Source organism: Phoxinus phoxinus (genome assembly GCF_949152265.1).
Source record: "Phoxinus phoxinus genome assembly, chromosome: 4".
Classification (NCBI taxonomy): Eukaryota; Metazoa; Chordata; class Actinopteri; order Cypriniformes; family Leuciscidae; genus Phoxinus; species Phoxinus phoxinus.
The window spans coordinates 33,535,605-33,606,966 of record NC_136879.1 but is presented as its reverse complement, the minus strand read 5'-3'; the positions used below and the strand labels follow the sequence as shown (position 1 = coordinate 33,606,966).

Here is a 71,362-nt window from a genome sequence, read left to right as displayed (position 1 = left end):
TCATTATGAGAGGTTTTGATGAAGTGGCTTAAAAAAAGGCTGATTCAATTTTTGTGTGGATGGAGCTTAACTGCCATCAGTTTAAAGAATATTTTTTGCCTTTTAATCATGATAGGACAGTATGGGATAAAAAAAAAAAAAATTAAATAAACCGATGACCCGGGACTTGAACTCGGGTCGTCAAAATCCCAAAAGTATGACATGTCAGCGCTTAGACCACTAGGCTATAGGGGACAATAGGAAAGTGAAAGTTTGTTGAGTATTTGAACCTCCGTGCTTAGAGACATGAGAGGGGGGGGGAACGGAATCCGACGGCAAAAAAACAGCTGTCGGAATCCGTTCCCCCACCCTCATTATGAGAGGTTTTGATGAAGTGGCTTAAAAAAAGGCTGATTCAATTTTTTTGTGGATGGAGCTGAACTGCCATCAGTTTAAAGAATATTTTTTGCCTTTTAATCATGATAGGACAGTATGGGATAAAAAAAAAAAAAATTAAATAAACCGATGACCCGGGACTTGAACTCGGGTCGTCAAAATCCCAAAAGTATGATATGTCAGTGCTTAGACCACTAGGCTATAGGGGACAATAGGAAACAAAAGTTTGTTGAGTATTTGAACCTCCGTGCTTAGAGACATTAGAGGGGGGGGAATGGAATATGACGGCAAAAAAACAGCCGTCGGAATCCGTTCCCCCACCCTCATTATGAGAGGTTTTGATGAAGTGGCTTAAAAAAAGGCTGATTCAATTTTGTTGTGGATGGAGCTTAACTGCCATCAGTTTAAAGAATATTTTTTGCCTTTTAATCATGATAGGACAGTATGGGATAAAAATAAATAAATAAATAAAAACCGATGACCCGGGACTTGAACTCGGGTCGTCAAAATCCCAAAAGTATGATATGTCAGTGCTTAGACCACTAGGCTATAGGGGACAATAGGAAACCTATAGTTTGTTGAGTATTTGAACCTCCGTGCTAAGAGACATGAGAGGGGGGGGAACGGAATCCGACGGCAAAAAAACAGCTGTCGGAATCCGTTCCCCCACCCTCATTATGAGAGGTTTTGATGAAGTGGCTTAAAAAAAGGCTGATTCAATTTTTGTGTGGATGGAGCTTAACTGCCATCAGTTTAAATATTTTTTTTGCCTTTTAATCATGATAGGACAGTATGGGATAAAAATAAATAAATAAATAAAAACCGATGACCCGGGACTTGAACTCGGGTCGTCAAAATCCCAAAAGTATGATATGTCAGCGCTTAGACCACTAGGCTATAGGGGACAATAGAATAGCAAAAGTTTGTTGAGTATTTGAACCTCCGTGTTTAGAGACATGAGAGGGGGGGGGAACCGAATTCGACGGCAAAAAAACAGCTGTCGGAATCCGTTCCCCCACCCTCATTATGAGAGGTTTTGATGAAGTGGCTTAAAAAAAGGCTGATTCAATTTTTGTGTGGATGGAGCTTAACTGCCATCAGTTTAAAGAATATTTTTTGCCTTTTAATCATGATAGGACAGTATGGGATAAAAAAAAAAAAAATTAAATAAACCGATGACCCGGGACTTGAACTCGGGTCGTCAAAATCCCAAAAGTATGACATGTCAGCGCTTAGACCACTAGGCTATAGGGGACAATAGGAAAGCAAAAGTTTGTTGAGTATTTGAACCTCCGTGCTAAGAGACATTAGAGGGGGGGGGGAACGGAATCCGACGGCAAAAAAACAGCTATCGGAATCCGTTCCCCCACCCTCATTATGAGAGGTTTTGATGAAGTGGCAAAAAAAAAGGCTGATTCAATTTTTGTGTGGATGGAGCTTAACTGCCATCAGTTTAAAGAATATTTTTTGCCTTTTAATCATGATAGGACAGTATGGGATAAAAAAAATAAATAAATAAAAAAAAACGATGACCCGGGACTTGAACTCGGGTCGTCAAAATCCCAAAAGTATGAAATGTCAGCGCTTAGACCACTAGGCTATAGGGGACAATAGAAAAGCAAAAGTTTGTTGAGTATTTGAACCTCCGTGCTTAGAGACATGAGGGGGGGGGAGGAACGGAATCCGACGGCAAAAAAACAGCTGTCGGAATCCGTTCCCCCACCCTCATTATGAGAGGTTTTGATGAAGTGGCTTAAAAAAAAGGCTGATTTAATTTTTTTGTGGATGGAGCTTAACTGCCATCAGTTTAAAGAATATTTTTTGCCTTTTAATCATGATAGGACAGTATGGGATAAAAAAAAAAAAAAAAAAAAAACCCGATGACCCTGGACTTGAACTCGGGTCGTCAAAATCCCAAAAGTATGAAATGTAAGTGCTGAGACCACTAGGCTATAGGGGACAATATGAAATGAAAAGTTTGTTGAGTATTTGAACCTCCGTGCTTAGAGACATGAGAGGGGGGGGGGAACGGAATCCGACGGCAAAAAAACAGCTGTCGAAATCCGTTCCCCCACCCTTATTATGAGAGGTTTTGATGAAGTGGCTTAAAAAAAGGCTGATTCAATTTTTGTGTGGATGGAGCTTAACTGCCATCAGTTTAAAGAATATTTTTTGCCTTTTAATCATGATAGGACAGTATGGGATAAAAAAAATAAAATTAAATAAACCGATGACCCGGGACTTGAACTCTGGTCGTCAAAATCCCAAAAGTGTGAAATGTCAGTGCTTAGACCACTAGGCTATAGGGGACAATAGGAAAGCAAAAGTTTGTTGAGTATTTGAACCTCCGTGCTTAGAGACATGAGAGGGGGGGGAACGGAATCCGGCGGCAAAAAAACAGCTGTCAGAATCCGTTCCCCCTCCCTCATTATGAGAGGTTTTGATGAAGTGGCTTAAAAAAAGGCTGATTCAATTTTTGTGTGGATGGAGCTTAACTGCCATCAGTTTAAAGAATATTTTTTGCCTTTTAATCATGATAGGACAGTATGGGATAAAAAAATAAAAAAATAAAAAAAAAACGATGACACGGGACTTGAACTCGGGTCGTCAAAATCCCAAAAGTATGAAATGTCAGCGCTTAGACCACTAGGCTATAGGGGACAATAGAAAAGCAAAAGTTTGTTGAGTATTTGAACCTCCGTGCTTAGAGACATGAGAGGGGGGGGAACGGAATTTGACGGCAAAAAAACAGCTGTCGGAATCCGTTCCCCCTCCCTCATTATGAGAGGTTTTGATGAAGTGGCTTAAAAAAAGGCTGATTCAATTTTTGTGTGGATGGAGCTTAACTGCCATCAGTTTAAAGAATATTTTTTGCCTTTTAATCATGATAGGACAGTATGGGATTAAAAAAAAAAAAAAAAAAACCCGATGACCCGGGACTTGAACTCTGGTCGTCAAAATCCCAAAAGTGTGAAATGTCAGTGCTTAGACCACTAGGCTATAGGGGACAATAGGAAAGTGAAAGTTTGTTGAGTATTTGAACCTCCGTGCTTAGAGACATGAGAGGGGGGGGGGAACGGAATCCGACGGCAAAAAAACAGCTGTCGGAATCCGTTCCCCCACCCTCATTATGAGAGGTTTTGATGAAGTGGCTTAAAAAAAGGCTGATTCAATTTTTTTGTGGATGGAGCTTAACTGCCATCAGTTTAAAGAATATTTTTTGCCTTTTAATCATGATAGGACAGTATGGGATAAAAAAAAAATAAATTAAATAAACCGATGACCCGGGACTTGAACTCGGGTCGTCAAAATCCCAAAAGTATGATATGTCAGTGCTTAGACCACTAGGCTATAGGGGACAATAGGAAACAAAAGTTTGTTGAGTATTTGAACCTCCGTGCTTAGAGACATTAGAGGGGGGGGAATGGAATATGACGGCAAAAAAACAGCCGTCGGAATCCGTTCCCCCACCCTCATTATGAGAGGTTTTGATGAAGTGGCTTAAAAAAAGGCTGATTCAATTTTGTTGTGGATGGAGCTTAACTGCCATCAGTTTAAAGAATATTTTTTGCCTTTTAATCATGATAGGACAGTATGGGATTAAAAAAAAAAAAAACCCGATGACCCGGGACTTGAACTCTGGTCGTCAAAATCCCAAAAGTGTGAAATGTCAGTGCTTAGACCACTAGGCTATAGGGGACAATAGGAAATCTATAGTTTGTTGAGTATTTGAACCTCCGTGCTAAGAGACATGAGAGGGGGGGGAACGGAATCCGACGGCAAAAAAACAGCTGTCGGAATCCGTTCCCCCACCCTCATTATGAGAGGTTTTGATGAAGTGGCTTAAAAAAAGGCTGATTCAATTTTTGTGTGGATGGAGCTTAACTGCCATCAGTTTAAATATTTTTTTTGCCTTTTAATCATGATAGGACAGTATGGGATAAAAATAAATAAATAAATAAAAACCGATGACCCGGGACTTGAACTCGGGTCGTCAAAATCCCAAAAGTATGATATGTCAGCGCTTAGACCACTAGGCTATAGGGGACAATAGAATAGCAAAAGTTTGTTGAGTATTTGAACCTCCGTGTTTAGAGACATGAGAGGGGGGGGGAACGGAATCCGACGGCAAAAAAACAGCTGTCGGAATCCGTTCCCCCACCCTCATTATGAGAGGTTTTGATGAAGTGGCTTAAAAAAAGGCTGATTCAATTTTTGTGTGGATGGAGCTTAACTGCCATCAGTTTAAAGAATATTTTTTGCCTTTTAATCATGATAGGACAGTATGGGATGAAAAAAAACAAAAAAAAACGATGACCCGGGACTTGAACTCTGGTCGTCAAAATCCCAAAAGTGTGAAATGTCAGTGCTTAGACCACTAGGCTATAGGGGACAATAGGAAAGCAAAAGTTTGTTGAGTATTTGAACCTCCGTGCTAAGAGACATTAGAGCGGGGGGGGAACGGAATCCGACGGCAAAAAAACAGCTGTCGGAATCCGTTCCCCCACCCTCATTATGAGAGGTTTTGATGAAGTGGCAAAAAAAAAGGCTGATTCAATTTTTGTGTGGATGGAGCTTAACTGCCATCAGTTTAAAGAATATTTTTTGCCTTTTAATCATGATAGGACAGTATGGGATAAAAAAAATAAATAAATAAAAAAAAACGATGACCCGGGACTTGAACTCGGGTCGTCAAAATCCCAAAAGTATGAAATGTCAGCGCTTAGACCACTAGGCTATAGGGGACAATAGAAAAGCAAAAGTTTGTTGAGTATTTGAACCTCCGTGCTTAGAGACATGAGGGGGGGGGAGGAACGGAATCCGACGGCAAAAAAACAGCTGTCGGAATCCGTTCCCCCACCCTCATTATGAGAGGTTTTGATGAAGTGGCTTAAAAAAAAGGCTGATTTAATTTTTTTGTGGATGGAGCTTAACTGCCATCAGTTTAAAGAATATTTTTTGCCTTTTAATCATGATAGGACAGTATGGGATAAAAAAAAACAAAACAAAAAAACCCGATGACCCTGGACTTGAACTCGGGTCGTCAAAATCCCAAAAGTATGAAATGTAAGTGCTGAGACCACTAGGCTATAGGGGACAATATGAAATGAAAAGTTTGTTGAGTATTTGAACCTCCGTGCTTAGAGACATGAGAGGGGGGGGGGAACGGAATCCGACGGCAAAAAAACAGCTGTCGAAATCCGTTCCCCCACCCTTATTATGAGAGGTTTTGATGAAGTGGCTTAAAAAAAGGCTGATTCAATTTTTGTGTGGATGGAGCTTAACTGCCATCAGTTTAAAGAATATTTTTTGCCTTTTAATCATGATAGGACAGTATGGGATAAAAAAAATAAAATTAAATAAACCGATGACCCGGGACTTGAACTCTGGTCGTCAAAATCCCAAAAGTGTGAAATGTCAGTGCTTAGACCACTAGGCTATAGGGGACAATAGGAAAGCAAAAGTTTGTTGAGTATTTGAACCTCCGTGCTTAGAGACATGAGAGGGGGGGGAACGGAATCCGGCGGCAAAAAAACAGCTGTCAGAATCCGTTCCCCCTCCCTCATTATGAGAGGTTTTGATGAAGTGGCTTAAAAAAAGGCTGATTCAATTTTTGTGTGGATGGAGCTTAACTGCCATCAGTTTAAAGAATATTTTTTGCCTTTTAATCATGATAGGACAGTATGGGATAAAAAAAAAAAAAAAAAAAAAAAAAACGATGACACGGGACTTGAACTCGGGTCGTCAAAATCCCAAAAGTATGAAATGTCAGCGCTTAGACCACTAGGCTATAGGGGACAATAGAAAAGCAAAAGTTTGTTGAGTATTTGAACCTCCGTGCTTAGAGACATGAGAGGGGGGGGAACGGAATTTGACGGCAAAAAAACAGCTGTCGGAATCCGTTCCCCCTCCCTCATTATGAGAGGTTTTGATGAAGTGGCTTAAAAAAAGGCTGATTCAATTTTTGTGTGGATGGAGCTTAACTGCCATCAGTTTAAAGAATATTTTTTGCCTTTTAATCATGATAGGACAGTATGGGATTAAAAAAAAAAAAAAAAAAAACCCGATGACCCGGGACTTGAACTCTGGTCGTCAAAATCCCAAAAGTGTGAAATGTCAGTGCTTAGACCACTAGGCTATAGGGGACAATAGGAAAGTGAAAGTTTGTTGAGTATTTGAACCTCCGTGCTTAGAGACATGAGAGGGGGGGGGGACGGAATCCGACGGCAAAAAAACAGCTGTCGGAATCCGTTCCCCCACCCTCATTATGAGAGGTTTTGATGAAGTGGCTTAAAAAAAGGCTGATTCAATTTTTTTGTGGATGGAGCTTAACTGCCATCAGTTTAAAGAATATGTTTTGCCTTTTAATCATGATAGGACAGTATGGGATAAAAAAAAAATAAATTAAATAAACCGATGACCCGGGACTTGAACTCGGGTCGTCAAAATCCCAAAAGTATGATATGTCAGTGCTTAGACCACTAGGCTATAGGGGACAATAGGAAACAAAAGTTTGTTGAGTATTTGAACCTCCGTGCTTAGAGACATTAGAGGGGGGGGAATGGAATATGACGGCAAAAAAACAGCCGTCGGAATCCGTTCCCCCACCCTCATTATGAGAGGTTTTGATGAAGTGGCTTAAAAAAAGGCTGATTCAATTTTGTTGTGGATGGAGCTTAACTGCCATCAGTTTAAAGAATATTTTTTGCCTTTTAATCATGATAGGACAGTATGGGATTAAAAAAAAAAAAAACCCGATGACCCGGGACTTGAACTCTGGTCGTCAAAATCCCAAAAGTGTGAAATGTCAGTGCTTAGACCACTAGGCTATAGGGGACAATAGGAAATCTATAGTTTGTTGAGTATTTGAACCTCCGTGCTAAGAGACATGAGAGGGGGGGTAACGGAATCCGACGGCAAAAAAACAGCTGTCGGAATCCGTTCCCCCACCCTCATTATGAGAGGTTTTGATGAAGTGGCTTAAAAAAAGGCTGATTCAATTTTTGTGTGGATGGAGCTTAACTGCCATCAGTTTAAATATTTTTTTTGCCTTTTAATCATGATAGGACAGTATGGGATAAAAATAAATAAATAAATAAAAACCGATGACCCGGGACTTGAACTCGGGTCGTCAAAATCCCAAAAGTATGATATGTCAGCGCTTAGACCACTAGGCTATAGGGGACAATAGAATAGCAAAAGTTTGTTGAGTATTTGAACCTCCGTGTTTAGAGACATGAGAGGGGGGGGGAACGGAATTCGACGGCAAAAAAACAGCTGTCGGAATCCGTTCCCCCACCCTCATTATGAGAGGTTTTGATGAAGTGGCTTAAAAAAAGGCTGATTCAATTTTTGTGTGGATGGAGCTTAACTGCCATCAGTTTAAAGAATATTTTTTGCCTTTTAATCATGATAGGACAGTATGGGATAAAATAAAAATAAATTAAATAAACCGATGACCCGGGACTTGAACTCGGGTCGTCAAAATCCCAAAAGTATGACATGTCAGCGCTTAGACCACTAGGCTATAGGGGACAATAGGAAAGTGAAAGTTTGTTGAGTATTTGAACCTCCGTGCTTAGAGACATGAGAGGGGGGGGGAACGGAATCCGACGGCAAAAAAACAGCTGTCGGAATCCGTTCCCCCACCCTCATTATGAGAGGTTTTGATGAAGTGGCTTAAAAAAAGGCTGATTCAATTTTTTTGTGGATGGAGCTTAACTGCCATCAGTTTAAAGAATATTTTTTGCCTTTTAATCATGATAGGACAGTATGGGATAAAAAAAAAAAAAATTAAATAAACCGATGACCCGGGACTTGAACTCGGGTCGTCAAAATCCCAAAAGTATGATATGTCAGTGCTTAGACCACTAGGCTATAGGGGACAATAGGACACAAAAGTTTGTTGAGTATTTGAACCTCCGTGCTTAGAGACATTAGAGGGGGGGGAATGGAATATGACGGCAAAAAAACAGCCGTCGGAATCCGTTCCCCCACCCTCATTATGAGAGGTTTTGATGAAGTGGCTTAAAAAAAAGGCTGATTCAATTTTTGTGTGGATGGAGCTTAACTGCCATCAGTTTAAAGAATATTTTTTGCCTTTTAATCATGATAGGACAGTATGGGATGAAAAAAAACAAAACAAAAAAACCCGATGACCCGGGACTTGAACTCTGGTCGTCAAAATCCCAAAAGTATGATATGTCAGTGCTTAGACCACTAGGCTATAGAAGACAATAGGAAAGCAAAAGTTTGTTGAGTATTTGAACCTCCGTGCTAAGAGACATGAGAGGGGGGGGGAACGGAATCCGACGGCAAAAAAACAGCTGTCGGAATCCGTTCCCCCACCCTCATTATGAGAGGTTTTGATGAAGTGGCTTAAAAAAAGGCTGATTCAATTTTTGTGTGGATGGAGCTTAACTGCCATCAGTTTAAAGAATATTTTTTGCCTTTTAATCATGATAGGACACTATGGGATGAAAAAAAACAAAAAAAAAACGATGACCCGGGACTTGAACTCTGGTCGTCAAAATCCCAAAAGTGTGAAATGTCAGTGCTTAGACCACTAGGCTATAGGGGACAATAGGAAAGCAAAAGTTTGTTGAGTATTTGAACCTCCGTGCTAAGAGACATTAGGGGGGGGGGGAACGGAATCCGACGGCAAAAAAACAGCTGTCGGAATCCGTTCCCCCACCCTCATTATGAGAGGTTTTGATGAAGTGGCAAAAAAAAAGGCTGATTCAATTTTTGTGTGGATGGAGCTTAACTGCCATCAGTTTAAAGAATATTTTTTGCCTTTTAATCATGATAGGACAGTATGGGATAAAAAAAATAAATAAATAAAAAAAAACGATGACCCGGGACTTGAACTCGGGTCGTCAAAATCCCAAAAGTGTGAAATGTCAGTGCTTAGACCACTAGGCTATAGGGGACAATAGGAAAGCAAAAGTTTGTTGAGTATTTGAACCTCCGTGCTTAGAGACATGAGAGGGGGGGGGAACGGAATCCGACGGCAAAAAAACAGCTGTCGGAATCCGTTCCCCCTCCCTCATTATGAGAGGTTTTGATGAAGTGGCTTAAAAAAAGGCTGATTCAATTTTTGTGTGGATGGAGCTTAACTGCCATCAGTTTAAAGAATATTTTTTGCCTTTTAATCATGATAGGACAGTATGGGATAAAAAAAAAAAAAATTAAATAAACCGATGACCCGGGACTTGAACTCGGGTCGTCAAAATCCCAAAAGTATGATATGTCAGTGCTTAGACCACTAGGCTATAGGGGACAATAGGAAACAAAAGTTTGTTGAGTATTTGAACCTCCGTGCTTAGAGACATTAGAGGGGGGGGGAATGGAATATGACGGCAAAAAAACAGCCGTCGGAATCCGTTCCCCCACCCTCATTATGAGAGGTTTTGATGAAGTGGCTTAAAAAAAAGGCTGATTCAATTTTTGTGTGGATGGAGCTTAACTGCCATCAGTTTAAAGAATATTTTTTGCCTTTTAATCATGATAGGACAGTATGGGATGAAAAAAAACAAAAAAAAACGATGACCCGGGACTTGAACTCTGGTCGTCAAAATCCCAAAAGTGTGAAATGTCAGTGCTTAGACCACTAGGCTATAGGGGACAATAGGAAAGCAAAAGTTTGTTGAGTATTTGAACCTCCGTGCTAAGAGACATTAGAGGGGGGGGGGGAACGGAATCCGACGGCAAAAAAACAGCTGTCGGAATCCGTTCCCCCACCCTCATTATGAGAGGTTTTGATGAAGTGGCAAAAAAAAAGGCTGATTCAATTTTTGTGTGGATGGAGCTTAACTGCCATCAGTTTAAAGAATATTTTTTGCCTTTTAATCATGATAGGACAGTATGGGATAAAAAAAATAAATAAATAAAAAAAAACGATGACCCGGGACTTGAACTCGGGTCGTCAAAATCCCAAAAGTATGAAATGTCAGCGCTTAGACCACTAGGCTATAGGGGACAATAGAAAAGCAAAAGTTTGTTGAGTATTTGAACCTCCGTGCTTAGAGACATGAGGGGGGGGGAGGAACGGAATCCGACGGCAAAAAAACAGCTGTCGGAATCCGTTCCCCCACCCTCATTATGAGAGGTTTTGATGAAGTGGCTTAAAAAAAAGGCTGATTTAATTTTTTTGTGGATGGAGCTTAACTGCCATCAGTTTAAAGAATATTTTTTGCCTTTTAATCATGATAGGACAGTATGGGATAAAAAAAAACAAAACAAAAAAACCCGATGACCCTGGACTTGAACTCGGGTCGTCAAAATCCCAAAAGTATGAAATGTAAGTGCTGAGACCACTAGGCTATAGGGGACAATATGAAATGAAAAGTTTGTTGAGTATTTGAACCTCCGTGCTTAGAGACATGAGAGGGGGGGGGGAACGGAATCCGACGGCAAAAAAACAGCTGTCGAAATCCGTTCCCCCACCCTTATTATGAGAGGTTTTGATGAAGTGGCTTAAAAAAAGGCTGATTCAATTTTTGTGTGGATGGAGCTTAACTGCCATCAGTTTAAAGAATATTTTTTGCCTTTTAATCATGATAGGACAGTATGGGATAAAAAAAATAAAATTAAATAAACCGATGACCCGGGACTTGAACTCTGGTCGTCAAAATCCCAAAAGTGTGAAATGTCAGTGCTTAGACCACTAGGCTATAGGGGACAATAGGAAAGCAAAAGTTTGTTGAGTATTTGAACCTCCGTGCTTAGAGACATGAGAGGGGGGGGAACGGAATCCGGCGGCAAAAAAACAGCTGTCAGAATCCGTTCCCCCTCCCTCATTATGAGAGGTTTTGATGAAGTGGCTTAAAAAAAGGCTGATTCAATTTTTGTGTGGATGGAGCTTAACTGCCATCAGTTTAAAGAATATTTTTTGCCTTTTAATCATGATAGGACAGTATGGGATAAAAAAAAAAAAAAAAAAAAAAAAAAACGATGACACGGGACTTGAACTCGGGTCGTCAAAATCCCAAAAGTATGAAATGTCAGCGCTTAGACCACTAGGCTATAGGGGACAATAGAAAAGCAAAAGTTTGTTGAGTATTTGAACCTCCGTGCTTAGAGACATGAGAGGGGGGGGAACGGAATTTGACGGCAAAAAAACAGCTGTCGGAATCCGTTCCCCCTCCCTCATTATGAGAGGTTTTGATGAAGTGGCTTAAAAAAAGGCTGATTCAATTTTTGTGTGGATGGAGCTTAACTGCCATCAGTTTAAAGAATATTTTTTGCCTTTTAATCATGATAGGACAGTATGGGATTAAAAAAAAAAAAAAAAAAAACCCGATGACCCGGGACTTGAACTCTGGTCGTCAAAATCCCAAAAGTGTGAAATGTCAGTGCTTAGACCACTAGGCTATAGGGGACAATAGGAAAGTGAAAGTTTGTTGAGTATTTGAACCTCCGTGCTTAGAGACATGAGAGGGGGGGGGGACGGAATCCGACGGCAAAAAAACAGCTGTCGGAATCCGTTCCCCCACCCTCATTATGAGAGGTTTTGATGAAGTGGCTTAAAAAAAGGCTGATTCAATTTTTTTGTGGATGGAGCTTAACTGCCATCAGTTTAAAGAATATGTTTTGCCTTTTAATCATGATAGGACAGTATGGGATAAAAAAAAAATAAATTAAATAAACCGATGACCCGGGACTTGAACTCGGGTCGTCAAAATCCCAAAAGTATGATATGTCAGTGCTTAGACCACTAGGCTATAGGGGACAATAGGAAACAAAAGTTTGTTGAGTATTTGAACCTCCGTGCTTAGAGACATTAGAGGGGGGGGAATGGAATATGACGGCAAAAAAACAGCCGTCGGAATCCGTTCCCCCACCCTCATTATGAGAGGTTTTGATGAAGTGGCTTAAAAAAAGGCTGATTCAATTTTGTTGTGGATGGAGCTTAACTGCCATCAGTTTAAAGAATATTTTTTGCCTTTTAATCATGATAGGACAGTATGGGATTAAAAAAAAAAAAAACCCGATGACCCGGGACTTGAACTCTGGTCGTCAAAATCCCAAAAGTGTGAAATGTCAGTGCTTAGACCACTAGGCTATAGGGGACAATAGGAAATCTATAGTTTGTTGAGTATTTGAACCTCCGTGCTAAGAGACATGAGAGGGGGGGTAACGGAATCCGACGGCAAAAAAACAGCTGTCGGAATCCGTTCCCCCACCCTCATTATGAGAGGTTTTGATGAAGTGGCTTAAAAAAAGGCTGATTCAATTTTTGTGTGGATGGAGCTTAACTGCCATCAGTTTAAATATTTTTTTTGCCTTTTAATCATGATAGGACAGTATGGGATAAAAATAAATAAATAAATAAAAACCGATGACCCGGGACTTGAACTCGGGTCGTCAAAATCCCAAAAGTATGATATGTCAGCGCTTAGACCACTAGGCTATAGGGGACAATAGAATAGCAAAAGTTTGTTGAGTATTTGAACCTCCGTGTTTAGAGACATGAGAGGGGGGGGGAACGGAATTCGACGGCAAAAAAACAGCTGTCGGAATCCGTTCCCCCACCCTCATTATGAGAGGTTTTGATGAAGTGGCTTAAAAAAAGGCTGATTCAATTTTTGTGTGGATGGAGCTTAACTGCCATCAGTTTAAAGAATATTTTTTGCCTTTTAATCATGATAGGACAGTATGGGATAAAATAAAAATAAATTAAATAAACCGATGACCCGGGACTTGAACTCGGGTCGTCAAAATCCCAAAAGTATGACATGTCAGCGCTTAGACCACTAGGCTATAGGGGACAATAGGAAAGTGAAAGTTTGTTGAGTATTTGAACCTCCGTGCTTAGAGACATGAGAGGGGGGGGGAACGGAATCCGACGGCAAAAAAACAGCTGTCGGAATCCGTTCCCCCACCCTCATTATGAGAGGTTTTGATGAAGTGGCTTAAAAAAAGGCTGATTCAATTTTTTTGTGGATGGAGCTTAACTGCCATCAGTTTAAAGAATATTTTTTGCCTTTTAATCATGATAGGACAGTATGGGATAAAAAAAAAAAAAATTAAATAAACCGATGACCCGGGACTTGAACTCGGGTCGTCAAAATCCCAAAAGTATGATATGTCAGTGCTTAGACCACTAGGCTATAGGGGACAATAGGACACAAAAGTTTGTTGAGTATTTGAACCTCCGTGCTTAGAGACATTAGAGGGGGGGGAATGGAATATGACGGCAAAAAAACAGCCGTCGGAATCCGTTCCCCCACCCTCATTATGAGAGGTTTTGATGAAGTGGCTTAAAAAAAAGGCTGATTCAATTTTTGTGTGGATGGAGCTTAACTGCCATCAGTTTAAAGAATATTTTTTGCCTTTTAATCATGATAGGACAGTATGGGATGAAAAAAAACAAAACAAAAAAACCCGATGACCCGGGACTTGAACTCTGGTCGTCAAAATCCCAAAAGTATGATATGTCAGTGCTTAGACCACTAGGCTATAGAAGACAATAGGAAAGCAAAAGTTTGTTGAGTATTTGAACCTCCGTGCTAAGAGACATGAGAGGGGGGGGGAACGGAATCCGACGGCAAAAAAACAGCTGTCGGAATCCGTTCCCCCACCCTCATTATGAGAGGTTTTGATGAAGTGGCTTAAAAAAAGGCTGATTCAATTTTTGTGTGGATGGAGCTTAACTGCCATCAGTTTAAAGAATATTTTTTGCCTTTTAATCATGATAGGACACTATGGGATGAAAAAAAACAAAAAAAAACGATGACCCGGGACTTGAACTCTGGTCGTCAAAATCCCAAAAGTGTGAAATGTCAGTGCTTAGACCACTAGGCTATAGGGGACAATAGGAAAGCAAAAGTTTGTTGAGTATTTGAACCTCCGTGCTAAGAGACATTAGGGGGGGGGGGAACGGAATCCGACGGCAAAAAAACAGCTGTCGGAATCCGTTCCCCCACCCTCATTATGAGAGGTTTTGATGAAGTGGCAAAAAAAAAGGCTGATTCAATTTTTGTGTGGATGGAGCTTAACTGCCATCAGTTTAAAGAATATTTTTTGCCTTTTAATCATGATAGGACAGTATGGGATAAAAAAAATAAATAAATAAAAAAAAACGATGACCCGGGACTTGAACTCGGGTCGTCAAAATCCCAAAAGTGTGAAATGTCAGTGCTTAGACCACTAGGCTATAGGGGACAATAGGAAAGCAAAAGTTTGTTGAGTATTTGAACCTCCGTGCTTAGAGACATGAGAGGGGGGGGGAACGGAATCCGACGGCAAAAAAACAGCTGTCGGAATCCGTTCCCCCTCCCTCATTATGAGAGGTTTTGATGAAGTGGCTTAAAAAAAGGCTGATTCAATTTTTGTGTGGATGGAGCTTAACTGCCATCAGTTTAAAGAATATTTTTTGCCTTTTAATCATGATAGGACAGTATGGGATAAAAAAAAAAAAAATTAAATAAACCGATGACCCGGGACTTGAACTCGGGTCGTCAAAATCCCAAAAGTATGATATGTCAGTGCTTAGACCACTAGGCTATAGGGGACAATAGGAAACAAAAGTTTGTTGAGTATTTGAACCTCCGTGCTTAGAGACATTAGAGGGGGGGGGAATGGAATATGACGGCAAAAAAACAGCCGTCGGAATCCGTTCCCCCACCCTCATTATGAGAGGTTTTGATGAAGTGGCTTAAAAAAAAGGCTGATTCAATTTTTGTGTGGATGGAGCTTAACTGCCATCAGTTTAAAGAATATTTTTTGCCTTTTAATCATGATAGGACAGTATGGGATGAAAAAAAACAAAAAAAAACGATGACCCGGGACTTGAACTCTGGTCGTCAAAATCCCAAAAGTGTGAAATGTCAGTGCTTAGACCACTAGGCTATAGGGGACAATAGGAAAGCAAAAGTTTGTTGAGTATTTGAACCTCCGTGCTAAGAGACATTAGAGGGGGGGGGGGAACGGAATCCGACGGCAAAAAAACAGCTGTCGGAATCCGTTCCCCCACCCTCATTATGAGAGGTTTTGATGAAGTGGCAAAAAAAAAGGCTGATTCAATTTTTGTGTGGATGGAGCTTAACTGCCATCAGTTTAAAGAATATTTTTTGCCTTTTAATCATGATAGGACAGTATGGGATAAAAAAAATAAATAAATAAAAAAAAACGATGACCCGGGACTTGAACTCGGGTCGTCAAAATCCCAAAAGTATGAAATGTCAGCGCTTAGACCACTAGGCTATAGGGGACAATAGAAAAGCAAAAGTTTGTTGAGTATTTGAACCTCCGTGCTTAGAGACATGAGGGGGGGGGAGGAACGGAATCCGACGGCAAAAAAACAGCTGTCGGAATCCGTTCCCCCACCCTCATTATGAGAGGTTTTGATGAAGTGGCTTAAAAAAAAGGCTGATTTAATTTTTTTGTGGATGGAGCTTAACTGCCATCAGTTTAAAGAATATTTTTTGCCTTTTAATCATGATAGGACAGTATGGGATAAAAAAAAACAAAACAAAAAAACCCGATGACCCTGGACTTGAACTCGGGTCGTCAAAATCCCAAAAGTATGAAATGTAAGTGCTGAGACCACTAGGCTATAGGGGACAATATGAAATGAAAAGTTTGTTGAGTATTTGAACCTCCGTGCTTAGAGACATGAGAGGGGGGGGGGGAACGGAATCCGACGGCAAAAAAACAGCTGTCGAAATCCGTTCCCCCACCCTCATTATGAGAGGTTTTGATGAAGTGGCTTAAAAAAAGGCTGATTCAATTTTTGTGTGGATGGAGCTTAACTGCCATCAGTTTAAAGAATATTTTTTGCCTTTTAATCATGATAGGACAGTATGGGATAAAAAAAATAAAATTAAATAAACCGATGACCCGGGACTGGAACTCTGGTCGTCAAAATCCCAAAAGTGTGAAATGTCAGTGCTTAGACCACTAGGCTATAGGGGACAATAGGAAAGCAAAAGTTTGTTGAGTATTTGAACCTCCGTGCTTAGAGACATGAGAGGGGGGGGAACGGAATCCGGCGGCAAAAAAACAGCTGTCAGAATCCGTTCCCCCTCCCTCATTATGAGAGGTTTTGATGAAGTGGCTTAAAAAAAGGCTGATTCAATTTTTGTGTGGATGGAGCTTAACTGCCATCAGTTTAAAGAATATTTTTTGCCTTTTAATCATGATAGGACAGTATGGGATAAATAAAAAAAAAAAAAAAAAAAAACGATGACACAGGACTTGAACTCGGGTCGTCAAAATCCCAAAAGTATGAAATGTCAGCGCTTAGACCACTAGGCTATAGAGGACAATAGAAAAGCTAAAGTTTGTTGAGTATTTGAACCTCCGTGCTTAGAGACATGAGAGGGGGGGGAACGGAATTTGACGGCAAAAAAACAGCTGTCGGAATCCGTTCCCCCTCCCTCATTATGAGAGGTTTTGATGAAGTGGCTTAAAAAAAGGCTGATTCAATTGTTTTGTGGATGGAGCTTAACTGCCATCAGTTTAAAGAATATTTTTTGCCTTTTAATCATGATAGGACAGTATGGGATAAAAAAAAAAAAAAAAAAAAAACCCGATGACCCTGGACTTGAACTCGGGTCGTCAAAATCCCAAAAGTATGAAATGTAAGTGCTGAGACCACTAGGCTATAGGGGACAATATGAAATGAAAAGTTTGTTGAGTATTTGAACCTCCGTGCTTAGAGACATGAGAGGGGGGGGAACGGAATCCGACGGCAAAAAAACAGCTGTCGGAATCCGTTCCCCCACCCTCATTATGAGAGGTTTTGATGAAGTGGCTTAAAAAAAAGGCTGATTCAATTTTTGTGTGGATGGAGCTTAACTGCCATCTGTTTAAAGAATATTTTTTGCCTTTTAATCATGATAGGACAGTATGGGATAAAAAAAAAAAAAAAAAAAAAAAAAAACGATGACCCGGGACCTGAACTCGGGTCGTCAAAATCCCAAAAGTATGAAATGTCAGCGCTTAGACCACTAGGCTATAGGGGACAATAGAATAGCAAAAGTTTGTTGAGTATTTGAACCTCCGTGTTTAGAGACATGAGAGGGGGGGGGAACGGAATTCGACGGCAAAAAAACAGCTATCGGAATCCGTTCCCCCACCCTCATTATGAGAGGTTTTGATGAAGTGGCTTAAAAAAAGGCTGATTCAATTTTTGTGTGGATGGAGCTTAACTGCCATCAGTTTAAAGAATATTTTTTGCCTTTTAATCATGATAGGACAGTATGGGATAAAAAAAAAAAAAATTAAATAAACCGATGACCCGGGACTTGAACTCGGGTCGTCAAAATCCCAAAAGTATGACATGTCAGCGCTTAGACCACTAGGCTATAGGGGACAATAGGAAAGTAAAAGTTTGTTGAGTATTTGAACCTCTGTGCTTAGAGACATGAGAGGGGGGGGGAACGGAATCCGACGGAAAAAAAACAGCTGTCGGAATCCGTTCCCCCACCCTCATTATGAGAGGTTTTGATGAAGTGGCTTAAAAAAAGGCTGATTCAATTTTTTTGTGGATGGAGCTTAACTGCCATCAGTTTAAAGAATATTTTTTGCCTTTTAATCATGATAGGACAGTATGGGATAAAAAAAAAAAAAATTAAATAAACCGATGACCCGGGACTTGAACTCGGGTCGTCAAAATCCCAAAAGTATGATATGTCAGTGCTTAGACCACTAGGCTATAGGGGACAATAGGAAACAAAAGTTTGTTGAGTATTTGAACCTCCGTGCTTAGAGACATTAGAGGGGGGGGAATGGAATATGACGGCAAAATAACAGCCGTCGGAATCCGTTCCCCCACCCTCATTATGAGAGGTTTTGATGAAGTGGCTTAAAAAAAAGGCTGATTCAATTTTTGTGTGGATGGAGCTTAACTGCCATCAGTTTAAAGAATATTTTTTGCCTTTTAATCATGATAGGACAGTATGGGATGAAAAAAAAAAAAAAAAAAAAACCCGATGACCCGGGACTTGAACTCGGGTCGTCAAAATCCCAAAAGTATGATATGTCAGTGCTTAGACCACTAGGCTATAGAGGACAATAGGAAAGCAAAAGTTTGTTGAGTATTTGAACCTCCGTGCTAAGAGACATGAGAGGGGGGGGGAACGGAATCCGACGGCAAAAAAACAGCTTTCGGAATCCGTTCCCCCACCCTCATTATGAGAGGTTTTGATGAAGTGGCTTAAAAAAAGGCTGATTCAATTTTTGTGTGGATGGAGCTTAACTGCCATCAGTTTAAAGAATATTTTTTGCCTTTTAATCATGATAGGACAGTATGGGATGAAAAAAAACAAAAAAAAACGATGACCCGGGACTTGAACTCTGGTCGTCAAAATCCCAAAAGTGTGAAATGTCAGCGCTTAGACCACTAGGCTATAGGGGACAATAGGAAAAAAAGTTTGTTGAGTATTTGAACCTCCGTGCTAAGAGACATTAGAGGGGGGGGGGGGGGAACGGAATCCGACGGCAAAAAAACAGCTGTCGGAATCCGTTCCCCCACCCTCATTATGAGAGGTTTTGATGAAGTGGCAAAAAAAAAGGCTGATTCAATTTTTGTGTGGATGGAGCTTAACTGCCATCAGTTTAAAGAATATTTTTTGCCTTTTAATCATGATAGGACAGTATGGGATAAAAAAAATAAAATTAAATAAACCGATGACCCGGGACTTGAACTCTGGTCGTCAAAATCCCAAAAGTGTGAAATGTCAGTGCTTAGACCACTAGGCTATAGGGGACAATAGGAAAGCAAAAGTTTGTTGAGTATTTGAACCTCCGTGCTTAGAGACATGAGAGGGGGGGGAACGGAATCCGGCGGCAAAAAAACAGCTGTCAGAATCCGTTCCCCCTCCCTCATTATGAGAGGTTTTGATGAAGTGGCTTAAAAAAAGGCTGATTCAATTTTTGTGTGGATGGAGCTTAACTGCCATCAGTTTAAAGAATATTTTTTGCCTTTTAATCATGATAGGACAGTATGGGATAAAAAAAAAAAAAATTAAATAAACCGATGACCCGGGACTTGAACGCGGGTCGTCAAAATCCCAAAAGTATGAAATGTCAGCGCTTAGACCACTAGGCTATAGGGGACAATAGGAAAGTGAAAGTTTGTTGAGTATTTGAACCTCCGTGCTTAGAGACATGGGAGGGGGGGGGAACGGAATCCGACGGCAAAAAAAACAGCTGTCGGAATCCGTTCCCCCACCATCATTATGAGAGGTTTTGATGAAGTGGCTTAAAAAAAGGCTGATTTAATTTTTTTGTGTGGATGGAGCTTAACTGCCATCAGTTTAAAGAATATTTTTTTGCCTTTTAATCATGATAGGACAGTATGGGATTAAAAAAAAAAAAAAAAAAAACCCGATGACCCGGGACTTGAACTCTGGTCGTCAAAATCCCAAAAGTGTGAAATGTCAGTGCTTAGACCACTAGGCTATAGGGGACAATAGGAAACATATAGTTTGTTGAGTATTTGAACCTCCGTGCTAAGAGACATGAGAGGGGGGGAACGGAATCCGACGGCAAAAAAACAGCTGTCGGAATCCGTTCCCCCACCCTCATTATGAGAGGTTTTGATGAAGTGGCTTAAAAAAAGGCTGATTCAATTTTTGTGTGGATGGAGCTTAACTGCCATCAGTTTAAATATTTTTTTTGCCTTTTAATCATGATAGGACAGTATGGGATAAAAATAAATAAATAAATAAAAACCGATGACCCGGGACTTGAACTCGGGTCGTCAAAATCCCAAAAGTATGATATGTCAGTGCTTAGACCACTAGGCTATAGGGGACAATAGGAAAGCAAAAGTTTGTTGAGTATTTGAACCTCCGTGCTGAGAGACATGAGAGGGGGGGGAACGGAATCCGACGGCAAAAAAACAGCTGTCGGAATCCGTTCCCCCACCCTCATTATGAGAGGTTTTGATGAAGTGGCTTAAAAAAAGGCTGATTCAATTTTTGTGTGGATGGAGCTTAACTGCCATCTGTTTAAAGAATATTTTTTGCCTTTTAATCATGATAGGACAGTATGGGATAAAAAAAAAAAAAATAATAAAAAAAACGATGACCCGGGACCTGAACTCGGGTCGTCAAAATCCCAAAAGTATGAAATGTCAGCGCTTAGACCACTTGGCTATAGGGGACAATAGAATAGCAAAAGTTTGTTGAGTATTTGAACCTCCGTGCTAAGAGACATTAGAGGGGGGGGGGAACGGAATCCGACGGCAAAAAAACAGCTGTCGGAATCCGTTCCCCCACCCTCATTATGAGAGGTTTTGATGAAGTGGCAAAAAAAAAGGCTGATTCAATTTTTGTGTGGATGGAGCTTAACTGCCATCAGTTTAAAGAATATTTTTTGCCTTTTAATCATGATAGGACAGTATGGGATAAAAAAAATAAATAAATAAAAAAAAACGATGACCCGGGACTTGAACTCGGGTCGTCAAAATCCCAAAAGTATGAAATGTAAGTGCTGAGACCACTAGGCTATAGGGGACAATATGAAATGAAAAGTTTGTTGAGTATTTGAACCTCCGTGCTTAGAGACATGAGAGGGGGGGGGGAACGGAATCCGACGGCAAAAAAACAGCTGTCGAAATCCGTTCCCCCACCCTTATTATGAGAGGTTTTGATGAAGTGGCTTAAAAAAAGGCTGATTCAATTTTTGTGTGGATGGAGCTTAACTGCCATCAGTTTAAAGAATATTTTTTGCCTTTTAATCATGATAGGACAGTATGGGATAAAAAAAATAAAATTAAATAAACCGATGACCCGGGACTTGAACTCTGGTCGTCAAAATCCCAAAAGTGTGATATGTCAGTGCTTAGACCGCTAGGCTATAGGGGACAATAGGAAACAAAAGTTTGTTGAGTATTTGAACCTCCGTGCTTAGAGACATTAGAGGGGGGGGAATGGAATATGACGGCAAAAAAACAGCCGTCGGAATCCGTTCCCCCACCCTCATTATGAGAGGTTTTGATGAAGTGGCTTAAAAAAAAGGCTGATTCAATTTTTGTGTGAATGGAGCTTAACTGCCATCAGTTTAAAGAATATTTTTTGCCTTTTAATCATGATAGGACAGTATGGGATGAAAAAAAACAAAACAAAAAAACCCGATGACCCGGGACTTGAACTCGGGTCGTCAAAATCCCAAAAGTATGATATGTCAGTGCTTAGACCACTAGGCTATAGAGGACAATAGGAAATCAAAAGTTTGTTGAGTATTTGAACCTCCGTGCTAAGAGACATGAGAGGGGGGGGGAACGGAATCCGACGGCAAAAAAACAGCTGTCGGAATCCGTTCCCCCACCCTCATTATGAGAGGTTTTGATGAAGTGGCTTAAAAAAAGGCTGATTCAATTTTTGTGTGGATGGAGCTTAACTGCCATCAGTTTAAAGAATATTTTTTGCCTTTTAATCATGATAGGACAGTATGGGATGAAAAAAAACAAAAAAAAACGATGACCCGGGACTTGAACTCTGGTCGTCAAAATCCCAAAAGTGTGAAATGTAAGTGCTTAGACCACTAGGCTATAGGGGACAATAGGAAAGCAAAAGTTTGTTGAGTATTTGAACCTCCGTGCTAAGAGACATTAGAGGGGGGGGGGAACGGAATCCGACGGCAAAAAAACAGCTGTCGGAATCCGTTCCCCCACCCTCATTATGAGAGGTTTTGATGAAGTGGCAAAAAAAAAGGCTGATTCAATTTTTGTGTGGATGGAGCTTAACTGCCATCAGTTTAAAGAATATTTTTTGCCTTTTAATCATGATAGGACAGTATGGGATAAAAAAAAAAAAAAAAAAAAAAAAAACGATGACCCGGGACTTGAACTCGGGTCGTCAAAATCCCAAAAGTATGAAATGTCAGCGCTTAGACCACTAGGCTATAGGGGACAATAGGAAAGCAAAAGTTTGTTGAGTATTTGAACCTCCGTGCTAAGAGACATTAGGGGGGGGGGGAACGGAATCCGACGGCAAAAAAACAGCTGTCGGAATCCGTTCCCCCACCCTCATTATGAGAGGTTTTGATGAAGTGGCAAAAAAAAAGGCTGATTCAATTTTTGTGTGGATGGAGCTTAACTGCCATCAGTTTAAAGAATATTTTTTGCCTTTTAATCATGATAGGACAGTATGGGATAAAAAAAAAAAAAAAAAAAAAACCCGATGACCCTGGACTTGAACTCGGGTCGTCAAAATCCCAAAAGTATGAAATGTAAGTGCTGAGACCACTAGGCTATAGGGGACAATATGAAATGAAAAGTTTGTTGAGTATTTGAACCTCCGTGCTTAGAGACATGAGAGGGGGGGGGGAACGGAATCCGACGGCAAAAAAACAGCTGTCGAAATCCGTTCCCCCACCCTTATTATGAGAGGTTTTGATGAAGTGGCTTAAAAAAAGGCTGATTCAATTTTTGTGTGGATGGAGCTTAACTGCCATCAGTTTAAAGAATATTTTTTGCCTTTTAATCATGATAGGACAGTATGGGATAAAAAAAATAAAATTAAATAAACCGATGACCCGGGACTTGAACTCTGGTCGTCAAAATCCCAAAAGTGTGAAATGTCAGTGCTTAGACCACTAGGCTATAGGGGACAATAGGAAAGCAAAAGTTTGTTGAGTATTTGAACCTCCGTGCTTAGAGACATGAGAGGGGGGGGAACGGAATCCGGCGGCAAAAAAACAGCTGTCAGAATCCGTTCCCCCTCCCTCATTATGAGAGGTTTTGATGAAGTGGCTTAAAAAAAGGCTGATTCAATTTTTGTGTGGATGGAGCTTAACTGCCATCAGTTTAAAGAATATTTTTTGCCTTTTAATCATGATAGGACAGTATGGGATAAAAAAAAAAAAAAAAAAAAAAAAAAAAACGATGACACGGGACTTGAACTCTGGTCGTCAAAATCCCAAAAGTATGAAATGTCAGCGCTTAGACCACTAGGCTATAGGGGACAATAGAAAAGCAAAAGTTTGTTGAGTATTTGAACCTCCGTGCTTAGAGACATGAGAGGGGGGGGAACGGAATTTGACGGCAAAAAAACAGCTGTCGGAATCCGTTCCCCCTCCCTCATTATGAGAGGTTTTGATGAAGTGGCTTAAAAAAAGGCTGATTCAATTTTTGTGTGGATGGAGCTTAACTGCCATCAGTTTAAAGAATATTTTTTGCCTTTTAATCATGATAGGACAGTATGGGATAAAAAAAAAAAAATTAAATAAACCGATGACCCGGGACTTGAACTCGGGTCGTCAAAATCCCAAAAGTATGATATGTCAGTGCTTAGACCACTAGGCTATAGGGGACAATAGGAAACAAAAGTTTGTTGAGTATTTGAACCTCCGTGCTTAGAGACATTAGAGGGGGGGGAATGGAATATGACGGCAAAAAAACAGCCGTCGGAATCCGTTCCCCCACCCTCATTATGAGAGGTTTTGATGAAGTGGCTTAAAAAAAGGCTGATTCAATTTTGTTGTGGATGGAGCTGAACTGCCATCAGTTTAAAGAATATTTTTTGCCTTTTAATCATGATAGGACAGTATGGGATTAAAAAAAAAAAAAACCCGATGACCCGGGACTTGAACTCTGGTCGTCAAAATCCCAAAAGTGTGAAATGTCAGTGCTTAGACCACTAGGCTATAGGGGACAATAGGAAATCTATAGTTTGTTGAGTATTTGAACCTCCGTGCTAAGAGACATGAGAGGGGGGGGGACGGAATCCGACGGCAAAAAAAACAGCTGTCGGAATCCGTTCCCCCACCCTCATTATGAGAGGATTTGATGAAGTGGCTTAAAAAAAAAGGCTGATTAAATTTTTTTGTGGATGGAGCTTAACTGCCATCAGTTTAAAGAATATTTTTGTCTTTTAATCATGATAGGACAGTATGGGATAAAAAAATAAAAATAAAATAAAAACGATGACCCGGGACTTGAACTCGGGTCGTCAAAATCCCAAAAGTATGAAATGTCAGCGCTTAGACCACTAGGCTATAGGGGACAATAGAAAAGCAAAAGTTTGTTGAGTATTTGAACCTCCGTGCTTAGAGACATGAGAGGGTGGGGGAACGGAATTTGACGGCAAAAAAACAGCTGTCGGAATCCGTTCCCCCTCCCTCATTATGAGAGGTTTTGATGAAGTGGCTTAAAAAAAGGCTGATTCAATTTTTGTGTGGATGGAGCTTAACTGCCATCAGTTTAAAGAATATTTTTTGCCTTTTAATCATGATAGGACAGTATGGGATAAAAAAAAAAAAATTTAAATAAACCGATGACCCGGGACTTGAACTCGGGTCGTCAAAATCCCAAAAGTATGAAATGTCAGCGCTTAGACCACTAGGCTATAGGGGACAATAGGAAAGTGAAAGTTTGTTGAGTATTTGAACCTCCGTGCTTAGAGACATGGGAGGGGGGGGGGGAACGGAATCCGACGGCAAAAAAAACAGCTGTCGGAATCCGTTCCCCCACCATCATTATGAGAGGTTTTGATGAAGTGGCTTAAAAAAAGGCTGATTTAATTTTTTTGTGTGGATGGAGCTTAACTGCCATCAGTTTAAAGAATAATTTTTTGCCTTTTAATCATGATAGGACAGTATGGGATTAAAAAAAAAAAAAAAAAAAACCCGATGACCCGGGACTTGAACTCTGGTCGTCAAAATCCCAAAAGTGTGAAATGTCAGTGCTTAGACCACTAGGCTATAGGGGACAATAGGAAAGTGAAAGTTTGTTGAGTTTTTGAACCTCCGTGCTTAGAGACATGAGAGGGGGGGGGAACGGAATCCGACGGCAAAAAAACAGCTGTCGGAATCCGTTCCCCCACCCTCATTATGAGAGGTTTTGATGAAGTGGCTTAAAAAAAGGCTGATTCAATTTTTTTGTGGATGGAGCTTAACTGCCATCAGTTTAAAGAATATTTTTTGCCTTTTAATCATGATAGGACAGTATGGGATAAAAAAAAAAAAATTTAAATAAACCGATGACCCGGGACTTGAACTCGGGTCGTCAAAATCCCAAAAGTATGATATGTCAGTGCTTAGACCACTAGGCTATAGGGGACAATAGGAAACAAAAGTTTGTTGAGTATTTGAACCTCCGTGCTTAGAGACATTAGAGGGGGGGGAATGGAATATGACGGCAAAAAAACAGCCGTCGGAATCCGTTCCCCCACCCTCATTATGAGAGGTTTTGATGAAGTGGCTTAAAAAAAGGCTGATTCAATTTTGTTGTGGATGGAGCTTAACTGCCATCAGTTTAAAGAATATTTTTTGCCTTTTAATCATGATAGGACAGTATGGGATTAAAAAAAAAAAAAACCCGATGACCCGGGACTTGAACTCTGGTCGTCAAAATCCCAAAAGTGTGAAATGTCAGTGCTTAGACCACTAGGCTATAGGGGACAATAGGAAATCTATAGTTTGTTGAGTATTTGAACCTCCGTGCTAAGAGACATGAGAGGGGGGGTAACGGAATCCGACGGCAAAAAAACAGCTGTCGGAATCCGTTCCCCCACCCTCATTATGAGAGGTTTTGATGAAGTGGCTTAAAAAAAGGCTGATTCAATTTTTTTGTGGATGGAGCTTAACTGCCATCAGTTTAAAGAATATTTTTTGCCTTTTAATCATGATAGGACAGTATGGGATAAAAAAAAAAAAAATTAAATAAACCGATGACCCGGGACTTGAACTCGGGTCGTCAAAATCCCAAAAGTATGATATGTCAGTGCTTAGACCACTAGGCTATAGGGGACAATAGGAAACAAAAGTTTGTTGAGTATTTGAACCTCCGTGCTTAGAGACATTAGAGGGGGGGGAATGGAATATGACGGCAAAAAAACAGCCGTCGGAATCCGTTCCCCCACCCTCATTATGAGAGGTTTTGATGAAGTGGCTTAAAAAAAAGGCTGATTCAATTTTTGTGTGGATGGAGCTTAACTGCCATCAGTTTAAAGAATATTTTTTGCCTTTTAATCATGATAGGACAGTATGGGATGAAAAAAAACAAAACAAAAAAACCCGATGACCCGGGACTTGAACTCTGGTCGTCAAAATCCCAAAAGTGTGAAATGTCAGTGCTTAGACCACTAGGCTATAGGGGACAATAGGAAATCTATAGTTTGTTGAGTATTTGAACCTCCGTGCTAAGAGACATGAGAGGGGGGGTAACGGAATCCGACGGCAAAAAAACAGCTGTCGGAATCCGTTCCCCCACCCTCATTATGAGAGGTTTTGATGAAGTGGCTTAAAAAAAGGCTGATTCAATTTTTTTGTGGATGGAGCTTAACTGCCATCAGTTTAAAGAATATTTTTTGCCTTTTAATCATGATAGGACAGTATGGGATAAAAAAAAAAAAAATTAAATAAACCGATGACCCGGGACTTGAACTCGGGTCGTCAAAATCCCAAAAGTATGATATGTCAGTGCTTAGACCACTAGGCTATAGGGGACAATAGGAAACAAAAGTTTGTTGAGTATTTGAACCTCCGTGCTTAGAGACATTAGAGGGGGGGGAATGGAATATGACGGCAAAAAAACAGCCGTCGGAATCCGTTCCCCCACCCTCATTATGAGAGGTTTTGATGAAGTGGCTTAAAAAAAAGGCTGATTCAATTTTTGTGTGGATGGAGCTTAACTGCCATCAGTTTAAAGAATATTTTTTGCCTTTTAATCATGATAGGACACTATGGGATGAAAAAAAACAAAAAAAAACGATGACCCGGGACTTGAACTCTGGTCGTCAAAATCCCAAAAGTGTGAAATGTCAGTGCTTAGACCACTAGGCTATAGGGGACAATAGGAAAGCAAAAGTTTGTTGAGTATTTGAACCTCCGTGCTAAGAGACATTAGGGGGGGGGGGAACGGAATCCGACGGCAAAAAAACAGCTGTCGGAATCCGTTCCCCCACCCTCATTATGAGAGGTTTTGATGAAGTGGCAAAAAAAAAGGCTGATTCAATTTTTGTGTGGATGGAGCTTAACTGCCATCAGTTTAAAGAATATTTTTTGCCTTTTAATCATGATAGGACAGTATGGGATAAAAAAAATAAAAAAATAAAAAAAAACGATGACCCGGGACTTGAACTCGGGTCGTCAAAATCCCAAAAGTGTGAAATGTCAGTGCTTAGACCACTAGGCTATAGGGGACAATAGGAAAGCAAAAGTTTGTTGAGTATTTGAACCTCCGTGCTTAGAGACTCGAGAGGGGGGGGGAACGGAATCCGACGGCAAAAAAACAGCTGTCGGAATCCGTTCCCCCTCCCTCATTATGAGAGGTTTTGATGAAGTGGCTTAAAAAAAGGCTGATTCAATTTTTGTGTGGATGGAGCTTAACTGCCATCAGTTTAAAGAATATTTTTTGCCTTTTAATCATGATAGGACAGTATGGGATAAAAAAAAAAAAAATTAAATAAACCGATGACCCGGGACTTGAACTCGGGTTGTCAAAATCCCAAAAGTATGAAATGTCAGCGCTTAGACCACTAGGCTATAGGGGACAATAGGAAAGTGAAAGTTTGTTGAGTATTTGAACCTCCGTGCTTAGAGACATGGGAGGGGGGGGGGAACGGAATCCGACGGCAAAAAAAACAGCTGTCGGAATCCGTTCCCCCACCATCATTATGAGAGGTTTTGATGAAGTGGCTTAAAAAAAGGCTGATTTAATTTTTTTGTGTGGATGGAGCTTAACTGCCATCAGTTTAAAGAATATTTTTTTGCCTTTTAATCATGATAGGACAGTATGGGATTAAAAAAAAAAAAAAAAAAAAACCCGATGACCCGGGACTTGAACTCTGGTCGTCAAAATCCCAAAAGTGTGAAATGTCAGTGCTTAGACCACTAGGCTATAGGGGACAATAGAATAGCAAAAGTTTGTTGAGTATTTGAACCTCCGTGTTTAGAGACATGAGAGGGGGGGGGAACGGAATTCGACGGCAAAAAAACAGCTGTCGGAATCTGTTCCCCCACCCTCATTATGAGAGGTTTTGATGAAGTGGCTTAAAAAAAGGCTGATTCAATTTTTGTGTGGATGGAGCTTAACTGCCATCAGTTTAAAGAATATTTTTTGCCTTTTAATCATGATAGGACAGTATGGGATAAAAAAAAAAAAAATTAAATAAACCGATGACCCGGGACTTGAACTCGGGTCGTCAAAATCCCAAAAGTATGACATGTCAGCGCTTAGACCACTAGGCTATAGGGGACAATAGGAAAGTGAAAGTTTGTTGAGTATTTGAACCTCCGTGCTTAGAGACATGAGAGGGGGGGGGAACGGAATCCGACGGCAAAAAAACAGCTGTCGGAATCCGTTCCCCCACCCTCATTATGAGAGGTTTTGATGAAGTGGCTTAAAAAAAGGCTGATTCAATTTTTTTGTGGATGGAGCTGAACTGCCATCAGTTTAAAGAATATTTTTTGCCTTTTAATCATGATAGGACAGTATGGGATAAAAAAAAAAAAAATTAAATAAACCGATGACCCGGGACTTGAACTCGGGTCGTCAAAATCCCAAAAGTATGATATGTCAGTGCTTAGACCACTAGGCTATAGGGGACAATAGGAAACAAAAGTTTGTTGAGTATTTGAACCTCCGTGCTTAGAGACATTAGAGGGGGGGGAATGGAATATGACGGCAAAAAAACAGCCGTCGGAATCCGTTCCCCCACCCTCATTATGAGAGGTTTTGATGAAGTGGCTTAAAAAAAGGCTGATTCAATTTTGTTGTGGATGGAGCTTAACTGCCATCAGTTTAAAGAATATTTTTTGCCTTTTAATCATGATAGGACAGTATGGGATAAAAATAAATAAATAAATAAAAACCGATGACCCGGGACTTGAACTCGGGTCGTCAAAATCCCAAAAGTATGATATGTCAGTGCTTAGACCACTAGGCTATAGGGGACAATAGGAAACCTATAGTTTGTTGAGTATTTGAACCTCCGTGCTAAGAGACATGAGAGGGGGGGGAACGGAATCCGACGGCAAAAAAACAGCTGTCGGAATCCGTTCCCCCACCCTCATTATGAGAGGTTTTGATGAAGTGGCTTAAAAAAAGGCTGATTCAATTTTTGTGTGGATGGAGCTTAACTGCCATCAGTTTAAATATTTTTTTTGCCTTTTAATCATGATAGGACAGTATGGGATAAAAATAAATAAATAAATAAAAACCGATGACCCGGGACTTGAACTCGGGTCGTCAAAATCCCAAAAGTATGATATGTCAGCGCTTAGACCACTAGGCTATAGGGGACAATAGAATAGCAAAAGTTTGTTGAGTATTTGAACCTCCGTGTTTAGAGACATGAGAGGGGGGGGGAACCGAATTCGACGGCAAAAAAACAGCTGTCGGAATCCGTTCCCCCACCCTCATTATGAGAGGTTTTGATGAAGTGGCTTAAAAAAAGGCTGATTCAATTTTTGTGTGGATGGAGCTTAACTGCCATCAGTTTAAAGAATATTTTTTGCCTTTTAATCATGATAGGACAGTATGGGATAAAAAAAAAAAAAATTAAATAAACCGATGACCCGGGACTTGAACTCGGGTCGTCAAAATCCCAAAAGTATGACATGTCAGCGCTTAGACCACTAGGCTATAGGGGACCATAGGAAAGTGAAAGTTTGTTGAGTATTTGAACCTCCGTGCTTAGAGACATGAGAGGGGGGGGGAACGGAATCCGACGGCAAAAAAAAAGCTGTCGGAATCCGTTCCCCCACCCTCATTATGAGAGGTTTTGATGAAGTGGCTTAAAAAAAGGCTGATTCAATTTTTTTGTGGATGGAGCTTAACTGCCATCAGTTTAAAGAATATTTTTTGCCTTTTAATCATGATAGGACAGTATGGGATAAAAAAAAAAAAAATTAAATAAACCGATGACCCGGGACTTGAACTCTGGTCATCAAAATCCCAAAAGTGTGAAATGTCAGTGCTTAGACCACTAGGCTATAGGGGACAATAGGAAACAAAAGTTTGTTGAGTATTTGAACCCCCGTGCTAAGAGACATTAGAGGGGGGGGAATGGAATATGACGGCAAAAAAACAGCCGTCGGAATCCGTTCCCCCACCCTCATTATGAGAGGTTTTGATGAAGTGGCTTAAAAAAAAGGCTGATTCAATTTTTGTGTGGATGGAGCTTAACTGCCATCAGTTTAAAGAATATTTTTTGCCTTTTAATCATGATAGGACAGTATGGGATGAAAAAAAAACAAAACAAAAAAACCCGATGACCCGGGACTTGAACTCGGGTCGTCAAAATCCCAAAAGTATGATATGTCAGTGCTTAGACCACTAGGCTATAGAGGACAATAGGAGAGCAAAAGTTTGTTGAGTATTTGAACCTCCGTACTTAGAGATATGAGAGGGGGGGGAACGGAATCCGACGGCAAAAAAACAGCTGTCGGAATCCGTTCCCCCTCCCTCATTATGAGAGGTTTTGATGAAGTGGCTTAAAAAAAGGCTGATTCAATTTTTGTGTGGATGGAGCTTAACTGCCATCAGTTTAAAGAATATTTTTTGCCTTTTAATCATGATAGGACAGTATGGGATAAAAAAAAAAAAAAAAAAAAAAACGATGACCCGGGACTTGAACTCGGGTCGTCAAAATCCCAAAAGTGTCAAATGTCAGTGCTTAGACCACTAGGCTATAGGGGACAATAGAAAAGGAATAGTTTGTTGAGTATTTGAACCTCCGTGCTAAGAGACATGAGAGGGGGGGAACGGAATCCGACGGCAGAAAAACAGCTGTCGGAATCCGTTCCCCCACCCTCATTATGAGAGGTTTTGATGAAATGGCTTAAAAAAAGGCTGATTCAATTTTTGTGTGGATGGAGCTTAACTGCCATCAGTTTAAAGAATATTTTTTGCCTTTTAATCATGATAGGACAGTATGAGATAAAAATAAATAAATAAAAAACCTGATGACCCGGGACTTGAACTCGGGTCGTCAAAATCCCAAAAGTATGAAATGTCAATGCTTAGACCACTAGCCTATAGGGGACAATATGAAATGAAAAGTTTGTTGAGTATTTGAACCTCCCTGCTTAGAGACATGAGAGGGGGGGGAACGGAATCCGACGGCAAAAAAACAGCTGTCGGAATCCGTTCCCCCACCCTCATTATGAGAGGTTTTGATGAAATGGCTTAAAAAAAGGCTGATTCAATTTTTGTGTGGATAGAGCTTAACTGCCATCAGTTTAAAGAATATTTTTTGCCTTTTAATCATGATAGGACAGTATGGGATAAAAAAATAAAAATAAAAATAAAACGATGACCCGGGACTTGAACTCGGGTCGTCAAAATCCCAAAAGTGTGAAATGTCAGTGCTTAGACCACTAGGCTATAGGGGACAATATGAAATGAAAAGTTTGTTGAGTATTTGAACCTCCCTGCTTAGAGACATGAGAGGGGGGGGAACGGAATCCGACGGCAAAAAAACAGCTGTCGGAATCCGTTCCCCCACCCTCATTATGAGAGGTTTTGATGAAATGGCTTAAAAAAAGGCTGATTCAATTTTTGTGTGGATAGAGCTTAACTGCCATCAGTTTAAAGAATATTTTTTGCCTTTTAATCATGATAGGACAGTATGGGATAAAAAAATAAAAAAAAAAAAAAAACGATGACCCGGGACTTGAACTCGGGTCGTCAAAATCCCAAAAGTGTGAAATGTCAGTGCTTAGACCACTAGGCTATAGGGGACAATATGAAATGAAAAGTTTGTTGAGTATTTGAACCTCCGTGCTTAGAGACATGAGAGGTTGGGGGAACGGAATCCGACGGCAAAAAAACAGCTGTCGGAATCCGTTCCCCCACCCTCATTATGAGAGGTTTTGATGAAGTGGCTTAAAAAAAGGCTGATTAAATTTTTTTGTGGATGGAGCTTAACTGCCATCAGTTTAAAGAATATTGTTTGCCTTTTAATCATGATAGGACAGTATGGGATAAAAAAAATAAATAAATAAAAACCGATGACCCGGGACTTGAACTCGGGTCGTCAAAATCCCAAAAGTATGAAATGTCAGTGCTTAGACCACTTGGCTATAGGGGAAAGAAAACAAAAGTTTGTTGAGTATTTGAACCTCCATGCTAAGAGACATGATTGGGGGGGGAACGGAATCCGACGGCAAAAAAACAGCTGTCGGAATCCGTTCCCCCACCCTCATTATGAGAGGTTTTGATGAAGTGGCTTTAAAAAAGGCTGATTCAATTTTTGTGTGGATGGAGCTTAACTGCCATCAGTTTAAAGAATATTTGTTGCCTTTTAATCATGATAGGACAGTATGGGATAAAAAAATTAAAAAAAATCGATAACCCGGGACTTGAACTCTGGTCGTCAAAATACCAAAAGTGTTAAAAGTCAGAGCTTAGACCACTAGGCTAAAGGCGACAAGTGGAAAGCAAAAGTTTGTTGAGTATTTGAACCTCACTGCTAAGGTACATGAGAGAGTGTGGGGTATCCTTCGACAACAGCCGAGGGATGGTTTGAAAACGGAAGCCACTGCAAAGATAACCGGTTTCACCGTTTGTGGTCAGTTCTCAGAAAAGCAAACGATTGCAAGGGTTCACGGCCTTGCGACACACACACGAGAATCTGCAAAGGCACCGCTAGGATTCAAACCCAGGATCTCCTGTTTACAAGACAGGCGCTTTGACCAGCTAAGCAACAGCGCCTTTCTGTTATGACTTATTAGCTTGGGACACTATCCTTCGACAATAGCCGAGGGATGGTTTTTAAACGGAATCAACTGCAAAGATAACCTCGGTTTCACCGTTTGTGGTCAGTTCTCAGAAAAAACAAACGATTGCAAGGGTTCACGGCCTTGCGATACACACACGAGAATCTGCAAAGGCACCGCTGGAATTCGAACACAGGATATCCTGTTTACTAGACAGGCGCTTTAACCAACTAAGCCACGGAGCCTAGCTCTGCTCACTGCTGCCAGAAGGGTGACCCAGAGGATCAAAACATAGTCCAAATCGTGGACCAGGCGCTGGATAGCGTAAAATAGTTTGTTGACAAATGGTGGAAGAGGTTTCCATAAGCAAATGAAGCAACTGCAAAGATAACCTTGGTTTCACCGTTTGTGGTTAGTTCACAGAAAAGCAAACGATTCACGGCCTTGCAACACACACACGAGCATCACCAAAGGCACCGCTTGGATTCGAACCCAGGATCTCCTGTTTACTAGACAGGCGCTTTAACCAACTAAGGCACGGCGCCCAGCTCTGCTCACTGCTGCCAGAAGGGTGACCCAGAGGATCAAAACATAGTCCAAATCGTGGACCAGGCGCTGGATAGCGTAAAATAGTTTGTTGACAACTGGTGGCCAGCTAGCCTCTATGTTTGTTGGCCAGCTGTTTTCAGCAGGACTCCCAGAACCCCGTCTCACATGCTTATGGAGCTCCATTCACAAGAGCTGCAAAGACCATCTAAGCTACGGGAAGAGAAAGGAAGTCTGGCACTTCTCTGTGGTGACTCGAACCCACAACCTTTGAATGGTCTCATTTTGCAAACTACAAGTCCAATGCGCTATCCATTGTGCCACAGAGCCCACGTGATTGTCTTGCCAGGCCACGTGATGGTTTTTCATCTGGGCATTTGCACATCCAAAACTGTAATGCTGTACACCCTCGGTTTCACCGTTTGTGGTCAGTTCTCAGAAAAGCAAACGATTGCAAGGGTTCACGGCCTTGCGACACACACACACGAGCATCAGCAAAGGACCGCTGGGATTCGAACCCAGGATCTCCTGTTTACTAGACAGGCGCTTTAACCAACTAAGCCACGGCGCCTAGCTCTGTTCACTGCCGCCAGAAGGGTGACCCAGAGGATTAAAACATAGTCCAAATCGTGGACCAGGCACTGGATAGCGTAAAATAGTTTGTTGACAACTGGTGGAAGAGGTTTCCGTAAGCAAATGTGGTGGTAAACCAAAGAGAAATTTTTAAGCCTTTTGACTACATTGACATTATATCAGCAGCCATATCACCCTGTAACCCAAGACTGGTTGCCCACTGAAGCTAAGTGGGGCTGAGCCTGGTTAGTACTTGGATGGGAGACCTCCTGAGAAAACCAGGTTGCTGCTGGAAGAGGTGTTAGTGAGGCCAGCAGGGGGCGCTCACCCTGTGGTCTGTGCGGGTCCTAACGCCCTAGTGTAGTGATGGGGACACTATACTGACAAAGAGCGCCGTCCTTCGGATGAGACGTTAAACCGAGGTCCTGACTCTCTGTGGTCACTAAAAATCCCAGGATGTCTTTCAAAAGAGTAGGGGTGTCACTCCGGCATCCTGGCCAAATTTGCCCAGTGGCCTCTGTCCATCATGGTCTCCTAATCATCCTCCTATATATACTAATTGGCTCCTCTCCTCTCCACCAGTAAGCTGGTGTGTGGTGGGTGTTCTGGCGCAATATGGCTGCCGTCGCATTATCCAGGTGGATGCTGCACATTGGTGGTGGTTGAGGAGATTCCCCCTTCTATGTAAAGCGCTTTGAGTGTCCAGAAAGGTGCTATTTAAATGTAATGAATTATTATTATTATTATTATTATAAATGAACACGTTGAGAACAAGAGGCCTCAAAAGCTTTCTGTTACCTGAGGGCAACAATCAGTAGCTCCACTCACTGCCGCCAGAAGGCTGACCCAGAGGATAAAAACATAGTCCAAATCGTAGACCAGGCGCTGGATAGCGTAAAATAGTTGGTTGACAACTGGTGGCCAGCTAGCCGCTGTGTTTGTTGGCCAGCTGTTTGTTGGCTATTGGGGTGTGCAATATGTAGGCTATTTGGGGCGTGTAATATTCTGTGCAATTTGTAGGCCGTATGGAGTGTGCAATATGTTAGTGTGCTATTTGTAGGCTATTGGGGTGTGTTATATGTTAGTTGTGCTATTGTAGGCCATATGGAGTGTGCAATATGTTAGTGTGCTACTTGTAGGCTATTGGGGTGTGTAATATGTTAGTTGTGCTATTTTTAGACCGTATAGAGTGTGTAATATGTTAGTTGTGCTATTTAGACCGTATGGAGTGTGTAATATGTTAGTTGTGCTATTTTAGACCGTATGGAGTGTGTAATATGTGAGTGTGAGGCTTCTGGTCGTACCTAGGATATCTAAGTCCACTAAAGGAGGGAGGGCGTTTTCACATCTAGCTCCTAAACTCTGGAATAGCCTTCCTGATATTTTCCAAGGTTCAGACTCGCTCTCCCAGTTTAAAAATAGATTAAAGACGCATCTCTTTAGCCAAGCATTCACATGATGCATCTCATACCTTTTATACTACAGTTAAATCAGATCAAATGCATTCATATTATGAACAGCAGCTACGCTAATTATTTCCCATCTGCCTTTTTTGTTGTTATCTCGGGACGCCTGTCCCGAGATAACTCAAATAGAGTTTGTCAGCTCCAGTTATGTATCCAGCCTCTCATGGAGACTTCAGATGCCCCAACGCCTGTGATGAGACGACTCGACGCCTGTGAAGAGACGACCCAACGCCGGCGATATGTTATGCCCTAAATTTTATGATTAACTAACTGTATTTTTGTATGTATATTTTTGAAATGCATTTTCTGTAAAGCTGCTTTGAAACAATATGTATTGTGAAAAGCGCTATACAAATAAACTTGAATTGAATAATATGTTAGTTGTGCCATTTTAGACCGTAATGGAGTGTGTAATATGTTAGTTGTGCCATTTTAGACCGTATGGAGTGTGTAATATGTTAGTTGTGCTATTGTAGGCCATATGGAGTGTGCAAAATGTTAGTGTGCTATCTGCAGGCCATATGGAGTGTGCAATATGCTAGTGTGCTACTTGTAGGCTATTGAGGTGTGTAATATGTTAGTTGTGCTATTTTAGACCATATGGAATGTGCAATATGTAAATTGTGGATTTGCAGGGTAGTGGTGTGTGTGCATGATCTCATTTGTGCAATATGTATACTTCCAAGAACCCGCAATATGTGAGCTGTAACTACGTATATGAGTGGAGGTGTTGAGATATGTCTATTTTTTATTTTTTGTTGTTGTAACTTTGTGTTTTGTGTTGTCTCTGTAAAGCTGCGGACTGGACAGAGTCCAAAATAAATTTCCCTTCCCGGGACAATAAAGTATATCTTAATCTTTAGTCGAGGGCAGCCGGCAGCGAGTCTCCCGTTCCCTGCTCCGCCCCATCATGGCCGACGGCAACAGACTCCGGCCCACGACGAACGGGAGCGACTCCTCCACTCCCTCTCGGCTGGCAGCCACCCCTCCTTGACCCAGGAGCACGCCAGCGAGCTCTCTGTCCCACCTGTTCTTCCATCACTCGCGCCGTTCTCTCACGTCCCTCGACCTCGTCCTGCTCGCCACAACCTCTTATTTTGGTAATTGGTTGATTAACTGAGTGTGCTCCTTTTGAGTTAATTTAGGTTCATTATCTGAACATGCTCCTCCCGAACTTTGTCAATAAAACATAACTTAAGTAACCCTTACATTAGTCCAACAACTGAGGACAGCAGTGAATTTTGGACTTGGTTTTAAAGACTTTTTTTTTTAAAGAAAGGGAGTGCTTCAATATTATCATAAATACTGTCCAGAATCGGGAGAAATAGCAATACATTCCTAAAGGTTATTTTGAAAACTTGGGGACCGCTATTATAACATTTAAAGCAGATAACTATTACTATTTTTATATTCTATCATGGCGATGTAATACATAACAATACATTGTTTTTGATGAAAATTCAACCCAAAAATGCCAATAAATTAAATACTTTTAAAAAAAGAACTTCAAAAAGAAAAGGTTAATCTCATTTCATAATTTATTTATATGTTTACAACATGTATGGAACTTTTATGGAAGTTGCTTTGCAACCATAAACAACATACACTTGCACCAGATTTACACAGGTAAATCATCAACATCCAAGCGGGTAAATTATTATACTTTTTCAAAGTGTATTGTAATTAAAATATTTGTATATATTGTTTGCTGTCAGAAAAAAATTTATGTTACCACAAACTCATCAAAACAAATCATCATCAGGTACTCATGTAAACAATTTTCAATTTTCAGTAAACATTCTGGTGTTTATCTTGGGAAGCAGGAACAGGAGGTCAGCTTGCCCTTTGGGCTGCATGCCAAACCATTCCCTAACCCACCACACACAAACATTCACACACAGTTTAAATCTCTCTATGTCCTATGCACTTTAGACATCCATGAAAATTATCCATGTGCCTCTCTTCCCAATGCTCAAATCAGTTATAAAGGCAGGTGGTTTTAGCTCTCTATGCTTTACTCCTTCATACTCAGCCTTTCACTCCCTCACTTGATATTGTTGCTCCTTTAAGGGGGTTGACTCTTGTACTTGAAATGGTCTCATGCTTCCTCACTCCTCAGGATTAAGGCTACAACGATGTCGGAACTCTTGTCCATACTCATGAACCCACTTATTGGCAACTGGAAAAGAAAAGACAGTGAATGCCTTTATATTGGTGGGTTCCTCACAGAAAGCTTATGGCTTTAAAGTCCGCGTGAACCGGAAGTTGCAAACGACTTTTCTCAAGTGTTGTGACGCATTTCCAATTGAAACGGAATATTGAACAGAGGGCAGGGTTTTACTTTAGCGCTCCTCCTCTCCATCTCTCGCCCATAGCAGAGTAACGGTTTGAGGGGAGTGGTTAAGCGATTAACCAACCCAAGCCGTCAAGCCTGTGTCATCAGAAAAAGAACCATTCCAGACCCGGAAGTAACTTTTCAAACTTTGATTAAAGATAACTTCGGCAAACTATTTTTTTTCCGTGTATTAACTTGCACGGATTAATTGTTCACCACAAGACTAGTAATATCCGCTAAAAAAGTAAATAGGGTCAATTTTGATTTCATGCCGACTTTAAAGGGGTCATGAACTGGATTATTGTATTATTTTATACTGTTTTATGGGGTGCCCTTATAATGTTAGTATGATTTTTACATAAAAAAAAATGTTAGAATTTATTTAGAAATAAAAGGCATTTTTCCTACCCTGATTTTATCCGCTGATTTGAAGAGGCGTGTCTGCTGTGAGACTTCAGTGTAAACGCCCACTGCTGTGATTGACTGACATGTTAGCATATGAAATAGCTAACATTACATGTGGAAATCTCTTGAATAATTTTACTACGTTTTTACTATTACAGATATCGAGATGAACAAATTATATGTTTTTTTAAGTATTTCCATCACATGAAAGGGTGCAGATGCGCATTGAGCAGATGACAGATCTGTTGATCACTTGAATGAATAGATCTTATCATTGCAACGCAATTTCTGCACTCTCACGAATGCTTTCACCAAATAACAATGCAAACACGATGTAAATACAGTAAGAGCTTCGTTGTGCAGTGTAACAGCGTCATTGATTTCATAGCGAGTTTTGGCAAGTGTCCTAAACTCAAGTCAAGTCACATTTATTTTTATAGCGCTTATATTGTTTCGAAGCAGCTTTACAGAGATAACAGGAAAATAATGCAACAACGTTTGTTTCCAGAAGAAAATAGCATCACAGTCCAGCTTAAGTAAGTTCTGTGTTTCATTTTTGTTGTAAAAAAGTTATTCATTTAGTCTCTGCTCTGGAGAAAATAACCGTGATGTCATCGTCCAGCTCAGCTTAGTTCTTATATAATGGTGTCAATGCAGGCAGATCAATATTATTGTTGAAAATTAAATTAAATGTCCCCAACTAAGCAAGCCAAAAGCCAATGGAAAGAAAGGTGAAAAAAAGGCGACAGTGGCAAGAAACCCCAAAACTCCATCAGGTGGCAAAATGGAGTAGGGTTGGCAGCTTGAGCGATTGGAAAGGGATCTCTCTTTGATCGCTTTTTGTAGGCTATATATTTTAATCACAGTTTAAATAAGATTATTTTCATCCTAAGATAAACGATGTGAAGTCACTGGCTTGATTTACTGATGCATAAACAGTATTTTGAGAGAAAGATTATTCCAATGCCTCATAATCAAGTTCAGACAGATCTGTCTGAACTTGATTATCAGGCATTGGAATAATGGTTATGGTGCAGTCAAGTCATCTCATAAAGATCGTATTTACGAGTTGAACGCACATGAACAATGTCGTAAATACGAGTGGGAAGTTGATTTGATTGATTTTCTTTAAACCCCGATCTTTACGAGTACATAAAAACATAAAAAAGCAAAGCACACCTGATGCACATTTGTTGGTTCTTCATTTTCTAGAGCTAGAGTTTAAGAACTTTGCTGTATTTTTGTGTAATGAATTAAAAGAATGTAAACCGCCATCTTCTGACGAAAGTGACTTGAGCGCCTGCCGTCGTAAACCCAACTTCCCACCTCGTAAGTACGAACTTCCCAGGAGGACTTGAACACAACATGAACATGTTACTTAGGCTACATGTTTGTGGCATTGCTGGTGGCAGATCCATATAATAAGTCTGTATGCAAAGAAAGCCTGCGTCAAAACTACAACTGAATTACCAAATAATCCACAGTGAAATGCACCGAATACAAACAAATAATGCATTGCTGAGACATTCACATTGTTGAGAAAAAAAACCTCACTATCCTAGCATTAGGATCGTTTTGAAGGTAATTGTATTGATCCTGTGTCAATATTTTCTCGTTCTCACATGTCACTACCTAACGCTCCAGTGGGCGGATCCAAAGACGCAGTGATGTAGAGATAGGCGTTCTTCTGCAAAGGCGGGCTTTCGCTGCCCTGTGACGTAATAAGTCTCCACTTTTGAGATCCTGTCGTTTTCTGGCCATGGTTTCAATATACGGGTAAGCTGATTTTGGAATGACACGGATGTTTTGAGTTTTGAAACTTACAGGGTATTTTTATAGTATAACAAACTCTTAACTGTCAAAAGATCAAGGGAAATTTTATTCTCAGTTCATGACCCCTTTCAAAGCCTTGAAATATAGCACATGTAAGGACATATTTGATGTGGGTTTTTTTAAGCTTAAAGGAACACTCCGACTTTTTGGGACTTTAGCCTATTCAACTTATCCCCCAGAGTTAGATAAGTCCACACATACCTTTTTCATCTCCGTGTGTGCTATAAGTCTGTTTGACGCACCCACCGCTAGCCTAGCTTAGCACAAAGACTGGATGTAAATGGTTGCAGCTAGCATACTAATCCAAATAAGTGACAAAATAACGCAAACATTTTCCTATTTACATGTTGTGATTTGTATAGTCACGCGCTCTGAACGAACTCTCTGCTCCTCACCACGACGCGTCTCAGGTTATCACTCCGCCAAAGTAGCAGTGCTTCGACTTCAGAGAATATAGTTCCCAGTATTTATATGGTTAAAATATGTCTGTGTCTCATGTGACTTTGTTTTTTGTACACTCTGTGACTATACAAATCACAACATGTAAATAGGAAAATGTTTGCGTTATTTTGTCACTTATTTGGATTAGTATGCTAGCTGCAACCATTTACATCCAGTCTTTGTGCTAGGCTAGCGGTGGGTGCGTCAAACAGACTTATAGCACGCACGGAGATGAAAAAGGTATGTGTGGACTTATCTAACTCTGGGGGATAAGTTGAATAGGCTAAAGTCCCAAAAAGTCGGAGTGTTCCTTTAACAGGTGAGTAAATAACCCAAAAAGCTCCATTAAAGGAGAACTCCGGTCAATTTTAACATTGAGCTTAAATTTGGAGTGCTGTCAATACAGAGAACAACGACAAAAATCGGTGTTGCCTACACCGTGTTATCCTATTTTTAAAATTTGCACAATTACCTGTATTTACATCCTGTTTTCGGTCGAAGTCCAAAGTAGTCGATTGTCGAGTTCACGCGCATAGGTTTAGTTACCTATGATCACGCGCGTGAACTCGACAATCGACTACTTTGGACTTCGACCGAAAACAGGATGTAAATACAGGTATTTGCGCTGGCTGAAATAACATCATTTTTATTCATATCTTTCACATCTACTGCAGTCAGATTCACTGTGTTCACTCTGAAGGAATCACTCAACATGGCTGGGCACTTGTATGACACATCAAGGATGATAAGAGAAATTAAAGCAGGTTTAAAATTTTCCCCATTCAAGTCAATAGGGTGCAAATTTTAAAAATAGGATAACACGGTGTAGGCAACACCGATTTTTGTCCTTGTTCTCTGTATTGACAGCACTCCAAATTTACTAAAAATTGAGCTCAATGTTAAAATTGACCGGAGTTCTTCTTTAACCATTCCCAATTCATTGAAGGTTCACATTTTTCCTTTCACTTTTTTTTTATATTCTTTTACAAAGTTATTAGGTACTGTTGGAGCATCCCTGTCGATCAAACAGTAGTGTGTGGTGCCAGCAAAACCAAAGTCATTGGTTCAATTACCAGGGAATGAATTATTCAAATGTATACCTTGAATGCAATCTAAATTGCTTTGGATATGATTGTCTGTCAAATTAATGTTATTTCCTTATGTTGGCAAACAAGACACCATGTGATACAACAATCATACCCCATTTATCGCCAACAATGACAGGGCAGCCAGCATGAAGAGTGTCACCATTTCCTTGACCATTTCTATGAAGATTCCACCAGAAGAGAGCCCCGTTCTAGAAAGCAAACATAAAAAAGTGAAAATGTTTTGAAAAATACATACCTTATAGAGAATAAAGAAAACTCCTAATATAGTTATATTATGTTTATTTAGTCTAAAACCTTCTTTGATAGTGTACACAAAAGCCAAAATTCTGGATTATGAACCTTGATAAATGTATATTCCTTTTTTTCTTTTGCGAGAGGTTGTGCAGAGATGACATCCCCTTATTGGGTGGTGAAAACCTGAGTGCCTTGAGGTGAAAGTTCAAATTTCTAGATAGCTATCTCTCAGGTTTCACCAACAGTTAATTTATTGAAACAACACTGACTCCCAAACTCAAAGCTTTTTTTGTAACAGGATATCCAACGAAATGTCTGACCTCAATAGAAAACAATCTGTTATTACAGAGTTGTAGGGAATAGCATTCTGAAAGCTGTGCAGAGTGAAGTCTGGTTGTCTTCTGTCTTTAGTGAATCTGTGAGAATGATGTATGGAATTATGTACCTCCACTACAGGAATACTGAAGTTAGCGTAAATGAAGGCTGTGAATCCGCCTGCTTCCACAGAGCTCAACTAAAAAAAGAAAAATTCATTATGTTGTAAAGTGGTTTACTCAAATCGTATTAAATTCATTTTGTTTACTGAAATGTTTCCAAAATGCATTTATTTACTTTCTCACTCAAAACTACATTGGCATGATATTGTCTTTTAATTAAGAAAGAAAGCAAGCAAGAGCTGAACTATTTATTGACTTACATATATCATGAATGTAGCCACTCGATTTCCAGTTTTTAGCCTGTACAATGGACTCGAGTCAGACTGCCAATAAAAATAAAAAGATTTGAAACATTCTTCTGCTGTAAAAAGTCACAGTATACACAATGAGTATGCATCATGGCTGATAATGAATATACAAGATACATTATAAGTAGGAAATCTCTGTATTGGAAAGCATATATTTATTATATATCATCATTTTTGTAAATGTGTTTCTTTGTGTGTGAATGTTTGGGAAACTTCAGAATGAAAGAAAATTGTTACTCACTGTGGCATGGTCAAAATGAGGTTCATAGTGTCCTCCAATACCATAATTTACCACTTGGAGATATTCAGCATAAGGAGGCTGCACATTCAACCCAGTGACCATAGTGATGCGTCGATCCACATTGCCCACAACCTCATGGGCCGAGTCTTTAAGCCATGCACTGAAAGATCATTGACAAAAATTCTAATGCGAGAGCCACTTCACACAGAAAGAAAAAAAGGGGATTTTATTGGAAATTGGACTAATTATTACTAGTATGATTTACCATTGAGATATGTTGGTTTTAAACGTTGTATGAGTACACTAGCATAAAGATGAGCTGATATAACTTTGATTTCATTGGGCCTTTAAACAAAAAATTACTTGTACCTCTTGCTGATGCGATATTCTGCAGTGGCCTGATTTAATCCTGATGCCACCACTGATCTTCTAAGCTGAAGGAAAACATGAACATTTACATTTTTAAAAAAAAGTTTAATAAATTTTAGTCACTGTGAAGAATAAAGTACACATTTGAAGGGAGAAACAGTAAGAGAACTACAAAAAGTACAAATATATAAGATAAGGAAAACCAATCTTGCAGTTTCTTTTATGTGGGAATTCCAGGAAGAAACTAAATTACTGAACTACTGGCAGGGACAAAGAAAGAAGAAAAAAAAAGAAAAAATGGAAACACGTGATTTAATGCTCAGTCTGCCCCTACAAAAACACTCTGGGTGGAATAACTGACGAGCTGTAAGCACGGTTGATTCCGACCGCATGACTTATTCACGTAATGTGCTCTTCATCTTCTTTCCAGCTCAGTTTGAAGCTGGCTTAAGTTGTATGGTTAAATATGTCTGGTAAAGGAGGGAAAACTAACACACAAAATGTTGTCTCTCTTTAGAAAATGGTTTTATACAGACTCTTTGAAGTGTCTCTCCGTGTTGAGCCAGTCAGTAACTGGCTTGCCGTAAGATGAAAAGTGACTGATTTTACTGGTGACTGAGACAAATTATTTTAAAAATGAAAGCAGAACAACCTCAGCTGAGAACTGGCTACAAATGAGAGCTGAAGTCTCTGCCAACCTTATTCCCTCAATCCAAAAATGATCTAAGTAACATAAAGGACTCAATTACATCCAATTCTAAAAAAAAAAAGGCTTTCTCATTTATTTGGAGAGTTCTGGTCCAAATTCACTCACTCTTGCATGTGCATCATATCAAAGGCAGCATGGGTCATAATTAATTTACAATGAATTACTTTAACATATTGGTCCTAGATTCCTAGATTTACTTATTGCATAACCAAGTATGTTTCCACATTAAGGCTTAATGCAAACAGTACACTCACCCCTGGCATTGCATATTCTCTGATGCTTTTAGCTTCAGGTCGGGTGACAAAACCATGGAAGAGCACCACATAAGGGTGCAGGCTGATTAGCTCTCTTTTAATTGGTTGCAGAAGTAAACCAGGGTTGCCATTGGTGAAATAGTCACAGAACAACCTGGGGTTCTCAAAATGTTTTGGCTGTAAAAAGAAAGTGTGTTATTATTTCTAAGGCTCTGAAACATAAATATTCCTAACAGGCTTCAAATAATTATTAATAAGTTATGACTAGCAACAAGAATGAGTCAAACTGATAAACATAAACACAGGTATTTTAATTAAGTTAACATAATTAACTCTTACCATCACTAAAGTGATGTCATTATGAACACAATAAAACTAACATTACTGTGTTAAAAGGACATTTATCTATGGCAGTGGTTCCCAAACTGGGGCACGTGAGGTACCCCACGTCAGGTGACAGAGGCGCTACGCAAACAAAATGCTGAGTTTAGCCATTCATTCAATTCTGCCCCACTTTAAAATAACATTAAAATCAAGCATGCATTTCTGACAGGCAAAATGACTCCTCTAATGTAAAAACAGCAAAATGGTAGTGCTGAAAAAAGTCAAATACATAACATCCAATCAAATTAAATCATCGTTTGCAGTCAAATCTGTCTGCATCCACACAAGCACTGTGTATATGATAGGTTGCGTGCACAGTATGCTTCCTTAGAAAATTGCACTACATCTTTGTAAAAGTGGGGTTTTAGCACTTTTAGCATAGAGATTGATTAAAGACTCAAACTATCTTCGATAGAAAAACATACCCTTTTGTGAGTTATTGTTTTTAATCTAATAACTTAGGAACTCCAAGGCACTCGAAAAAGTAGAACAAAGTTAAAAAGCCTTTATTTCATTGATGGCTTAAACATTAAAATTGGTGACAGATCCACCTATGTGTTGCGGCTTTACATGCCTTCGCTTCGCGTCGTGACCGCATTACCACCTCGGGTGTGCATTATTTTTCTAATAATTCAACGGCCTGTCATCAATTATTCCTTACATATATATTGTCACTTAATGTAAAGGATGTTAGATGCCTCAGGGTTACTCTAAAAAAATTTGGAACTACTGATCTAGGCAATGTGTCTTTATTTTTTATAAAACACTATTTTTACTTTTATTTTGTAATTCTCATAGTCATGGTTTCCTGGTTTATCATGTGATTCCCTTATCCCGTAATGTGAGCTTGTCATGAACTTCCCCTCTTCATGTGTCATGTTCTCATTGGTTCATTGTTCATTGCTTTCAGGTGTGTCTTGTTAAACCATTAGTCTGTAAATAAATAGCCCTAATTTTTTCATTGTCTCTTGTCGAGTATTGTAAGTTTAACTGCTGTTGGTGAGTTCTGTTTAAGTTTAAGAAGTCAAGTCTTTGTTTAGTTGATATTTTGATATCATGACGGGATAAGGGAATGCATGATAAACTAGGAAACCATGATTATGAGAATTACAAAATAAAAGACAAGGAAAGAAGAACATGAACAAAACCTAACGTGACAACAACACTAACATATTATGTTCAAAAACATCACATATACAAACAAATTTGTATGACAGACAAGTATCAAACTGACACCATTGTTTGAGTCAATGTGTTTGAGCCCAGCTGAGTTAGGTAGCCAAAACACACAGATTGAAGCTTCATTTGATGTCACTAGTTGTGAAGAAATGACACACTTAAGATTTAAAGCAGGTCATCGTTTCATGTGACCTCCTTCAGGATCCAAAACTGAAATAATTAACTTTGGTACATTGCTGTGTAATTTTCTTCAGGCAGCTCCATGAGGAATTCTACCAAGATCCACACAAGATTTGCAATAGCTCTTCTTTTGACTTTGGCTGCTTTTTGTATAATTTTTTTTTATGATAGGAAGTATTAAATAGTCAAATGGATGCCATATTATAATAATGGAAGTTTACTCCATTTAGAAACTGTAATCATCAATTGAAATTAATTTCAGTTGCAATGTGTGAATACTTTCCATTTCCCTTTTTAGCACTTATATGCTAACATTTTATATTTGTGTTGCTTATAATACTTCCAACAATAGATTGGAATAAAAAGATATAGCCTCTGATGAACACTACACTGTCTCGATCACAAGTTATGTAGCATAGAGTGGAATGGTACCTGAGATCCTTTTGTTTGGCAGAGCTTCTCATAGACATTCCTGGTTCTCAGATAAGTGGTGTCAGCCCTTTTCAAAGCCAAGCTTTGGTTAGTAATAGGCGGACTTTCATCAAGGAGCTTCTCATACTTCTCCACATTGAAATGTACCCTTCTGTTCATAGGATCTGGAAGAGAAGATTAAAATTAATTTGTGACGAAATATGAGTTTTTCCATAGATTAAACTTAAAGTAATCCTTATTTCTGAATTGAAAATAAATTGAGCTGTTTTGGCCAAGTTTTCTGTCACTGTCTCACTTATCGGCAGGTATACTGCAGAGGTTTACCATGAAGCAACAGTTCCAGAGAGAGACTGAGGGCGTAGGATATGTTTCCAGTCTAAAAAAAAAAAAGTTATTTCATATAGTTAGTATCTATATATTTAATATATATAGTATATTTCTATCATTATATATAGGCCTATATATATATATATATATATATATTGTGTGTGTGTGTGTAGTAAGTAAATTAAGTAACATTATCAAGTATAAGTATATAACTTTCTCCACAGAGCAAGGGCCTGTTAGCTTAGCTTTAAAAAAAAAAAGATGGCTGACACTATTTGTACATTCTGTGAGTGAGATCCCACCCACTATGGGTGGGTTGAAAACATGCGGAACTATCTCCTACTACTGGCTGTAGTTTTTAGCATAGGCAGTATATAAGATAGAGACAGTGGTTTCAACGGAGAAAAGTGAAGCCAATTAGCACTTCCTGATGGCTGGGCGAACTGCGCAGCCTCAAACTGAGCTTGACGACGTAGATGTGTCGTGAGCAACCTGTCTGACAGCTGTAGTAGCTGTGCCGAGAGAAATCTGAATCATTCCCTTCCGAATGATACACTATGAAATGTGGCCACATGCATGTATGAATACCTCCAAATGTGATCTGAAAAAATGTGTTGCCCCATATCAGATTAGATCAGATCACACAAGATGGATCTTAATACAAGGTGTAAACAGGGTCTTACTAAAATTCATATTTATTTTGTAAGAGGTACCATACCTTGAAATGAGAGAAAGCTAAATGGTCAAGGGCATCTTCAAGTGTGCCTTCATTTTCTGGACTCCATTCTGTTCCTCTAAAGAGACGGACTGCCTCCTCAAACCACTGCACAGAATGGTAGTAATCTTCCAAATCATAGGCCACCTATGAACATAAAGCTCTCACAGATGTAACAAATAAGCAAAAAAGATGATGACATCCCACGTGTCTGACACCTGGGCTCAGAACACTTCTTACACAACAGTTAAAAAAGGATTTCAGTCAAAAAAACATTTAGTCACTAGTTATTTAATGTGTTCCTTTAGAAATGTTGAAATTAGTTGCCAATCTTGGGCAACATAGCACGTTTCACTATAGTTGTATGGATGTTGGGAGAACAGATGGTGCTTATTACAAGAAAGAAAGAAGAGTATAAATCATTTGGTAGTTGTTATTCACCACAAAAGAGGCACCAGTTACTAAACAAATTGAGAAATATGGAATCTACATCAGGAAGTGTGCTCAAGCGGGAACACATTCTGAACACATTTTTTCCAGAGGCTTTCCCAGAGATTCACAATACATTCCAAACATTGACAGCGTGGGCAGTCGACCCCTCTAAGAGTTAAGCTTGTGACAAATAAAGAATTATTAGCTATTAGCTAAGCCACACTATGTTTTGCAGACATATTTTAAAGCAGACTGAAAAGAATAGATTTAAGCATTTTTTTTTTTTTTTTTTTTTACCTTTCCAATAAGGAAACAATCATCCCCAGAGAGTGTATCAGACACAGGGGGTTTGTAAATGTCAACAGCATGTCCATTTGTGATTTGCTGGAAGTGACCTTGCACAAGTCCCTCCACACGTAGATCATACACATCCTGAATTCTCATCAGCCCCTGCGCTGCCCCCTGAAGGTCCTCCAGCTTGGGTAAGCTGACTTCCATCTCCCTGTAGCCCCCCCTAAGAGCTTAAGGAAAGTGGAGGGTTAGAGTTACATTAAGTGGGACAAGCAAGCCAAAAGTACAAGAAAAAAATAAGCTTTAGATCAAGGCTTTCCTTAGCCTCAATGTGTCTGTGTGTGAAGGTCAGCATATTACCTTTGATATTTTCTTCGGCTTCATTTGTATAGACAACATTCAACCATTCAGACTTAAGTCTTTTGACCAGTTTGAATGCAACAATTGGATTAGCTATGGTAGCTGACGGCTCATTGTACACTCCACTGTGTAATGATGTGACTCTTGAAAAGAACCTAAAAAGAATGGTTAATATAGTTTTAGTGTGTGTGGTTGGCCTACATAAATGTATTTTACAACCTTTGTCGTTTTTATTTTTATAGGCTTTTGAAATTAGAAAAACAAAATGCCAATGTAGATCTGAAAATAATATGACTATGCCAGAAATGTCATTTATAAAATGTGCCACAGTGATCACAGTTTCAGACAAAAGTTACGGGACCATCTTGTTCTGGCTATCGTTTAATTAACTAGGCTACTTACTATAATACATTCATAAATTATCAAATAGTTACTCTTACCTTTTAATATCGTCAAGTCTTTGTATTTCCAGTTCTATGTATATTCTTAAATGATCGATAAGTTGTCTTTCTGCGGAAACAGCTTGATTCACGCTCATCATCGAAGTAAACATTTCACCGAATGATATATTAAGTACATATAAAAATATAAAGAGGCTAAAGTATGAAGACATATTATAAAGGAGATAATAAGAAGTTTAAGCGGTCTTGGTAACGCTGACTGTGTTGTTCCACAGCTTTTAATTCCTCTTCATAGCTCACCATGTTCTCACGCAGGAGATGAAAAAACCGCACATAGCCCAGCCAGGATGAGCCATCATCATACTGTGTGTGTGTGTGTGTGTGTGTGTGTGTGTGTGTGTGTGTGTGTGAGAGAGAGAGAGAGAGAGAGAGAGAGAGAGACTCCATTTGGCATGAAGGTCTTTTTCTTCAATTAATCCAGTGCGGCATCGGAGGAAAAACATATGACATCATCAAATCCATGTACACAAACAACAAATTTGCGGTTAAAATTGGTAATAAACACACAGAATTCCTCCCTCAGAGTCGTGGAGTGAGACAGGGCTGCAGCTTAAGTCCCACGCTGTTCAATATATACATCAATGAGCTAGCGAGGGCTCTGGGTCAGTCTGCAGCTCCTGGCCTTACTCTACTGGACACTGAAGTCAAGTGCCTTCTGTTCGCTGATGATCTGGTGCTGCTGTCTCCCACTAAAGAGGGTCTACAGCAGCATCTAGACCTCCTGCACAACTTCTGTCAGTCATGGGCCCTGGCAGTTAACCCCAAAAAGACTAAAATAATGATTTTCCAAAAAAGACCCAGCCGCCAAGACCAACATTATAATTTTAGATTGGACAACATGCTCCTCGAACACACGCAGGACTACACTTACCTTGGCATAAACATTAGCAACACCGGAAATTTTAAAAAAGCTGTAAATGACTTGAGGGAAAAGGCACGGAGAGCTTTTTACGCAATTAAGAGAAATATCCAAATTGACATCCCAATCAGAATCTGGCTAAAAATTATCAAAACCGTAATCGAGCCCATCGCGCTGTACGGGTGTGAGGTCTGGGGTCCACTCACAGACCAAGAGTTCACGAAATGGGACAAACACCCAATAGAGACTCTGCAGACCGAGCTGTGCAAAATCCTGCTACGAGTTCAGCGCAAAACCCCAAATAATGCCTGTAGAGCAGAATTAGGATTATACCCCCTTATGATAACGATTCAAAAAAGAGCCATTAAATTCCATGCCCACTTAAAAGATAGCGATGAACAGACCCTCCACTACAAAGCCCTGTCCTACCAAGAGCTGAAGCCAGAGAGAAACGCCCTCGGCCGATTGGTGTTAGAGCTGACGTCACAAACTGACAATAAAAACATAGCCAGACCAAACCAAATAATTAAAACACAAAAAGAAAAATACCTTAAACATTGGACAGACTTAACAGAAAAACAGAGTAAATTGGAATGCTATTTGGCCCTAAACAGAAGATATGAATTGGCAGGATACCTGAGTAAAGTGAGCGACCCTAAACTGAGGAAAGTCCTGAGCATGTACAGACTCAGTGAACACAGTCTGACTATAGAGACCGGCAGACACCGACAGAGCTGGCTGCCGAGGGAAGAGCGACTGTGCCCTCACTGCTCAGAGAATCAAGTGGAAACAGAGCTACATTTTTTGACTTCCTGCCCCAATTATACAGACATTAGGGACACTTTCTATCCCCTTTTCACAACCCACCAGAAAGACTTCCATCAGAAATCAAATCTGGACAAACTCCCACTCCTGCTTGGAGAAAGCCCAGCGAGCTCAACCCTGGCTGCCCGGTATGTGAGGTCCTGTCACGACAAAAGAGCCTCCAGCAGGACAGAGCTACAAACTATACACCTAGAGACACTGATATAAATATTAGAAGATTTTATTGCCATGTTTATTTTGATGAAATTTTTATTTTTATTTATTTTTATTTTATATATTGTTAAGTGTTATGAATGCTTTGGCAATGTAAAGACTTCTTTCACCATGCCAATAAAGCTATTTGAATCTTGAATCTTGAATCTTGAGAGAGAGAGAGAGAGAGAGAGAGAGAGAGAGAGAGAGAGAGAGAGAGAGAGAGAGAGAGAGAGAGAGAGAGAGAGAGAGAGAGAGAGAGAGAGAGAGAGAGAGAGAGAGAGAGAGAGAGAGAGAGAGAGAGAGAGACTAACTCTGGTTAAACTAACTAAACTATTTGCAATGTCACTTGTCTATCCATTTTCAGTCACAAGATGGTGCCATTAGCTGTGTTATCTGTCCGTAAGAAAAGAGAGCGAATGTCCAATGATTTAAATATTAGGCCTGTGTTTAACATGGAAAATAAATGCACATTAGTTGTCAGATTGTGGTAACTCAGCTTTGCAATAAAGGTGATGCTCGTACTTTATGCTATAAACTTACATGCTACAAACATTATGCACTATTGAATTTGATCCTTTAATTATATATAGCCTATATAATATTATTTATTTTTTACATTCAGACAAACTATTGAAATTTCATTTTAAAAAGCACACACATATTTTGCTTTAATATCAGTAAATATCTAATGCAAATATACAGCAGACCAACTGACTTCATGTCTGAATTTATTTGTACAGAATTTTGTCAGCACATATATAGCTTTAACATAAGTCTGCATCAGCAAATCTGACCTCCTTATGTAAATACCATAGACGGTAAATACCAACATTTAAAGATACTGTAGGCTACCTGGTATTTTTTTCTTCTATTTTGACAAAATGGTTTAAACCCCAAATAATATATTTTAAAAGCAATCATCTGTGAAGAAAAAAAAAAAGGTTTTATGATGCCATCTACTGTTTATTGTAGACTATTGTAATAGATGAGAAGCTCGTTCCAGGGACGGAAAGTAGCCTCCTATTGGCCAATAACATGCTCAGATAAAGGGGGTTGCGCAAATTGAACTGTCTGCAGGGACACAAATTATAAAATGAGCGAGTAGCCTATCATGAATCCATTTTCCAAACTGTGTTTTTGTCTTATCCTGAATTACTACGGTCCAACTATAATAGCTGTTTATATTCAGACTATTTTAGTTTGTTTTTTGTCGTAGGCCTACTGCTGCGGAGTAGCCCAGTACCTGCGTGAATCGTCATAGACATAAACAGAGAGAAATAGCTTCGGCTACAATGTTCTTCCGCAAGACGCATGTAGTTCTGTTCATTAACCGCTAGAGAGCCAAAGGTTAAGGACTGCAAGAGGGCCTGCTATACAAATGGACACCACAACTGAATGAGTGAAGGCAACAACTAGAATCCATGTAATGCAGCAGTTGTTAAGCCTTTTACAGCTGATTTACAGAGCTTGCCATTTTTGCAACACATTTTGAATTTGACATAAGAAAACAAATGGTGCAAAACATCATCATAAAGAACACCTATACTGACCTCAGCTGACCCTGCCACGTGTGAACAATAAGCTCTTCCATTTGGCATAGTGCCTTTTGAAAAATTGGAAAAATCAATAAATAATTATTTCACCTGTATTTCCCTCTGATAAAAAAAAAAAAAAAAAACCTAAGACACATCCGAGTCTCCTGGTCTTCGCTTCTGAGTTTCCAACATGAAGTAGACTGAGACAATGAAGATGAAGAGGATACATATATAGCGCTTTAGATTCATAGTGAGAGTGAGTGGAGTAGCATAGCTCAGTACTTCCAAAATGTGACAAATGACAAGAGTAGACATATTCCTATTGTTGCATTAAGAAAGATTAGAATCAATCAAATATTGGTTATAGCAGCCAATATATAAATATAATATATATATATATATATATATATATATATATATATATATATATATATATATATATATATATAAAAGATATAACTATGTTGGTGTGAAAATAGCCCTTTTTACAAAACATAACTAATACATTATTCAAAAGTGCAGACAGTGTACATGCAATAATTATTATTTTTCTCTGCCTTGTGACATTGAGAAGCCTTTGCTAGTCATTTGATGAGTAGTTTTGTACCAATGAGAAAAAGAAAAAATCAATATACAATGAAGTCCAAGAAATGTTCTAAAATGAAAGATGTTTGCCATGTTTTATAATCTGTGCAGATTTCACTCAGCAATTCAAACTGACAAAACCCAGATAAGTATTTTAGTCCAGTTGTCAAAACACAACATAAATTTAATTTGTTAAACATTGCCTTACTCAGATCCAAAATCTGACCTCAGCAAATATGTGGTAACACTTTACAATAAGTTCCCATTAGTTAACGTTAGTTAATGCATTAACTAAAATTAGCGAACAATGAGCAAATCATTTGTTAAATTTATTGTACTCCTTGTTGTATTTAGTTAATAAAAATCGAACTGTCAGCTCTGGTCCATTAAATAATGTTAACAGATACAACTCTTATTTTTAGTAATGTATACATTTTGAAATTAACATTAACTCTAAGATCAATTAATGCTTTATACTTATTTTTCATTGTTAGTTCATGTTAACTAATGATCTTCTTGAAGGTGTTACCAAAATGAAAATGCTAAGAAAATTTGTAAAAAATCAAAATTTATTTCTTAATTCACTCAACCTTTTACATAACATGGAACCCAAGGACAAACCCATGTAGTGTGTTTGACCACCATGAAATGTTGACTGGGGCACTGGCATTAACTGACATAGTTTAAAAAAGGGATGAGCAAAAGTGAAATGCTTTTTTTACCTTCTTTTTTTTAATGAAAAACTGGATGCAAATCTCAGACACTGATTAGACTCTGTATTATTCTGTATTAGCAGGGCATTATATCTAATAAAGTTAATAAGCAAAGTTAATGAAGTCTTCATAGATGGGCCTGACATATTCTGTAGTTAATTATGCTCAGCTCAGCACAGGCAATTTTGTTGTTTAGAAGAGCATCTGGTAGAGAAATTGCCACTAAGGACTGATGTAACATGAGACTACTCATTGTTGCTTATTACCTTTGTTAATTAACCCAAAGCAGGAGGAAAACACGTGTTTATTTCATGACTATGTGCTCTAATCAGACCCAAGGGAGATCATCTGTCACAACACTTCTAATAAGCACAAACTATTACTGCTTTGTGTGTGGTCAATAAACATTTACTGTCTGCATTGCATCATCATATCATAATTTTTCAAATAAATAAATAATATAATTCTTCATTATAATTTTCTTATTCATATATATTTTGTGTATGTCTGATTTACTTGTGTACTTTTCCCCAAGAAAGTCATGCTGGTAATTACAATATTTCCCAAAGTTGTTATAAAGGCTCCCTGACTTCTTGGATGTTGTTTAATTTTTTTCCCAACAGATAATTTGAGGCTGTGTGCTTTTTAAAAGCTTACGTTGATTTTGGCATTTTTTTCCCCCCAACATATAATTTGAGGCTTTGTGCTTTTTAAAAGCTTATGTTTAATTTAGCATAAGTATTTAAGTTAAAATAAAGTACAGAAAACATACAGATGAAATACAGCTAAATACAATAAGTTTAGTATTCTGTACTGGCATATTTACTCTACACACACTAAAAGTATTTTGATGGTGATAGCACATACATTTCAGAATGTAGCAAGGGCTTCTTAATACCATTTGTTGCATGTGCATGCAAACATGAGATTCCTCATTTATTTTCATAAATCATTATCATTTAACTTTTACTTAAAACTGCTATGGCAGGTTTATCCTCCTTTCATATATGTTAAGGTCAAAAGATATTTAGGCTGAAAAGCATGCATGGATGTAAACTGCAGAAATGCTGTGGGCACTGTAAGGCAAAGACACAATGATGACGGCAGATGTAAAATCAACAACTGGTAAGTTTATTGTGGGAATGGCAGAAACAGACACAATAGGCGAGTATAGAGACTTTAGCAGATGATTTCAGAATAATGCAATGGATAGTGATACAGACTTAACTTCAGCAGGTTGGACGAAGATGACAACAACACACTGGGAAGCAGACGAGACGAGGATATAACTGACTTGACAGGGCGATGACTTGGAAAAGTTCAACTACAGATAACGAAAGGAATCCTTAGATAAGTGAGACTGTATTCTCTAACAAGGCCAAACACCAAACTGCTGCTAAGTGTGAGCGTGCTTTAGTGCTGCTGATGGGCTGTGATGAGTGACAGGTAGAATTCTGTAGAATGAGGAAGAGCCTGGCATGAACGTGACTATTTGCTATGCAATGTGATATAGGACTTGCTAATTCTAATCTTACCGTACATATAAAACGTTGTATGTATAGGATATGTATTTACAACAAGATATTATTCCCAAACCACTAAGTAGGCTATCCATTTCAAATTTCCTTTTAAAAAAGACAGACTAGTCATGCAACAAATTTAGTATGACAATCTAATAATTTTGTGTTGTGTTATATATTTTATACTACTTAAAAAAAAATAGCATGCGTACACATACATTAGCAGTGCAGACAAAATATTGCATCATAAATGGTCAGAATGATTTTTTTACTCATAAATGTATATATGAGTAAAACTGCCTCCATATCTTCATAGAAAATAAGATCTAAAATATTCCCAAAACATAATAAGGGTCACACCAGACTATGATCACATTTTCCACATTTATATTTGCAGATCATATACTGTACCGGTCAAAAGTTTGGGGTCAGTGGGATATAAAAAAAAAAAAAGACAGTAAACAGTAAAGACATTTTTATAATGTTACAAATAATTTCTATTTAAAATAAATGCTGTTCTTTTAAAATGTTTATTCATCAAAGAATCCTGAAAAACAATATCACTGTTTCCATAAAAATATTATGCAGCAAAACAGTTTCCAACATTGAAAATAATAAGAAGTGTTTTTTTAACAGCAAATCAGCATATTAGAATGATTTCTGAAGGATCACGTGACCTTGAAGACTGGAGTAATAATGCTGAAAAGTCACACAAATTAATTACATTTTAAAATATATTAAAATATAAAACGGTTATTTTAAATAGTAATATAATTAATAGTATTAATAGTCATTTTTACTGAATTTCTATCAAATAAATAAGAGACTTATTTTAAAAAAATTAAAAAAATCTTACCGACCCCAAACTTGTGAACATTAGTGTAATTGTGAGCCCACACTTTTTGTTCCATTGTTATTATTGTTAATAATGCAATTCTGAATTATGTATTTTCATAGAATTCTGTATATTTTAATTCAAATATTATCAGCCTGCATTTAGAAAATAATGTACATCAGTTAAAGGGGAGAAATCTTAAATAAATGACCTCAGGATCCTAATATAATTATTCTGTTCTATATGGAGAAAAAAGTGCATTCAACATTATCTGTTAGTGAACACAATCAAATATTGGTTTGACAGATCATTTTTTTTAGAAAATATGTTTATCCATCAAATAATATAAATATGAAACTTTAGTTTTTGATGGTGTGTGTCAAATATACAACATAATGTACGTTGATTTTAAATGCTCGATATGTCACTCTTGCAAAAGCAATAACAAACAACAACATTGTTCTTGCACTCTCATTTAGCCGTTTGTACTTCTTTATTTGGGTCAATACGTGCACCAAAACCAGGCATGGCTTTCTTCATATAGCTTCTGAGGCTCTCATCTCTAAGGCCGTAAATGAGCGGGCTCAGAAAGCGAGGAAGCAGGATGAAGCAGAAATAGTAGATAAAAGACATATCTGCTTGAGACAAGTTTACACGCTGGACAAGTAAGAAATCTGCGACGGGTTGTGAGAAAGCCATCATGCAGAGGAGCAGCTGGAACCCATGAAGGAGCACTGTGTGCAGAGCCTTCTTCACTGACACTCGGTCCTGCCGCATCTGACGGGTCTCCAGTAGGATCCGGATGTACGTGAAGAGGATGACCACAGCGACCACTGCAAAGAAGATCCCATTGAGGCTCACTTTGAACAGAGCTTGAATCGGAGAAGCATTGAGCACATTGGTCTTGCAGAGCACAGGGGTCGAGTGGACATCTACACCCGGCTTGAGCCGCAACAAGACAAAGTCGACAGTGGGCAGAATGCAGCTGATGATCCACAGACTTAAAATGATGATCCAAATCCATTCCGGTCTCCAGATGGCAGGACGGTGAAGCGGGTAGAAAATGGCCACGTAGCGCTCCAGTGACATAGTGGAAAGGATGAGTGGGGTGTTTAGGAAGGTGGCAGTGGACACAAACAGCAGTGGTGCGCAGTAGACGATTGCAAACTGCACAGCGCCCATCACTAACAAGAAGAGGGACACAGAGGAGAGCAGCTGCAGGGTGTCGTTCATCAGCATGTAGGTGAAGAGGATGTAACGGGAGCTGTCAAAGAACTGCCTGTGAGATGCAAAGGTGGACAACGTCAGGAGGATGAAGAACAGGAAGGCAAAGAAGAATGGGATCACCACACACACCTTTACAATGACAGAAAGGTTGTTGCTGGATGTTGTGTTGCCTGGGAGTTCTGTCAGATTCTGCATGTTTTCAAGGGTTTTGCACCACTGCTGATGTTACAAGGGCTGAAAGGAAGTTTGCAAAATAACATTTGTTTAGTTTAGAATGTGGAAAATGAAAATGGTTTAAAACAACTGTCGGTAATTGTACTTTAAACATAATGTAATCTAATCGAATGTGATGTTCACTGGATAATTCATTGAATAATTTGACTTCTGTTCACAAAATAAACTTCACACGCTTGTTGACTCACCAAGCTGCCTCTGTTGGAAGAGAAATTAAAAGATGATCAGAGATGCCAGATGGGTAGCCCACTTTTATATTGCCAAAGATTTGCTTCATGACAAAGGAATGGGATTTGTTTCCCCATAGGATGACTTAACTTCACGCTATGAACACAAAGCATAATTATAGCAATTAACAACCAAACAATCCAAACAAAGATAAAATCAAGTCGTAAAGTGTGTGTGTGTGTGTGTGTGTGTGTGTGTGTGTGTGTGTGTGTGTGTGTGTGTGTGTGTGTGTGTGTGTGTGTGTGTGTGTGTGTGTGTGTGTGTGTGTGTGTGTGTTGTATTTTTTTTTTTTTTATAAATGTTGTATCCAAGGTTTTATAGACCTAATTCCTTCATCTGGTTAACAAGACCCTATAGCAAAACTATAATCTAAAAAGTAAATATTTAATACTTCAAAACTTTTAGATTCTATTTACTAAATAATTATTACATTCAATTTAATAAAGTAATTTTTTGGTTATTAAGTATTTTTCTTTCTATCTTTTTTTTAAACTATGTAAGTTGTCAAATATTCACCACTAGAAGAGCGTATTTGGAATGTTTGGATGTTTCATATGGCTAGTCATTAACAGAGCTATCAATTATTGACTGTGAACTCATGTGCTCTGCCTTATTTTAACATATTGTTTGTTCTGCTGTGCAGCAAAGTACTCAGAGACAAAAGTACATTGACAGCTTGTCTGCAGAGTCATATGCGTCACTCATTAGACCAGTGAGACACGTATCTCACAACTGTCTGTTTTTTGAAGTGCACTGACCTAAAATGAGGAGGGAAGCGGGAATCATCGAACAACTAAAAGCAAACAGCAAGCTTTACATAAAGAAGATCTGGAGCAGTTAGGGGCTTTGAAAAACAAGCTGTCTGCATGTTTTTGGTCAACATCTAGAAGTGCTGCTACTCGCTATGCGACGTAAATATTAAAATTATGATATAAGTATTAAACTTAGTTATATTAGCTAAAAATATGAAGCCTTTGTTCCTTTTAGTTTTAACATATTTTAATTTAAATCAACCATTCCCAGACAACAACTTTACAGAAAATAAAGCCTTTACACATAAATATACCTTTATATATATATATTTATTTATTTATATATATTTATTTTTTTAATCTGGATCTTTTTCCCCAGACATGTAGGCTTCTTCTTTTTTCTTTATAAAAAGCATTCGGAATTTAATTTCTAAATCCCCTTTATAAATTCTTTGCTTTGTTTTGCGTGCTTTAACCATTCTTTGTAGATCCCACTTTCTCGCATCCCACAATTGGCCGAAAATGTTAAGGGTCTTCATGCTATTGGTCTATATCAGAGATGGGAAACTTCGTTTAGCTCTAACTCTATCAAACACACCTGAACAATGTCTTCAGAATTACTAAAAAGGTACAGGCAGGTGAGTTTTTATCAGGGTTGGAGTTAAATTCTGTGGTACAGTGGCCCTCCGTGACCAAAGTTGGCCATCCCTGGTCCATCTAGGCCTATTTGATGCACAAAAATGATAAACAAATTTGTAGTGTTATATCAGCTAAATATCTTTATGTTGCACTAAAACACTCAAAGGTCTTCAATTATTTATTTTATTTATGAGTTAATGTTTCTGAAAGCCTACCATTCTTAACACTATGAACCCTGAGGATCAGATGTGCATCACGGAACAGTTGACCAAATCTTCACAGAGTCAAATCCTATGTGACTAATTATGTGCTTTATCAGTGCATAGTTATTGCATATCAGTGTAATTTGTGCATCCTCCTAATTGTTTGACAATGATGCATCCCACCTGGCAACATGAGGCCAAGTTGCTTGATCCCTTTGCGAGCCAAGCTGCAAAGCAAATATTTATTTAATGACTTCTCACTCTGATTAGTCTCCTGAGCGATACCCCCACCTCAAAGAACCAGTCTGTTATAATGATGTAAATATGTTTAACAAACACTGGCCTACAGAGAGTACAGCACCCAAAACACTTCCATTGTTTTGTGAAACTTCTTTTAAAGAAAGAAAAGTTATGTGGTTATAGTTTATGGACTTTGTGATACTCAGTATCTTAGACAAATACACGAGTAGTAGTTATGCAACGATAGCATATTGCTGCATATTGTGACAACAAAGTCACAAGAAGGAGGGTGCACCGTTTCCTTTAGTCAATACAGACAGACAGACAGACAGACGGACAGACGGACAGACGGACAGATGGACAGACGGACAGACGGACAGACGGACAGACGATGATAGATAGATAGATAGATAGATAGATAGATAGATAGATAGATAGATAGATAGATAGATAGATAGATAGATAGATAGATAGATAGATAGATAGATAGATAGATAGATAGATAGATAGATAGATAGATTGATTGTCTGAGATCTGGAATCTGAGGGTGCAAAAAAATCGAAACATTGAAAAAAATCGCCTTTAAAGTTGTCCATTTATGTTCGCGATTGTGCTGCATTCACTCACAAAAATAAATGTTTTATATATTTACGGTAGGAAGGGAGGGTGGTGGAGCGGAGGTGAAAGGGGGGTGGGATGGAGGGCCAGGTCCATGGAGAGGAAGAGGAAGAGGGCCTGGAGACTGCGGCAGGACGGGAGGCCAGGGCGGAGCAGGCTGTGCCGAGGGCCAGGGCGGATGTGGTGGCCCTTTTGTCCGAAGACAGAGGCATGTCTGGCATGAGGTGAACAGTCTCTGGCTCGGCAGGCATGATGTGAGCAGTCTCTGGCTCGGCAGGCATGAGGTGAACAGTCTCTGGCTCGGCAGGCATGACGTGAACAGTCTCTGGCTCGGCAGGCATGACGTGAACAGTCTCTGGCTCGGCAGGCATGACGTGAACAGTCTCTGGCTCGGCAGGCATGACGTGAACAGTCTCTGGCTCGGCAGGCATGAGGTGAACAGTCTCTGGCTCGGCAGGCATGATGTGAACAGTCTCTGGCTCGGCAGGACTGACGTGAAGCTCAAGCTCGGCAGGACTGACGTGAGGCTCAGGATCGGCAGGACTGACGTGAGGCTCAGGCTCGGCAGGACTGACGTGAGGCTCAGGCTCTGCAGGACTGACGTGAGGCTCAGGCTCAGCAGGACTGACGTGATGCTCAGGATCGGCAGGACTGACGTGATGCTCAGGATCGGCAGGACTGACGTGAGGCTCAGGCTCGGCAGGACTGAAGTGAAGCTCAGGATCGGCAGGACTGACGTGAGGCTCAGGCTCGGCAGGACTGAAGTGAAGCTCAGGATCGGCAGGACTGACGTGATGCTCAGGATCGGCAGGACTGACGTGAGGCTCAGGCTCGGCAGGACTGACGTGATGCTCAGGATCGGCAGGACTGACGTGAGGCTCAGGCTCGGCAGGACTGAAGTGAAGCTCAGGATCAGCAGGACTGACGTGAGGCTCAGGATCGGCAGGACTGACGTGAGGCTCAGGCTCGGCAGGACTGAAGTGAGGCTCAGGCTAGGCAGGACTGACGTGAAGCTCAGGCTCTGCAGGACTGACGTGAGGCTCAGGCTCGGCAGGACTGAAGTGAGGCTCAGGCTAGGCAGGACTGACGTGAAGCTCAGGCTCTGAAGGACTGACGTGAGGCTCAGGCTCGGCAGGACTGACGTGAGGCTCAGGCTAGGCAGGACTGACGTGAGGCTCAGGCTCTGCAGGACTGACGTGAGGCTCAGGCTCGGCAGGACTGAAGTGAGGCTCAGGCTAGGCAGGACTGACGTGAAGCTCAGGCTCTGCAGGACTGACGTGAGGCTCAGGCTCGGCAGGACTGAAGTGAGGCTCAGGATCGGCAGGACTGACGTGAGGCTCAGGCTCGGCAGGACTGAAGTGAGGCTCAGGCTAGGCAGGACTGACGTGAAGCTCAGGCTCTGCAGGACTGACGTGAGGCTCAGGCTCGGCAGGACTGAAGTGAGGCTCAGGCTAGGCAGGACTGACGTGAAGCTCAGGCTCTGCAGGACTGACGTGAGGCTCAGGCTCGGCAGGACTGACGTGAGGCTCAGGCTAGGCAGGACTGACGTGAAGCTCAGGCTCTGCAGGACTGACGTGAGGCTCAGGCTAGGCAGGACTGACGTGAAGCTCAGGCTCTGCAGGACTGACGTGAGGCTCAGGCTCGGCAGGACTGAAGTGAGGCTCAGGATCGGCAGGACTGACGTGAGGCTCAGGCTCGGCAGGACTGAAGTGAGGCTCAGGATCGGCAGGACTGACGTGAGGCTCAGGCTAGGCAGGACTGACGTGAGGCTCAGGCTAGGCAGGACTGACGTGAGGCTCAGGCTCGGCAGGACTGAAGTGAGGCTCAGGCTAGGCAGGACTGACGTGAAGCTCAGGCTCTGCAGGACTGACGTGAGGCTCAGGCTCGGCAGGACTGAAGTGAGGCTCAGGCTAGGCAGGACTGACGTGAGGCTCAGGCTAGGCAGGACTGACGTGAGGCTCAGGCTCGGCAGGACTGAAGTGAGGCTCAGGCTAGGCAGGACTGACGTGAAGCTCAGGCTCTGCAGGACTGACGTGAGGCTCAGGCTCGGCAGGACTGAAGTGAGGCTCAGGCTAGGCAGGACTGACGTGAGGTAACTCATACTGTGAGCTTGCTGGGCTCCTCATCCGTAAAGCCCACAGTAAATGAGTTCATGCGACGAACAACCGTATAAGTCCAAAAAAACAAAAATTGAGATAACCATGTGACTTGAATGTATGTGTGCCACTTTGTATACAGAATCACTTTGGGCGGGTGTTCCCGCGACCAAAACTCTGTATTTTAAATTTTAAAATAGTCTCACGTGGAAAAACCGTTTATGTCCACTAACGAAAAATGGAGACGCTGGTTGCTTTCATGTCCGCTGCGGACATTAAAAGGCAAAACCTCGGCAAAAAAAGGAGAACGAACATTTATGAATGGAAGGACAGAGCAAGGAAGTATTTAAGGGATGCTGGGAAACCATATGTGAACCGGAGAGGAGAGCAAACACGAGGAAAAAGTCCACCGAAAGAGGTGAGTGAAAGAACTGTATACAAAGTATCTAAAGTTAGCGGTTACAGTCAGAGGGGCGTGTAGGCTACTGGACGTTGTCTACTAACTTTAGAGTTCATATAGCTCACTCTGTTTAACGGATCAAGTCATGAATGAGTCGAAATAAATGCTGTAGGCTACTCCTTATAACCACGGATAAATTAATCGAAACATTTTAGCTGTGTTTAATGTCCCTAACGTTGGCTAGCGGGATAATGTTAGCTGGCTAGCCAGTTACTTTGTAGCTAGTTACAGGGGCATATTACTGGGCGTCTAACGTTACTAAAGTTCATACACCTCAGACTGTTTAGCGAATCAAGTCATGAATGGGTCGAAATGAAAGCTGAGAAAATTAGGGGGTGTTAAAATTCAGGGGATGTTTTTAAGCATGTCTCTAACGTTACTCCCTATAACCACGGAGAAATGAATCGAAACGCTTTAGGTGCGTCTCTAACACCAGCCCAGCTGCGTCACGTAGGCTAATGTTATACCATTCATTGATTGTGTTATACGTACTGCTGGCAGAATTATATATACATAAACATATGTAAATTCATCCCCAATCTTTAAGATGTTTAGAGTAGAATTTGATTGCTTTATGTCTTCACTGAAATTGGTAAATGAAAAAAAATTGACGTTTAAAATATTTTGATATAATTTTTTAATCCCCTGTTACCATTTAATGCAACACTTTGTTTTGTAATATTGTATGCTATGCTATGTTTGTTACTTGTTATATAATAAATAAATAAAATAAAATAAAAAGGTAATAATAAAAAAATGCATTGATTGTGTAAGCTTTTATATATTCTAGCTAGTAACCTTAATAGCTGCTAATAGCTCTCGTGTTCTATAGCTATAAAAAAAACCCCGCTAATGTGACTTTGTTTCTGTTAAGGGCAAGGTGTGCAAGGAGACGTGTCCCAGGCAGTGTTCAAGCCTAACAGACCAAAGAAAACTCCAGCTCTTCACAGAGTTTTATGCTGTCTCTTATGAGAGGCAACAGGCTATCATTCTCTCTGGTTTGGAGCAGGTAGGCTAACTTACTGTAAGCAATTCATATCATGTCAACAGTATGCAATGCATTACAATGTAGGCCCATGAAATAACCAGTGAATTTAATACTACTGTATGCCTTCAATTCACTAAGACTGCACATGTGCCTGATCACTGTAAATGTTGATGATCTGCATCAAGTAGGCCGCCATGTGCATTACAGACCACAGCGAATTGGTGCCCTAAAAGGCATACTCATTGGCTTATTCATTCTCCTAACCAAAGCCTACTCACGTACTTAATGACCTTAACTTGACAGCTCTACACGACGGCTAGCCTACTACGCTATGGTAAATGTCTTTTTACTTCTAGCACAAGGTGAGTCGCAGGCGACCACGTGGGCCTGACACTGAGATAACTAAGAGGAAGTATACCTTCAAGTACCATGTGCAACAAGGAGGCCAAAGACTTGCTGTTTGTAAGCTCACATTTATGTCAGTCTTTCAACTGACCAACAGTCGCCTACAGGCAAGTTTTATATAGCCTAGCGTTTTCCGTTTGTTAACTTTTTATTACATGCATGATTTTAATTAGATACATTGTCCATTACATATTTATTTAAAGTTACTTATCTTTGAAAAGGTATTTCAAGAAAAGTTAGGCAGTCAGTCTGAGGGAACAGAGCAGGTAGCTAAAGTCAGGTCTCCATTAGAGGACTTCAGAGGAAAACATAAGAACAGGTAAGTAAAAAAAAAATCTTGAAGGACCTCATGCTCTCGTCCTGTTAGTTTTTAAAACTGCACCAATGTCAGCATCAGTTGCCCTACAACATTCCCTGATCTAATGGTGCACTGGACGCTGGCATTATAGGGAGTCTGGTGCCTTGCCACCCTATAACGCATGTACCGTAATGGTTAGGATTAAGCTCACTGTTGTTGCCCAGTCAGGAAACATATTTTTGCACTTTGAGATCGATATCAGAGGTAAAGTGCTATGCAAATGTGATGTATGATTATTCTTTGTATCATTACAACATGATACAAAGGTCATGATCTTATTTGGAATTTGGAGCCTTCTAGACTGAGAAAAGCCAGAAAATTTATTTTTGATTTATGGGGATGAAAGACAACAACTCCCAGATTGCAATGCTAAAACGCACACATCAATCGATCACATGTTTAGCATTCATGTAAACACTACATTCAGATTCACAAATCGGAATGAATTCAGTTAGATTGAAACAAAAGGTGTGCATGTAAACAATGACGATTTTTGCGTCATTGAGGACTTTTTCCAGACAAAAAATATATATAAATCTTTCATCTCAGGGGGATATGAGGGAGGAAAGCATGGTAATTCAAAAATACTAAAAAGAATTAGGTTTTCTACTGATACAAAGCTTAATGCTAAATCCTGAAGTATCCCTTTAATGACTGTATGTGACAAACAAAATCGTATAGTTTAGAGGAAAGTTTAGAATTATACATTAAATTAATTTTATTGTCACAGAAACAATGCAATTGTGCAAAACAGACCAGCATAGTTTATTATATTTCCCTTGTTCATGAGTTGTGTGTTTTTTTTTAGGCCTCATAGTATTCATCCTGCAGTGAGAGAGGGAATAAGAGAGCATATCCTGAGCTTCCCACGCCAACCGAACCACTACTCACGGATGAAGGGAGATGTGGAGAGGGAGTACCTGAGCCCTGATTTAAACCTGCTCCGCATGTTCCGCCTGTACAAGGAAAACAATCCAACATCCACTGCAAAGTTCTGGCTCTATAGGGACCTCTTCAAGCAGCAGAACCTCAGTTTTGGGCAGCCAAGAAGTGACACTTGTGCGAAATGTGATGCCCTGTTCTCAAAATTAACAGCTGCTACAACAGATGGAGAAAGGTTGAAGATTTCAGCCGAGAGTGAGCTTCACCACCGGAAAGCTGAAAAAGCGTACACCCAGTTGCAGGCTGACACAGAGTGGACCAAAGCCAATGATGACTGCCATGTCATTTGTATCGACATGCAGGGGGTAGTGTTCACGCCAAACCTGACACACTCCAACGTATACTATCAACGGCAGCTGGCCAACTACAACCTCTGTATCCAGGAGATGGGCACTGACGATCCTCCTACAATGTGGCTCTGGCATGAGGGCATCGCTCACAGAGGTTCCATCGAGGTGGCAAGCTGTCTTTTGAAGTGGGCAGAAACATCTTTCGCTCCCCTAGTCCAGGCAAAAGAACGGAAGCTCATCATCTATAGTGACCGATGCTGTGGGCAGAACAACAACTGGCGAGTCCTAAACCTCATGGCCCTGCTCGTATCTAGAGGGTACTTCAGTCAGATAGAGCAGAAGTTCATGGTGTCTGGTCACTCCTTCCTTCCCTGTGACCGTTCCTTTGCCACGCTGGACAAGAGGCGTAAGGTGTCCACACTCCACACTCCCAGCGATGTAGCCGAGATGATCCGTGGAGCCAGGCAGCAGCATCCATTTAAAGTAATTGAGATGAAATGTGCGGACTTCAGGCAGCTCCCTGATGCAACATTAAAGCGACCACCTGGCTTCCTAATCACATCCATGATGTGGTTGAAAGTGACAGGTAAAAAACTAAAGAGTTGGTTTTCTGAGATTAACAGTGTTGGGGATATGTGCATGAAAAAAAATCTTTATTGAATTTCTTGTTGAATGAATTGAATTTCAGCTGCTGATCCATGGTGTGTCCACACAAAAGGAAGCCACAGCCTCTACGAGGGATGGAAGACCTGGCTGATCACCAAACAAAGGAAGAATCAACCACCTCCAGCTCCCTTGTTCTTCACCACGTATGCTCGTGCTTACAATGACCCTCTGCCCATCAAGAAGGAGAAGCACTGTGACCTAATGAAAATGATAGCCTACATGCCAGCGGAGGCCCAAGAATTTTATGGGACATTAGAATGTGGAGAGTAGCCTAGTATGTGTTGGTTATGTGCAGGGTAAGGTGGGGTATATTGTGTAAAATTAATCATAATAGTAGTTGTAGCTTATCTTGTATGCCTTATTTTATGATGTATAATAGGAATATATAGGTATCTATTTATTTAGTGAATTAATGAATGGGGTAATTATTTATGAAATGTATTATAAAAGTTAAAGGAACAAAAAATTATTTTTGTTAATACATATGTATTGTTCATTGTTCGTACTGTTTTGTCCGTGTTTTTGTTCTGTGATTTACGTTGGCAAAAAATAAAATAAATTGAAAGAAAGAAATGCTTAATATTTTCTTTAATGTTCTGTTACTGTATTAAAACTAAGATAGTAGATAAATGGTTTAAAGTGATATGATGAATTGGACTTATACTGTTATTCCACATTAACTGGACATATACTGTTCTTCCACATTCCAGAAATGTAAATTACTCTAACTTTTTATTTTTAAGATTGATACTAAAAAAACTTATCTCATTAGATTTGGGAAGCTTTTGTTGTCTATCTTCAAGTAAAAAAAAAAAAAAAAAAATTATAATCAAGAGTCCAAATAAAAAAAAATTTATTATTCAAAATTTGAAAATATGGACTTATATGGTTCTTCGTCTCATACACACAAATGACGAACCGCTCCACAAAAGGGCAAAGTCAATATATCTCACCAGAGTGTAGATAGGGGTATTGTCAGGCATAAGATAGTAAAGCGACTCATCAAGTCCATGGCGAAACATGTCCTTTAAGATCTCATCACAAAAGTCCCTCACATACTCCTCAATTGGACGGTTACCTTGGCTGAGAAGGAAGCGAAGATATGCTGCATCCATGTTGTGGTATGTTCTTCTGTAACAATTGGTTGAAGCATAGGAGAAAGCAGGATCCACGTGCAATAGGTATTTATTAAATAAACTCAAATTACAGACTTAGACTAAGGAACGTGCCGAGCTGGTGATGGATAAGCCCGAGGCACAGAGGATGAGCCACGCAGTGGATGAGCCGCACTGAGTGAGCGGTAGGGGCAGAGCCGAGGACCTGGACCACACCAGTGGTGCCAAAGGGATCCAAGGGACTGGCTGTGACTAGTGATGGAGACGGGACTAGGAAGTCAGGCAGGGATACTGGCTGAAGAGGGTCATTACCAGACGGACCGGTGAAGAAGGTTAGGTTTCGAGGGTGGGGACTTGGGTGGGAACTGGATCCGCGGTCCACAGATTTATTAAGTCAATGAGGGTCTAGTCGTGCATTATTGACAGCAAATAAGCATCTTTCAAAGTCGCTTGTAATTCAAAATTTGTATAGTGCTTGTGTACAGATTAGGCCCGCATGTCATTATGGTGCTATTTGCAGTTATATTTTGAGTAAACACAGGCTAAAAGCAAGAAACACCCATGACATTAAACAATTTTTTTAATAAGGACTTTTAAATGATCAACAGTTGTAAAATGGCAAAAAAGAAAACAAAATTCTGGAAGTGCCACATTCGTCACGTTCAACTATGCGTAATGTTTTTTAAAAATGTGAGCAATTTTTTGTTTAAAATATAAATAAAAAATAAAAAAAGTTATGATTTAGAGGTAAAATTGAGCAGCATGTGGTCCATTTAATCAAATGCAACCTGTACTGTGATACTGACTACATCTACATTTAGAAACAATTTTCCCCAAATCCTTTTTGTGTCTACTAACAGTGCATTCTAACTTTCACAACCGATATTCAGCATGAACATTGGAGAATCATAGGGTCTTTGTTTTGTCTCATAAATGCACTCATCATATTTACATTAGTTTCGACTGGCTTGTGAATTTAAGAATAATTCTTTACATTTATATAGGCCTAGCGCTTTTCTGGGTATTCAAAGCGCTTTACATGGAAGGGGGAATCTCCTCAACCACCACCAATGTGCAGCATCCACCTGGATGATGCGACGGCAGCCATATTGCGCCAGAACGCCCATCACACACCAGCTTACTGGTGGAGAGGAGACGGTGTTGAAGCCAATCAGTATATGGGGATAATTAGGAGGCCAACAGAGGCCAAGGGGCAAATGATGAATTTCATATTAATGTTCAAATATGAAAGAAAGAAAAAAACAAAAACATTAATAAAACATGAAATAAATAACAGAACAAGCACAGAGAACACATTTAAGGGTGTACCGTATTACAGATCTCAATATGCCAATAAACCAACAAGCAACGAGAAGGAAGGAAGAGCATTGATTATAAGTAGAAACAGAGACAGCAGTAGAAAATTCGTAACCTTCAAATGTATGTATACTTTGGCTATTTGTATTTTGTTACAGGTAGCGCGTAACTCACTGTAAAACTGTTGTGTTGCATATATTACTTGTTAAGGTTAATGTCATAATTGTGTCTCAGTGCTCCATGTCTATCCTCAACACACAAGCAAATCTAAATTTAGATCTAGATGTCATTAGAGTTTTACTCTATCAAACCCTATATAAATGTCTGTTCACAGCACTCTTCATCATTTGGCTCATGCAGGTAAAGTTACACCTGATATGACCAGGACTCAAGGATAGAGTCAAGAATACTTTCAGTAAATGGTATAGCAAGGTTATAACATTGATTGTTGTGAACTGAATACTTGTTCAGTCTTTGTTTTTCAAGTCAACATGGAGCTGATTTAGAATTGACATATATATTGTTTATTCTAAAGCATTGATTATTTATTTCTCACATATTTGATGTATTATTGTAAATGTGCTTTTGTTGTCTTGTCTAATTTTCTCCCAGATGTGTGCACAATGGCCAGTCAGAATGCCAGTGGCGATATGCAGATGCAACTTATCCAAGTTGACCCCGTCCGGAGAAACATTTCACTGGCGCTGACCCAGATCTTTGTGTGGCCCTTCATCTACCTCATCTTCCTCATGCTCTTAATATTCTCCAAGAAAGAGACTTTTAGAACAGAGACACGTTATATATTGTTTGGTCACTCTCTCCTGGTAGACCTAATATTTCTTTGTCTGACAGATTTGGTTGTGCTCTTATCATACAACTTTGTTTTAATACCGCTGCATTTCTGTATCCCCATCTGCATGTTAACGGAAGCAATCGCAGTGAGTGCACCATTAACCATAGGTGCCATGTGCGTGGAGCGCTATGTGGCAATTTGCATGCCTCTCCGACACCATGCAATCTCCACCTCTAGAAGAGCCATAATGGTGATTTTAATGATTTGGATCCTGAGCTCCATAAACCCCTTTGTCGATATGTTCATTCTTGTCAACACTGCCTCTCGTGAATACTTGTCTCAACTCACACACTGTCACTATGAGATTATGATTCCGGAAAAGATTAGTCACTTTGCTAGGGGTCTGTTGTACATTGTGGGGCTTGTGGTTATTTTGATCATTGAAGTCTTTTGTTATGTAATGATATACCTTGCTGCACGTGCAGCATCTGGTGACAAGTCAGCATCAAAAGGGCAGCGCACCATTTCCCTGCACATAATTCAGCTGTTTTTATGTACTGCCGAGGTGATGTGCCCTTACATTGAGAGTGTAGTTATGCAGTATGATATTCAATCTTATCTGACTGTCCGATTTATAAATTTCCTCGCATTTAGTATCACTTCTAGAGCAGTAAGTCCTCTCGTCTATGGGTTTAGAGATGAGAAATTCTATGCAGCAATGGCTTACTATATCAGATACAAAAACAATGTTATCTCATCTGACACTGATAAACAAACATGATTATCTATTTTTAAAGGTTAAAGAGTGTTTCTGGGATTTTTATCTTATAAAAATAAATATAAATTCCTTTCAAAATGTCATGAAGTAAAATTTGTAATGTATCAAAACTCCAGTTTTTGTTGACCAACTGCCTAAACATCCAATTCTAGTTGATATATTCTAATAATGAAGATTGAGAGTTTAAAATTGTCTGGCCAACTGCAAGATTTGTCTTGGGAAAGACGCCTCTCACATGCAGTGTACGTGACTGCTAGAATAATATGTTGAAAATCAACTTACAAAAATATGAGTATTTAGTGAGTATTTTATTTAGTGTATCACATAGCTGATTACAATGTTGGCATTACTTGTTACACTTTCAAATATTTAATGTATATTGTTTTAAGTTTTAGTAATATATTTGAACATAATTATGTAATTTAATTATTAACAATTAAATGTTTTAATATTTTATTTTAAATTTGCATTAGATACAAATTTACAAATAGATCCACTTTTGTATTGAACAATTTATATGTAATTGCAGACTATTTGAGATCAGTATATACATTTAATGATATTATTCATAAATTATTATTATTAATTTTGGCATCTAATAAATATTTCTGTTTCATTTCACTGTTTCTGTTAGAAAAGAACAGTTCAGCATCACTGACTTGTAAATATATTATACTATTATAGTAAAAGTTAATTAATCTAGCATTTGCATTTGATATATAATTATTTTTCTCTTTCTGAATACTCTTAATGTCTTTCATTTGTAATACATCTGTGATAATAACATTAACTAAACAAACATGCAAAGGCCAGTAAGTGTGATACTCAAGACACTTTCAATTTTTTTTGTGAAACTTTCTATGTGATACTTCTGGGAAAACAATAATAATCTGTATTTTTTTTCACAATGTGTTCGAAAAATAAATTG

General features: G+C 39.7%; 5 protein-coding genes across 6 annotated transcripts; 3 read left to right on the top strand and 2 right to left on the bottom strand.

Annotated features, from left to right (window-relative positions):
- Positions 1–37,098: 37,098 nt before the first annotated feature.
- Positions 37,099–49,248, bottom strand: LOC306997844 (prolyl 4-hydroxylase subunit alpha-3-like). The gene is made up of 13 exons (XM_079611366.1): positions 48,998–49,248; positions 48,558–48,712; positions 48,204–48,427; positions 47,478–47,621; positions 46,757–46,808; positions 46,433–46,596; positions 44,258–44,434; positions 43,295–43,359; positions 42,926–43,085; positions 42,637–42,699; positions 42,385–42,453; positions 41,797–41,893; positions 37,099–37,761 (listed from the first exon to the last, which is right to left on the bottom strand). The coding sequence occupies exons 1-13, from the start codon at positions 49,168–49,170 to the stop codon at positions 37,691–37,693; spliced, it is 1,614 nt and encodes a 537-aa protein (XP_079467492.1). The 5' UTR covers positions 49,171–49,248; the 3' UTR covers positions 37,099–37,690.
- Positions 49,249–56,454: 7,206 nt separating this feature from the next.
- On the bottom strand, positions 56,455–57,864 carry or95a1 (odorant receptor, family 95, subfamily A, member 1). The gene is made up of 3 exons (XM_079611376.1): positions 57,735–57,864; positions 57,442–57,546; positions 56,455–57,364 (listed from the first exon to the last, which is right to left on the bottom strand). The coding sequence occupies exon 3, from the start codon at positions 57,322–57,324 to the stop codon at positions 56,557–56,559; it is 768 nt and encodes a 255-aa protein (XP_079467502.1). The 5' UTR covers positions 57,325–57,364; positions 57,442–57,546; positions 57,735–57,864; the 3' UTR covers positions 56,455–56,556.
- A 4,516-nt stretch (positions 57,865–62,380) lies between these two features.
- Positions 62,381–65,720, top strand: LOC306996537 (uncharacterized protein). 2 transcript variants are annotated; one of them, XM_079609130.1, is made up of 4 exons: positions 62,381–62,740; positions 63,657–63,791; positions 64,127–64,282; positions 65,342–65,720. In XM_079609130.1, the coding sequence occupies exons 1-4, from the start codon at positions 62,561–62,563 to the stop codon at positions 65,348–65,350; spliced, it is 480 nt and encodes a 159-aa protein (XP_079465256.1). In that variant the 5' UTR covers positions 62,381–62,560; the 3' UTR covers positions 65,351–65,720. The 2 variants fall into 2 exon arrangements, with proteins under 2 accessions (XP_079465256.1, XP_079465255.1); XM_079609129.1 differs by lacking the exon at positions 65,342–65,720 and having other exon boundaries at positions 64,127–64,354.
- A 28-nt stretch (positions 65,721–65,748) lies between these two features.
- On the top strand, positions 65,749–66,880 carry LOC306996536 (uncharacterized protein). Its single transcript, XM_079609128.1, has 2 exons — positions 65,749–66,351; positions 66,454–66,880. The coding sequence occupies exons 1-2, from the start codon at positions 65,772–65,774 to the stop codon at positions 66,699–66,701; spliced, it is 828 nt and encodes a 275-aa protein (XP_079465254.1). The 5' UTR covers positions 65,749–65,771; the 3' UTR covers positions 66,702–66,880.
- A 2,606-nt stretch (positions 66,881–69,486) lies between these two features.
- Positions 69,487–70,437, top strand: LOC306997671 (odorant receptor 131-2-like; the record flags this gene model as incomplete). Its single annotated transcript, XM_079611038.1, has 1 exon — positions 69,487–70,437. The coding sequence occupies one exon, from the start codon at positions 69,487–69,489 to the stop codon at positions 70,435–70,437; it is 951 nt and encodes a 316-aa protein (XP_079467164.1).
- Between the last annotated feature and the right edge of the window lie 925 nt (positions 70,438–71,362).

Excerpts from the sequence above, each read along its gene's own strand:
- LOC306997844 (XM_079611366.1), bottom strand. The coding sequence starts at position 49,170 with ATGTCTTCATACTTTAGCCTCTTTATATTTTTATATGTACTTAATATA. Across the intron at positions 42,700-42,925 it reads CTCATTTTGACCATGCCACA|TCTGACTCGAGTCCATTGTA; the intron begins GTGAGTAACAAT and ends TTTTATTGGCAG. Across the intron at positions 37,762-41,796 it reads CATTGTTGGCGATAAATGGG|TTGCCAATAAGTGGGTTCAT; the intron begins GTATGATTGTTG and ends TTTCTTTTCCAG.
- or95a1 (XM_079611376.1), bottom strand. The coding sequence starts at position 57,324 with ATGCTGATGAACGACACCCTGCAGCTGCTCTCCTCTGTGTCCCTCTTC.
- LOC306996537 (XM_079609129.1), top strand. The coding sequence starts at position 62,561 with ATGGAGACGCTGGTTGCTTTCATGTCCGCTGCGGACATTAAAAGGCAA. Across the intron at positions 62,741-63,656 it reads GAAAAAGTCCACCGAAAGAG|GGCAAGGTGTGCAAGGAGAC; the intron begins GTGAGTGAAAGA and ends GTTTCTGTTAAG. Across the intron at positions 63,792-64,126 it reads TTCTCTCTGGTTTGGAGCAG|CACAAGGTGAGTCGCAGGCG; the intron begins GTAGGCTAACTT and ends TTTTACTTCTAG.
- LOC306996536 (XM_079609128.1), top strand. The coding sequence starts at position 65,772 with ATGCAGGGGGTAGTGTTCACGCCAAACCTGACACACTCCAACGTATAC. Across the intron at positions 66,352-66,453 it reads GATGTGGTTGAAAGTGACAG|CTGCTGATCCATGGTGTGTC; the intron begins GTAAAAAACTAA and ends ATTGAATTTCAG.